This window comes from Nerophis ophidion, linkage group LG16, assembly GCF_033978795.1.
Source record: "Nerophis ophidion isolate RoL-2023_Sa linkage group LG16, RoL_Noph_v1.0, whole genome shotgun sequence".
Lineage (NCBI taxonomy): Eukaryota > Metazoa > Chordata > Actinopteri > Syngnathiformes > Syngnathidae > Nerophis > Nerophis ophidion.
The window spans coordinates 6,039,433-6,100,380 of NC_084626.1; the positions used below are offsets into that span (position 1 = coordinate 6,039,433).

The window sequence follows — 60,948 nt, forward strand, 5'->3', positions numbered from 1 at the left end:
GTATCCTAGCAGTGGCACGGCCCTGTGGGAAGTCACCATACGAGCTGAATAACTGGACACTGTCTACAAATATCTGAGTGGGTAATGACCCATTGTTATAAAATCCCCGTTTCCATATGTGTTGGGAAATTGTGTTAGATGTAAATATAAACGGAATACAATGATTTGCAAATCCTTCTAAACCCATATTCAATTGAATTCATGCATACCTTTTAAACTTTAATATTATCCAATATAGCAAAAAATATATAATCATACTTTTAAACATTTTGTTTTGTAAAAAGTAGAGATGTCTGATAATGGCTTTTTTGCCGATATCCGATATTCAGATATTGTCCAACTCTTAATTACCGATTCCGATAGGTACATCCATCCATCCATCCATTTTCTACCGCTTATTCCCTTTTGGGGTCGCGGGGGGCGCTGGCGCCTATCTCAGCTACAATCGGGCGTAAGGCGGGGTACACCCTGGACAAGTCGCCACCTCACAGTCGCCGAATTAACGCAATATTATGTCTAATTTTGTAGTGATGCCCCGCTGCATCCATTAAACAATGTAAAAAGGTTTTCCAAAATAAATCAACTCAAGTTATGGAAGAAAATGCTAACAAGGCACATTTGAAGTTACAAAGTGCATTATTTTTTTCAACATGCCTCAAAACAGCAGCTTGAAATTTGGGACATGCTCTTCCTGAGAGAGCATGAGGAGGTTGAGGTGGGCGGGGCGTGTATATTGTAGCATCCCGGAAGAGTCAGTGCTGCAAGGGGTTCTGGGTATTTGTTCTGTTGTGTTTATGTTGTGTTACGGTGCGGATGTTCTCCCGAAATGTGTTTGTCATTCTTGTTTGGTGTGGGTATACAGTCTGGCGCATATTTGGAGCAGTGTTAAAGTTGTTTATCTAACCACCCTCAGTGTGACCTGTATGGCTGTTGACCAAGTATGCCTTGCATTAATGGCGTTCTGTACTTCTCCCTATGTCCGTGTACCACTCCATACAGCGGCGTTTTAAAAAGTCATCAATTTTACTTTTTGAAACCGATACAGATCATTTCTTATATTATATTTTAAAGCGTTTATCGGCCAATAGTATTGGCAGTCCGATATTATCGGACATCACAAGTTAAAATACATACATGTCTGCTTGACTTACAGTTTTAGAGCAAGTTATCCATCAATTGCACACTGTAAAAATGACAATACATTTTACTGTAAAATTTGCAATGTTTTTTACAGAATATCACTGTAAATTGAAAAAACTATCACTGTTTACGAAAAATTCTGTCGACTGAGCTGCCAGTGTCATTACTGTAACATCTATGGTTGTTTTTTTTTACTGTTTTATTGGTAAAACAGAATCACAGTTTTTTTTTTAAAGGTAAAAAATTGGCAGCTGAGTTGCCAGAACAAAATAAAATAAAAATAACATATTATGGTAAAGTTTTTCCATTTACCGTAATATGTTGCAAAAGCACTGTACATTTTGTCGTCAAATTCTGGTGATTGAGTTGCTAGTTTTTTACTGTAAAAAATACAGATTTCTTTTTACAGTACATAAAAAATGTATAAAAATCAAATGCAGAGGAAATTCATATAAAATTTGTTGTTACAACAACTACACCTACTCAGTAGCCTAGTGGTTAGAGTGTCGGTAGGTTGTGAGTTCAAACCCCGGCTCAGTCATACCAAAGACTATAAAAATGGGACCCATTACCTCCCTGCTTGGCACTCAGCATTAAGGGTTGAAATTGGGGGTTAATCACCAAAAATGATTCCCGGGCGTGGCCACCGCCACTGCTCCCCTCAACTCCCACGGGGTGGGTCAAATGCAGAGGACAAATTTCACCACACCTAGTGTGTGTGTGACAATCATTGGTACTTCAACTTTAACTTTTAATGTGGCTCTCAATGAAAATGAGTTTGAATAACCCTGATCTACATCCACAATATAATTTACCAGAGTAGGTGGACAGGACATTTAAAAAAAAAAAAAAGGGTAAATAATTGATTGTTTATATTTTGACTAGGTTAAGAATCATTGCACATAAAAATCTGATTCATTCAAAACATTTTTTTTTGACATTCCCTACCTGTCGTCCACTTCGAGGAATACACATCCAGGTGAGTGGGTGGTCGTGAAGATGCGCTTGTCCATGGGGATTCGAGGTGCTGTGGGAAAATATAATACGCCTGATTAATAAAAGTAGTATTTAGACCAGGGGTGCCCAAACTACAGCCCGCGGGCCAATTACGTCTTCAATTTGGCCCGCAAGACTGGCAGGAGTTCAATAAGCAAACCGGCTGGGCGGGGTGTTTTCATATTACATTTAAGTATCCGACAGTCTGACAGGTGAAATATACATGTACACACATATACGCACACACATATACACATAAATATGCATACACATTAGGGTTGTACAGTAATACCAATAGGAGTAAATTATCGTGGTGCTAATGAATCAAAAACGATAATATACTTGGTAATATTTTTTCTTTTTTTTTTTAAGCAGACACGGTGTGTAGACAGAAATGGGAGAATGGACGCATTTTGGCTTAAAAACTGACAATAAAGGTGAAGCTGCTCAGCAAGAGGTGCCTTGAGACATGGCTAGCTAGCTAGCAGATAACATCCATCTGCAGTTGGGAGTGTTTTAGCTACTTCTAAATCACTAATCCTCGCCCCCATGGCGACAAATAAAACAAGTTTCTCACAAGTATCATCCCTGCAGGATGAAGAATAGCTAAACATTCTTCACTTCACACCAGAGGTCACCAACGCGGTGCCCGCGGGCACCAGGTAGCCCGTAAGGATCAGATGAGTAGCCCGCTTGCCTGTTCTAAAAATAGCTCAAATAGGAGCACTTACCAGTGAGCTGCCTCTATTTTTTAAATTGTATTTATTTACTAGCAAGCTGGTCTCGATTTGCTTGACATTTTTAATTCTAAGAGAGACAAAACTCTAATAGAATTTGAAAATCCAAGAAAATATTTTAAAGACTTGGTCTTAACTTGTTTAAATAAATTCATTTATTTTTTTACTTTGCTTCTTATAACTTTCAGAAAGACAATTTTAGAGTAAAAATACAACCTTAAAAATTATTTTAGGATTTTTAAACACATATACCTTTTTACCTTTTAAATTCTTTACTCTTCTTTCCTGACCATTTAAATCAATGTTCCAGTACATTTATTTTTTATTGTAAAGAATAATAAATACATTTGAATTTAATTCTTCATTTTAGCTTCTGTTTTTTCGACGAAGAATATTTGTGAAATAGTTCTTCAAACTTATGATTAAAATTCAAAAAAAAAATTCTGGCAAATCTAGAAAATCTTTACAATAAAATTTAAATCTTATTTCAAAGTATTTTGAATTTCTTTTAAAAAAAAATTCTGTAAAATCTAGAAGAAATAATGATTTTTCTTTGTCAGAAATATAGCTTGGTCCAATTTGTTATATATTCTAACAAAATGCAGATTGGATTTTAACCTATTTAAAACATGTCATCAAAATTCTAAAATTAATCTTAATCAGGAAAAATTACTAATGATGTTCCATAAATTCTTGTTTTAAATTTTTCAAAAAGATTCGAATTAGGTAGCCTTTCTCTTCTTTTTTTTGGTTGAATTTTGAATTTTTAAGAGTCGAAATTGAAGATAAACTATGTTTCAAAATTTAATTTGAATTTTTTTCCTGTTTTTTCCTCTTTTAAACCGTTCAATTAAGTGTTTTTTTCATCATTTATTCTCTACAAAAAACCTTCCATGAAAAGAAAACAAATGTACGACGAAATGACAGACAGAAATACCCATTAAAAAAAAAAAATATATATATATATATATATATATATATATATATAGATGTATTTATTAAAGGTAAATTGAGAAAATTGGCTATTTCTGGCAATTTTTTAAAGTGTGTATCAAACTGGTAGCCCTTTACATTAATCAGTACCCAAGAAGTAGCTCTTGGTTTCAAAAAGGTTGGTGGCCCCTGCTCCACACCGTAGGAGGTTACAATAGCTCACCGGCGTCATCGCTAACAAAAGATAGCACTTGGGTGGATCTACACCTGGCATTCACTGTAATGATACCAAGTATAGTATCGTATCTAGTCGATACTACTATAATTACATCGATATTTTTTATTGTTACAAAATCTTTTTTTTTTCTTAAATTCCTATGATGTTTATAAACTCAGGACATACACTCCCGGAAACATAAGGACTTTGAATATGACCAATGTATGATCCTGTAACTAGCACTTGGTATCGGATCGATACCTACAGCTGTGGTATCATCCAAACCTAAAGTAAAGTATACAAACAACAGAAGAATAAGGGCTTTTTACATTCTTACAGAAGTGTGGATAGAGCATGTTGAAACAGAAAACAACCAAATATTTAACAGTAAATGAACAAGTGGATTAATAATAATTTTTTACAGCTTGTCCCTCATAATTCCGACAAAATAATAGAATTATCAGCCAAATAGGAGCTTTTGTTTGCTTACTTACTACTAAAAAATAGTTGTCTATTTTATTTAAGGACAAAATTGTTCTTCGATTTCAATAAGAAACATATGTTTAATGTACCGGAAGATTTTTTTTTTGTTAAAATAAAGCCAATATTACAATTTTTTGTGGTCCCATTTATTTAGAAAAGTATTGAAATACATTTTGGTACTGTACAACCCTAATACATACATACACGTACACACACATACATATACAGTATACTGTAGTTATTTTGCATGCTTTCGGTTGCGGGTCAGATTTTTTAAGCCCAATGCCGGCCCCAAGTCAAAGTTTGGACAGCCGCTTATGTAGACATTTAAATATCCAACTGAAACAGTGCCTACATGAATGCAGTTAACATGCAAGCAAGGCAGTAGTGCACTGGCTGGTGGTAAAGATGCACAGTGACAGTGTTGGAAGTGCTGGTCATCACCATACCCTCATATCCTGAAATGATGCGTTCAGCCAGGGCCAAGCAGCACGGTTCTTCCCCCTTCCCGCTGCTTCCAGTTCCGTGCACTTTCAGCAGGTAGGGTGTGATTCGAAAAGGGTTGTAGCGCATCTCCCCCTCAGGGTCTTTCCCACCCCTAAACAAATACATAAATTTCCAGATCACATGATAATACTGACAGGAAAACCCGGCTGGGTGTAAGCCGAGCCTTCTGTTACCAAGGTATAGTGAAAGATTTGTCATTTTCCACAGCCGCTTGTTAAATACTTTGGCCTGAGCCCACACAGACTGATGGGAGGCACGTAAATGCTGACCTGATTCTGCAGAAGAAGGATTTGACTTGGGCACTGTCAAATAGAACCCCCGCTGAGGAGATAGAAATAAATAAATGCAGTTTAGTTTCCCTGTTAAACAATTAGTACAATACACTTAATGGAAAACAATGCGCCAAGTTGCACTAATCTCGTAAACCTTACTGATCTGCACCAACTGTTCATTGTGTAAACACAACACATTGCAACTGGAACTGCTGCTAAATGCCTCGATTAGCTGCTGAGTATAGTTTTTGGGAACAGAAACGTCTATTGACTATGGAGGTTAATTTGAGTGTACATCGCAAAAGCTTTTTTAGGACCCTGCATTTTTGTAACCGATTTTTTGGGGTTTGAATTTGATTGAAAAAAAATGTTAGTGATGTGTATTTCTGGTTTTGTCACCCTGTCCCGGACAAAAGAGCGACATGGAAGTGCGGCTGGATTAAAAGAGACGTCAGAGACGCTTTGCTGAACAAAAACTTGTTTTATTGCAAACGAGTGTCATTATGCAGGTCTGCAGTACCTGGAGGAGGTCAAGTCAAAAAATGCGGCACTCCTAAGTTAATCTCCTAACTAGGGCTGGGCAATGTGTTTTTTTCTTAATATCTTGATATTTTTAAGCCATGTTACGATACATGATATATATATCGATATTTTGCCTTAGCCTTGAATTAACACTTGATGCATATAATCACAGCAGTATGATGATTCTATGTGTCTACATTAAAACATGGTTGTTCATACTGGATTATTATATGATCATTTTAAACTTTCATGCAGAGTGTCATTTTCAAAACAGAAAGTGCAGGATTGTCAGAGACATTTTAAAACAAGCTATGAGTGCATTTTTGTGCATGATGTCACTAAGATGACATATCAAAACAACACTAAATTAAAGTGCACTTTTTGTACGGAGCGCCAGCCACTACAATAGTTTAAAACAAAAAAAGTGCACTTTTTTGTTTGAGGTCACACTAGATATTTCAATAACTGTCAAATAATAATGAGCTGCATAATAAGAAATCAGATCGCTATGTAGTAGGTTACTGTGGACGTTATCTCCTTATGTTGTTCACTATTTTTTTCATACGTTGTTGATGAGGAAACGGTTGCCTCTGCATTTTTTTGGTGTGGCACCGAATGGAGATGTTGTGTGCGGAGTACGCACTCTTCATTCTCTAGCAGGTGACTTTTCAAATGATGCTACATATTAGCAGTAATGTTACTTTTTGTAGCAACGCTTTTGCTCCACACTTGACAAATTAGGGTTGTCTGTTTGACATATTCCCACTTGAAGCCAAACCACCACCAGACGATGGACCCCCTGCTGTTTTTCTTGGGAATTACTTCTTCCTTCATTTATTACCAGATTTGCACCTTCTTTCTCTCGTATTACCACTCGCCGATGACTAAATTAATCGGCAACTATTTTCAGAATCGATTTAAGCGATTAGTTGTTGCAGCCCTAATATATTATACATATATATATATATATATATATATATATATACACTGTGTATATATATATATATATATATATATATACACTGTATATATATATATATATATATATATATACACTGTGTATATATATATATATATATATATATATATATACACACACACACACGTATATACTATATATATATACACATTATATAATAATAATATATAAATCAACTATTTATGAACAGATAATTTTTATACACTGATTTAAAAAACCTGTCTTTTTATACACTGAATTAAAAAAAAATGTTATACACTGGATTAAAAAACCTGACTTTTTATATACTGAACTTAAAATAAAACTGAATTTTATACACTGAATATAAAAACCCCTGATGTTTATACACTGAATAAAAAAAACCTCACTTTTTAAAAAATGAATTTTTTAAACACTGAATTTAGCTTACAATTTTTTTTCATTGAAATAGTAAGCATCATCTGATGTAAAAAAAAATTAAATTCACCAAAATTTTCATGCAAAAAATTCAAATACATAAGTTCCAATAAAAAAAAAGCTTGTGTAATAAAGAGTATTAGAAAGAATAATTCAAAAACTAAAAAGTGAAATCCTTTCTTTGTGTGCTAGTGGTGGTAGAAAAGCGCTATATAAGTACAACCCATTTATTTATTATCATTTATAGTTTTGTAAACATTCTTAATGTTGTAAGTGTCAAACACCCACCTGTGTGTGAGTTTGTCCAGGGCGGTAGATGCGGCTGTGCAGTATGCGAGTAGAAAACGTTCACATCTTGGTGGAAGAGGAGCTCCACAAACTTGGCCGACTCCAGAAACTTCCTTTTGCAGCACAGGATGCCGGGCGCCTGCTCGGACGCGTGCAGAACACGGCCGCTCGACAGGGAGAACACCGCCACAAAGGAGTCCTACCCAAACACGCACAAGACACAAGCCATGTCAAAAGCAGTAAACCCACAAACACTCGCACACCTGCCCTGGTGTGAGGCAAACATAAGTGAGCCATGACCTAAAACTAGGATCAGCTGAATATATCTGGTGCACACAGCAGGTGCGTGCCTACCGTATTCTTCAGGTTGTGTTCAGATGTCACTCTCTCCAACTCTTCAGGAGTGCAAACGGTGGCATCCCTCCTCTCATTCTGGCCGTTTCGCATCAGCAGTTTATAGTACTCACTGTTGGCTGTGGACAACAACACACACACGTTATTAAGGCTCCTCTTCAGGTACAAAAACTGCAGAGCAGCAAGTTACCTTGCACCTGCTTGACACACTTGAGGGCGTAATGTAAGGCTTCTACAGTGCTCGCTTTGCTGCGGCTGCGTTTGTCGGATGGAAGCCTCTTCTTCATCTCAGCCACTGTGTTCATCACCTGTTTGTGGGTGTGACCTTTGCCGCCATCGGCATTCACACTGCTGCACACATTGTCAAGGATGAGGGGGACCGGGGGGATTAGAAGCCTTAGAGGCCTTAAATGCTATTGACCTACAGTATATGTTATGTCATGTCATTGTCTGGACCAAGGTTCAGCAAATGTATGAAAATGGAAAAAGATAGGGGAAAAAAAACATGTTTTTTTTTTAATATGGTTTCTGTAGGAGGACAAACATGACACAAACCTTCCTAATTGTTAGAAAGTCCGCTGTTTGATATGTTTGTGTTCATGCTTCTCTGATTACAGAATTTAGCGAGCGTTGTTGTGTCCTACTAAGTTCGGTGACCCTTAAACTTGTCGTACTTGTGTGGAATGTGACGCAACAGTTTGTTTACATCAGGGGTGCCCATTACGTCGATCGCGAGCTACCAGTCGACCGCGGGGGGTGTGTCAGTCGAACTCCAGCCAGGCTTTAAAAAAAAAAATAGACCTAAAAATTAGTGATCATCAATCTTCACCAAGACGTCACTTAAATGACATTCACGGTACCGGAGGGTCTTGTGAGATGACGCTGGCTGCTGCAAGATCATTATTATTAAAATATGACCGAGAGGAAGGCGAGAAACACTTTTTATTTCAACAGACTCTCGCGCCGTACCTTCCGTCAAAACTCTAAAGGCCGACTGCACATTTCCTATCTTCACAATAAAAGCCCTGCTTCATGCTGCCTGCGCTAACTAAATACAGAGTCTCGGAAAACTGTCGTGCACAAGCGATCCCTCAGAAAGCTGGCGTGCACATCACTTGTGCACGCCAGCTTTCCGAGACTCTTATTTTGTTAGCGAAGGCAGCATGAAGCAGGGCTTTTATTGTGAAGATAGGAAATGTGCAGTCGGCCTTTAGAGTTTTGACGGAAGGGACGGCGCGAAAGTCTGTTGAAATAAGCAGTGTTTTTCGCCTTCCTCTCTGTCATTTTTTCATAATAATGAACTGGCAGCAGCCAGCGTCATCTCACAAGACCCTCGGGTGCCGTGAATGTCAATCAAGCAAGCTACGGAATTTGCCGCCAATGTTTTTCTTGTAAAGTGTATGGAAGCTGGATGAATTAGATGCCAAAAACCAACCACTTTCATGTGGTATTGTACAGAAAGGACAACTTTTTTTCTCCTCCATTTGAAAATGTGGGCATTATCATCATTACTGTCTGATTCTAATCAATGCAAGTCATCAGAATCAGGTAATACACCAATTTATATTCTTGTCTTCGTGAAAGAAAGACATCTATATGTGTCACACATACTTGTATTATCATTAAACACATTTAACTTGTTTACAAAAATGTCTCTTTCATAAATAAATAAATATAAATGATATATATAAATGAGGTAGATCCCCTCGAGTTGGTCAATTGAAAAGTAGCTCGCCTGCAGAAAAAGTATGGGCACCCCTGGTTTACATGTACAACTTTCTCCAACTTTATGCCACTCCTTTTTTGTCTGATTTTGTCCAACAAACACTTTATGCTGTGCATGGATGCACAAAGATGAGCTTTGTTGAGATTACTGACTTGTGTAAAGTACCAGTCAAGCATATTAGGCCAGTGCATGACTGCAAGCTAATTTGAGTGATTGATTGAAACTTTTATCAGTAGATTGCACAGTACAGTACATATTCCGTACAATTGACCACTAAATGGTAACCCCCGAATAAGTTTTTCAACGTATTTAAATCGGAGTCCACGTTAATCAATTCATTGTAAATCCAATGGTAATCCAGGCTAACATGCTAATTAGGCCAGCGGTATGTACATCATTATGCCTTGTTTGTAGGTATATTTGAGCTCATTTAATTTCCTTTACTGTGTCATGGCACATTAGCTGTATGTAATATTGACTGCATTTCTGATAGTTGTTTGTGTGCCATGTTGTTCCAGACCACAGCAAACGTTACCTAGCTTGCAAAGATTGTATTAAATTCATTAGAATAAGACAGCCTGCAGTTTCCTTTAACTTTGACACACACACACACACACACACACACACACACACACACACACACACACACACACACACACACACACACACACACACACACACACACACACACACACACACACACACGCACGCACACACGCACGCACGCACGCACACACACACGCACACACACACACACACACACACACACACACACACACACACACACACACACACACACACACCTTTACCTTTTGCCATTTTAAGCCAGTCATTTCCAGGAATTATCTCACCCTCCGAGAAGCCTCCGTTTTACTAATGTTTTCCAATGTTGTAAAAATGCGTGGAATAAATATTAAAATTTCTGTCAACGAAGATTTGCGTCAGCCTCCGACACACATAGTCATTTTGACAGCAGGCCAAAATATCTAAAATAAACACATCATGTGTTGTGTTCAGTATAAGACTTATATAAGGCGTTTAATTTTTCACAACTCCAGGCAGATTTATCTTTTGGATTTTTGGTCCTATACGACTCTTTCAACATTTTGGGTTGCTGACCCCTGGTCTGCAAAAATTACTCAACACACACTTGTATAGGGATGGGATTAAAAACAGTTCATGTTGAAATGATCTCTGGGAATCATTTGTTTTATGCCAGTTGGCATGCATGATGTCCCCACGAACAGATGCTAAAATTATTTAAAGTGGATATTTCATCAAATTCAGAAAATACAAACAGAAACATTAGCAGACACAGAATGTGATAACATTGAATGAACAACGTTAAACTACAATTGCCTATCATGTTAAAACGCACTATTTGTGAGCTGTAAACGTGAAATTAATGTTTCTCATGCATCACATGACGAGACAGCTGACCGGCAGTTTACACACCTCCTTCGTAAGAGGTGTTCTACACAGCTGGAGACACTGGGATTAGTCAGAAAAATGGCATAGCAAAAAAGCATATTTTCTGCAAAATTATGGTTAATTTTTGTAATTGATGGTTGAAAAATTGCACAGTTGTACTTGACTTGAATGTATTTGTCTTACTTTTGAGCGCTCAGTATATATGCTTAATATACATTTAAAAAGTCAGTTTTCATTTCTATTTGAAAAATGTTAAATATGTTACACAGAATAATTTGTTATTGTTTTTTTTTTGTTTTTTTTTTACTACAGTAGAATATTTATGTTATTATTTAAGGATATTTTCCAAGCAAAATACTATTTCCCAGCACCCAATCAAGGCTGTGGGTCTTTTAAGATCACACTGTTGTGTTTGTATGCTCGTGTTTTTGTCTAAAACTAAACAAAGTGGATCATAATGGACTAGTTTGCTATCATTTTTTCCAAATGAAAATCAACAAAGAACCGAACCGTTAAGCAGAATCGATTTGCTCAATTCCCATCCCTACAACTAGATGAACCCTTTGTTCACAAAAAAAAAAGAATATATCTGACAGCAAAAAAAACTGACGTGAACAATGTAGTTCACAGTCAAGGAGGACAATTACCTCTTTGTGGAAGTGGATCCTGTGGCGCTACCAGGGCTGGGATTGTCTGAGGAGAGGTTGTGCGATCCACTTGTCATCTCCTCATCTTCCTGACCCACGTCTCCACCCGACCCTCCGCTGTCATCCCCTCGGACACATTCAGATTGAGCGCCTCTGTCCTGCAAACCCTTTTCTCCTGTTAAAGCAGGCTCCTCCCCATCTGGGCCGCTGTCCCCGCCGAGCATCTCTTGGCTTTGGTCACACATCAGTGGAAATGGATCCAATCACACTGGTCAGCAGAGGTCTTCATATGGTAAGCAGTCAGAATGGGTTCCATGTGGAGGCGCTAAACAGGTCCTTCCATCTGTGCGAAATGCTGCAAATGCAGGACTGGCTGTATCTTTAGAAAATGAGAAAAGGACATTTTAAACCCAAGTTTAGTCATAGGCAAAGTGAGACAGGTTTATTTATAGAGCACAATTCGTACACAAAGCAATTGTAAGTGCTCTACAGGCGGCGAATAAAATCATAAATACAGATAAAATCCTCATTGGGTGCAGGCATGAATTCATTTAATTTAAAGTAAAAAATATAGCTAACATAGCTATATAAAAGTGCTTTAAGCCAGGATTTGAACACAAAGTTGAGAACCATCGCATCTTCTGAAAGACTGTGAAGCATAAAAACTCAAACGAAGCCCTTACGATGTTTGGTTAAGTCAGAAAACCACTTCCAGAGGTTCTCAGAGCCCAAGAAGATTCATATGGCTCGGACATGCAGGTCTCGAATTTTAACTTTTTAAGGTCAAGGCAACTGTTGCCGTAAAGGAGGGCAAGTTGGAAGGGAACCAAGACAAACATTTTTTTTTTTTCCCCTTGGCCTCAGTCTGCACCCCCACTCCAGGGCCCAGGCTTAGACCGATTTTTTTTATTTTATTTTAATCTTCTATTCTTTTCTCCCCCCCCCCATGTTTACCTGTATGTCATCTTTTTTGTAAGGGGCACTGGAAGCCGGCAGACCCGTCAGCGATCCTGTTCTGTCTCCCTGTAATGTTTGTCTGATCTTGAATGGGATTGTGCTGAAATTTGTAATTTTCCTGAAGGAACTCTCCTGACGGAATAAATAAAGTACTATCTAATCTAATACATACATACATACTTTTATATATATATATATATATATATATATATATATATATATATATATATATATATATATATATATATATATATACACACACATACATATATATATATATATATATATATATATATATATATATATATATATATTATATATATACATATCTATATATACATATATATATAACATATATATATGTATATATAACATATATATATATATATATATATATATATATATACGTATATAACATATATATATGTATATATAACATATATATATATATAACATATATATATATGTGTATATATAACACATATATATATATATATATATATATATATATATATATATATATATATATGTTATTCATTACCAAAATAAACTTTTTGTCATTTAATGATGCCTTTATCTCTATTTTTACATTTAGATAGAGGGAGATATTTTTTTTTATTATTATTATTTTTTTCTGTTATGTACATTTATATGTACATGTAGATGATGTATAGGGACATATCCATTAGGAGTTTGAGCGAAAATATGTTCTCTTCTTCTCTTGGTTCAGTACAACAGTTTGGCCAACATAAATAAAGAGGAATGACACCTCTCACATCGAATACACAAACTTCACAGCCTGCATTCAGTTCGATGAGATGACAAAACATTTGAGCTAGTACTGAGGTTATATGAGCACTGATACAGTTTGCAGCTAAATAAAGGAAGAGTGGACATCCCAGTAAACAAACTAAAGACTTTATAAACAAGTTGTGACAACGTTCACGACACATCGCCTGCTGCAAAACATCAAAGAGTTTTCTCCTTCGCTGTATACTTTTAGTGTGGGGACAAGTGTCTCCAATATTGTCCACACCAGTCGCCATCCAAACATAGCAGTGCGCTCTTAAACACACGGCGGGAAGCGAGGGAAAATTACTTTAAATCAAGCGATTACTACGAGAGGAATTCTCCAGAGCAAAGTCTGTGTCCTTCCTCCGCTATGATTATCAAGCCAAACGATGCAAGTGCACAAGCGACTGAGAGTAATTAAAAAATTTGACTGTTTACTAACGGTCTGGAATTTTATCGCAAATTATCAATATACCATTTTTTGTTACATGCCTCGTCCATTAACAAGTACAAAGTCAAGGGCAGTCTCGGCATGTTCTTGCTGTGAATGTTGGTATTTTTTTTAGGGCTTGAAGCAAACAACAAGGGAGGTCACGGCTTGGACATGTCCCAGATGTACTTTGGCGTTAGACCATAAAAGGACAAGGACACTGATTTAAAGTCCAAACTCTGATCACATGTTTTTACACAAATTTTATTATGTATGTTTGTGTGTTGTGGAGGGAAATGGGGTTTATATTTAATCCCGGCATATACATACACTATTAGTATGTAACGGTATTGCGGTTTCAAAATCATCGCAATAACGCCTTGACGTCTGATAGTATGAAACGAAAACTTAGTGGGTGTAGTTTTTTTCTGGTGCTATTGCATCAACCGATCTAAAATTAAACTTTATTTCCCATAATCCTCTGCGCAGCACGGAACCAGAGGCGGGAAGTGGAACACAGTGAAGGGTAAGAAACGGAAGAAGCATGCGGGAGGAGTGTGATGGTGCGCCACCTTCGTCTTAAGCTTTTCCAAGACCACACAAAGCCAGTCACGGGGCACTGATGCACAGGGAAAGTGTTGGGTCATAGCACGGACACTGCACACCCTGGGAAATATGAGAAGCGGATGAACCATCACCCGTAAAAGGTTTTTGAAGCCAGCGAAGCTAAACATTAATTTTTGAGGTATTTATATTCATAAAAAACAATTGTCAGATATTTGCTTGAAATTTAAACTGCACAATTCCTTGAAAAATGTTAAAACATGTTTGTACTAATAAATATGATACGCAATATGATGTATAATAAATCTTTTATAGTGCTGTGGTGTGGCCCAGGGCCTGATCGGAAAGTATCAAACACATCGTAAGACATAAGAAAGTCACCAAGCAGTAGCAGGTTTTACATGGCCCGGTAGTTTCTTTTCTTCTAAGTCTTCTTTAGAAGGGGCTTAATGACTGCAGTTTCTAAGGCCTTTGGAAATGTTCCAGTCAAAAGCGAGGCTTTAACCAGATGAGAAAATTGTGCAAAGAAACTGCTCAGCACAGACTTTAGAAATCCAGCGGGTAACTCATCAAGGCAGTATGACCGCAGATGATCTCTTCGACTGTTATGTAAGTCAACAGTTCATCCATCCACTTGCTCTACATGATCTACCACCTACAACGTAGTATTCGATTTGCAGAGAGAGTCTAGAACTACTAAAAAAAACAGAGTTCTGTGAGAACAGAGTCACAATACAATAATAAAAAAGTTAAGTTATAATAGGAATGGGAAGAGAAGAAAATAGTTCAATAAGGTTCCCCCCAGCTTGCCAATACACTTGTGGCAGTGGTGACGTGGCTAGGGGCTTGGACAATATGACAATGGATGGATGAATATAATTGCCATAATCAGCAATGACGTATTGATTTTCTTTAAAAAATATTAATATGATTGCAGTTTTTCCCCCAGAATATTTGTTAGTTAAGGTGGTGTCTCTCCAGGGGAAAGGGGGCCAGGCATCTCATCGTTGCCTGGGGGCGGGGGGCAATAGACTACAGACTCTGGGGAAGTAGCTCGGATTTGTCGCATGAAGAAGCCTACAATTATATGCTGTATGGTAATATACGATATATATCTCGATATTTTTTCCATAAAGTAAAAACAAAACATAAAACAGTCCTAGTTACCTGAGATACTAAGTATGTCATTATTTTGACTTAGTAAATATTGACTTACTAAAACTAAATAATTACCAAGTAAAATTAATGACTTACTGTAAATAAGTGTTTGCAATAAGCATTTGAAAAAAAAGAGTTAAAAGTGGGGCCACATGCTAACATATGATCAACTCATCATGCTTGATTTATTACAGCATTTGGGAAGCCTGTAGTTAATTTTTATTATAAAAATGTTTTATTTCTAACAACATGTAATAGCACGGCCCCTGCAATTAAAAACTAAGCTGCTACATTACTAATGATTAATGTAACTATAGCTAAAAAAATTGTGAAATAGCAATGGGAGAGACTATTCATCCCTGAACACCATGGAGTTCATGTAAGCTTTATGATGCAGTTACATTATTACATCGACTATCAGCGACAGATACTCTTCATTTAACATAATGTCCTTTTTTGCTGCTTCAACACAGAAAAAAAGGTAAAGTGAAATAACTTAGTTGTTAACTGCAGGTCAATAATGCTTGTCTTTCTCTCTGTTCGCAACACACACACACAAGTACGCACATACCGCAAAATGAAATAACGTTACGCTAAAAGCTAATTAGCCTTCACCTCACGGACTGCGAGCGAGCTGAGCTGCCGCTTATATTTCTATAACGTCAACGGACTCATAGTGATGTTACGAGTAGTTGACTGGGTGGTGTTTATTATAATTTGGGGAGAGTCCGCTGCATTATGCTCACCTGCTAAACACCTTTCTGCTAACCCGCACCGTCTCTCCTGCCTGTGCCTTGAGCACTGACTCCATGCGCTCTGAAAACTCACCGCTGACTGGCTGTTACCGCTCTGAATACGCACTGCTGATTGGCTGTTACATGCGCTCTGAATACGCACTGCTGATTGGCTGTTACCGCTTTGTGTGTAACCAATCAGATGGTTGTGCGGGTGGGACAATGCTGGGTGCTGCAGAGACGTACTGACAGAGAAAGAGGCAGTACACAGCGTAGCAGCTTGTTAAGACTTTAGATCAGCACCAAATGATAATATATATACATTCAATAAAAGTCAAATACAAATAAGGCAACAAGAAAAGTATCCTACATTGCTCTGTTGTAAAGTAAATCTGAACAGCCGATATGGGCATTTACATCAGCTATATGATTTGCCTGAGAAGCTGGACAGGAGAAAAAAAATAAATAAATAAAATAAAATAACAATAATAATATATATATATATATATATATATGTATATATTTTTTTTGTAATGACATTAGGTTAGGTGGTGGCTTTTTGTTGTTGAGGCGGCCGCCTTAACACCAAAGCTCTGCGGGAAACCCTGAATTGCATACATTTAAAAACAAATCTGTGTTATTGGTAATAATTAACATAGATTTTAATACAATATATGAATTTTGTCAAATGTTTTAATCGTTTTTGCTTTTGTACAATGAAACACAGGCCGTTAACCGGTGGCGGCTGCTGGTCTTTCAACTAGGGGGAGCTCTTTTTCCAGCTACTTTCTAAACACAAATACAGTCCCCAAAATATCCGGTAGAAGATATTAAGATACTAAATTATATATAGAAAACGTCACTTACAGGATTGTAAAGTTCTCCATATCAACACGGAACAACAGAATGAAACTTGAAAAATGCTCTGGCAGGGGTTTATATCTCAAGACTTCTGATTCGGTCATTTTGCTGTCAATCAAAACGGGATTCAGTACTCAGGCCGTCCGAGGCTGATCCCACTTCTCATTCACTTCCAAAAACGCTGGGCGTCCGTGGGCTGGTCAAAGCTGAGCATTTATCCAACGCCTGTCCGGTTTGGCTGCATTGGAAAAACCCACTCTATGCTCCCCTATGCTCTCTCTCTCGGCTGCATTTTGTTTTCTTACTGCTCTGAGCGGGGCTCGAACACACTCCCCCAGTGTAAAAGGGCAGTGTACTACTATTGAGCTAAAAACACAGGCAGTCTCCCAGAACGCCAGTTCTTTACATGAAGTTGACTGGCTTTCATTACGTGCAATCGGCCGTCGAAGGAGATGTAGTCTTGAACAAATGTATTTTTTAAATGGATATTTTTGCATCGCTGCCGTTCTGTTGAGTAAAATTCTGTGTTTTGAGGGCAGGTGTTGTTGAGGTACGGGGGGGGGGAGGCACGCTGACCCCTTGTGAAAATGGTCCAATGTGAGACAGTAGCAGAAGCTATCTACAAAAGATTAGTCTTTGATTCTGGCCACTCAATGCAATATGCAGTCTGGAATCGCTGGTCTTTCTTTGTTTGTAGCATGCACATTAGCGAAAACAGCACAAAACACACTCACCTGCTGATCAAGCCAGTAATTAGGCTAATGGCATTTCTAAGAAAAGTCAGGCATTATATCTGCTATATTGAATTTGAAGCAAGGTGATTCAAAGCCATCCTTCTGTGATCAGCATTTTTTGGACTATAGAGCGGGTTATAAAGGCGTACTCACTAAATTTTAGGGGGAAAAACATCTATATATTAGCCGCACCGGACTATAAACCGCATATATATACGTTGTGAAATTTGTTTTCCATACCTTAATTGTTTCCGAATGGTGTCTGTAACACGGCAGTAAAACGGCTAATCAAACAAAACAGAAGTCATCGCCATGGACCCATTAGCTGCTGTAGCTAGCTCTCCAAGCAGATAAACACTGAATATTTCCACTGTGACGTTTTGGTGAATTTAACAATACTAAGATAACAATTAACATAACAATACTAACACAGACACTCGTATATGTGTTAGCATATTAACTAATGCTAATGACGGTAGCTTGATTACATTATAGTAGCACGTACAAATATGCATGAAAACATTCCTACAGACATGACACATGGGATGGGTTAATAAATAAGAATTGTTTTAGTTATATTTTAAAACTTACAAACGTTGCTTAGGGTGATGAATGAACAATCCAAATGAGTAGAAACAATATGGACGAGTAAATCAAAAAAGGCCCTTGTACTTTCCGTTTAAAGCATTATAACGGTAGGAAATACTGTAGACGTTCACACCGCAGCACCTGCAGTGAGCGAACTCATCTAAAAGATGGCGCCATAGCACATAAAAGAACACACCTTTTCAGTGTCTCTGCTTTTTGTTTAATGATAAGTATTTCTTTAATTTGTATTCTAACATGATGGCGAAGAAAAATCCATAAATTAGCCACACCGTTTTAAAGGCCGCAGGGTCCAGAGTGGAGGAAAAAAGTAGCGGCTTGTAGTCTGGAGTTTACGGAAATCGCGTCACAGCATTAGCACGCAAATAAAACGCAGGCTTTTTGTAACAACAAACAAATGATGTATATATTTATTAAATAATGTGTGCTAAAGTATAAATGTGTTTTTTTCTTTCAAAATGTGAATTAACCAATTATGAAACAAAACTACAGATGTCCGATAATATCGGACTGCCGATATTATCGGCCAAGAATATCGGACTGCCGATATTATCGGCTGATAAATGCTTTAAAATTGAATATATTGGAAATTATCGGTATCGGTTTCACAAAGTAAAATGTATGACTTTTTAAAACGCCGCCATACGGAGTGGTACACGGACGTAGGGAGAAGTACAGAGCGCCAATAAACCTTAAAGGCACTTCCTTTGCGTGCCGGCCTAATCACGTAATATCTACAGCTTTTCCCACACACACACAAGTGAATGCAAGGCATACTTGGTCAACAGCCATACAGGTCACACTGAGGGTGGTTATATAAACAACTTTAACACTGTTACAAATATGCGCCAGACTGTCTACCCACACCAAACAAGACTGACAAACACATTTCAGGGAACATCCGCACTGTAACACAACATAAACACATCAGAACAAATACCCAGAACTCCTTGCAGCACTAACTCTTCCGGGACGCTACAATATACACTCCCCGTCACCCCGCCCACCTCAACCTCCTCATGCTCTCTCAGGGAGAGCATGTAACAAATTCCAAGCTGCTGTTTTGAGGCATGTTAAAAAAAATAATGCACTTTGTGACTTCAATAATAAATATGGCAGTGCCATGTTGGCTTTTTTTTCCATAACTTCAGTTGATGTATTTTGGAAAACCTTGTTACATTGTTTAATGCATTCAGCGGGGCATTACAACAAAGTTAGGCATAACAATTTGTTAATACCACGACTGTGTGTATATATATATATATATATATATATATATATATATATATATATATATATATATATATATATATATATATATATATATATATATTCGGAATCGGTAATTTATATATATATATATATATATATATATATATATATATATATATATATATATATATATATGTATATATATATATATATATATTCGGAATCGGTAATTAAGAGTTGGACAATATCGGAGTATCGGATATCGGCAAAAAAGCCATTATCGGACATCGCTAAACAAAACACACATTAAACCTCATAATACATTCCAATGTGCAACATATTGTACTGTATATAACCATCAAATACAAGAGATTTGATTTATGTCTGACAAATGGGCTTACAAAGTAATACAAGTAAGAAATATTATTGGTATTTGGAGCCGAGGAGTATAAAGTGTCTTTGTACAATCTCTAATCAAGGTTTTCAGTGTAATGAGCACATGTAATATTTATATAGAGCAGTGTGACAAACAAATCACTGAGAGGCCGGAGGAAATATTCCGCCCCGTGGCAGCAGGATTACATAATCGGGAAGCTCAAGTTGACAGTGAGATATTTTAGTGTTACAAACCCCGTTTCCATATGAGTTGGGAAATTGGGTTAGATGTAAATATAAACGGAATACAATGATTTGCAAATCATTTTTAACCCATATCCAGTTGAATATGCTACAAAGACAACATATTTGATGTTCAAACTGAGAAACTTTTTTTTTTGCAAATAATCATTAACTTTAGAATTTGATGCCAGCAACACGTGACAAAGTAGTTGGGAAAGGTGGCAATAAATACTGATAAAGTTGAGGAACGCTCATCAAACACTTATTTGGAACATCCCACAGGTGTGCAGGCTAATTGGGAACATGTGGGTGCCATGATTGGGTATAAAAAAAGCTTCCCAAAAAATGCTCATTCTTTCACAACAAAGGATGGGGCGAGGTACACTACTTTGTCCACAACTGTGTGAGCAAATAGTCAAACAGTTTAAGAACAACGTTTCTCAAAGTGCAATTGCAAGAAATTTAGGGATTTCAACATCTACGGTCCATAATATCATCAAAAGGTTCAGAGAAACTGGAGAAATCACTCCACGTAAGCGGCATGGCCGGAAACCAACATTGAATGACCATGACCTTCGATTCCTCAGACAGCACTGTATCTAAAACCGACATCAATCTCTTAAGGATATCCCCACATGGGCTCAGGAACAGTTCAGAAAACCACTGTCACTAAATACAGTTTGTCGCTACATCTGTAAATGCAAATTAAAGCTCTACTATGCAACGCAAAAGCCATTTATCAACAACATCCAGAAACGCTGCCGGCTTCTCTGGGCCCGAGATCATCTAAGATGGACTGATGCAAAGTGAAAAGTGTTCTGTGCTCTGACAAGTCCACATTTCAAATTTTTTGGGGATATATTCGACATCGTGTCATCCGGACTAAAGGGGAAGCGAACCATCCAGACTGTAATCGACGCAAAGTTCAAAAGCCAGCATCTGTGATGGTATGCGGGTGCATTAGTGCCTAAGGCATGGGTAACTTGCACATCTGTGAAGGCACCATTAATGCTGAATGGTACATACAGGTTTTGGAACAGCATATGCTGCCATTTAAGCGCCGTCTTTTTCATGGACGCCCCTGTTTATTTCAGTGAGACAATGCCAAGCCACATTCAGCACGTTTTAAAAACAGCGTGGCCTCGTAAAAAAAAGAGTGCGAGTACTTTCCTGGCCTGCATGCAGTCCAGACCTGTCTCCCATCGAAAATGTGTGGCGCAATATGTAGCATAAAATACAACAACGGAGACCCCAGACTGTTGAACGACTGAAGCTCTACATAAAACAAGAATGGGAAATAAATCCACTTTCAAAGCTTCAACAATTAATTTCCTCAGTTCCAAAACGTTTATTGAGAGTTGTTGAAAGAAAATGTGATGTAAAACTGTGGTGAACATGCCCTTTCACAACTACTTTGGCATGTGTTGCAGCCATGAAATTCAAATGTATTTATTATTTGCAAAAAATATATAAAATTTATGAGTTTGAACATCAAATATCTTGTATTTGTCGTGCATTCAATTGAATATGGGTTGAAAATGATCTGCAAATCATTGTATTCCATTTATATTTACATCTAACACAATTTCCCAACTAATATGGAAACGGGGTTAGTACTTTTGTTTTTGTTTCAGAAAAAAGGACCCTTTTTACAACGATGGTGCAAGCGTAATGGTCTGATCCGATGTTAAGGTCACAAGCAGACCTGAGGCGGCCATACATTAAATATAAATGTACATACAACCGTGGATTCCCAGCAGAATGTATGCATTGTTTCCTTGTGGTAAAAATGAAACATTCAGTATCAGAGACTGGTAACATAGCCATGTTGCAATGTCGACAACACTTGTTGGTCAGTAATTATTGATAGGGTTGAAACTGACATGCTGTTCATAGAGCAGGGGTGTGAAACTCCTTTTCATCGAGGGCCCTCAAACGGCCGCTTGTAACGGAGAGTAATATTCCCCTCATATTATTGCACAAAAATGTTGATTTTTTTGACGTACTCCGTAAAAAATTTTTTGTAGTCTGGCAGATGGATTCGATCGTTTTTTTTCTTTACAGGACTTTACTGTCGGTGGAAAAAAGCTTCCATGTTTTTTTTAACGGTAAAATTCTGGTCAACAGAGCAGCCGGTGTTAGTAATGAACTCTGTGGTGGTTGTTTTTTTGGTGTATTACTTTAAATAGAAAAAAATGGTACCAATGTTTTTTTTTTGTAATGATAAAATTCTGGCCGCCTGGCCTTCCGCCTGAATGCAGCTGAGATAGGCTCCAGCACCCCCCTGCAACCCCAAACGAGACAAGCGTTAAAAAAATGGATGGATAAATAATTTAATGAACAACTTGCTTTGAAATAAGTCAATCAGATATTTATTTCCATTTTTTCAACAAAAAAAGTTAAATGCATGATAATATATTTGTTAAATTATTAGGAAACTTGAAACTAATGGTTCATTATTATCAGAGATAACTACTTTCCAACCTAAATTCATACAAATGTCACTAACATTACATTTTTAACATTACCAGAATTATTATTAAGGATGTCTGATAATATCGGCCAGCCGATAAATGCTTTAAAATGTAATATCGGAAATTATCGGTTTCAAAAACTATAATTATGACTTTTTATAACGCCACTGTGTACACGGACGTAGGAAGAAGTACAGAGTGTCAATAAACCTTAAAGGCACTGTTCTTTACGTTCCGGCCCAATCACATAATATGTACGGCTTTTCACATATACAAGTGAATGCATGCATACTTGGTCAACAGCCATACAGGTCACACTGAGGGTGGCCGTATAAACAACTTTAACACTCTTAAAAAATTTGCGCCACACTGTGAACCCACACCAAACAATAATGACAAACACATTTCGGGAGAACATCCGCACCGTAACACAACATAAACACAACAGAACAAATACCCAGAACTCCTTGCAGCACTAACTCTTCCGGGATTATACACCCCCGGCTACCACAAAAACCCAGCCTACCCCAAAATCCTCATGCTCTCTCAGGGAGAGCATGTCTCAATTTCTAAGCTGCTGTTTTGAGGCATGTTAAAAAAAATAATGCACTTTGTGACTTCAATAATAAATATGGCAGTGTCATGTTGGCATTTTTTTCCATAACTTGAGTTGATTTATTTTGGAGAACCTTGTTACATTGTTGAATGCATCCAGCGGGACATCACAGAGTGTTTGCCCTGAGATCGGTAGGTCGTGAGTTCAAATCCCGGTTGAGTCATACCAAAGACTATAAAAATGGGACCCATTACCTCCCTGCTTGGCACTCAGCATTAAGGGTTGGAATTGGGGGTTAAATCAGCATAAATGATTCCCGGGCGCGGTAATTAAGAGTTGGACAATATCGGAATATCGGCAAAAAGCCATTATCGGAAATCTCTAATTATTATTACAAATTCATACATGAATCAAGAATATATTTAAGTATGTATTTTTTATTTTAAGAAAAAAATGTGTGATAATATAGTTTTAGTGTTTCTGCATTTTGTTGTTGATAAATGGCTTTTGCTTTGCATAGTAGAGCTTTAACTTGCACTTACAGATGTAGCGGCGAACTGTATTTAGTGACAGTGGTTTTCTAAAGTGTTCCTAAGCCCATGTGGTGATATCCTTTAGAGATTGATGTAGGTTTTTGATACAGTGCTGCCTGAGGGATCGAAGGTCACGGTCATTCAATGTTGGTTTCCGGCCATGCCGCTTACGTACAGTGATTTCTCCAGATTTTCGGAACCTTTTGATGATATTATAGACCGTAGATGTTGAAATCCCTAAATTTCTTGCAATTGCACTTTGAGAAATGTTGTTCTTAAACTGTTTGACTATTTGCTCATGCAGTTGTGGACAAAGGGGTGTACCTCGCCCCATACTTTCTTGTGAAAAACTGAGCATTTTTTGGGTAGCTGTTTTTATACCCAATTATGACACCCACCTTATCCCAATTAGCCTGCACACCTGAGGGATGTTCCAATGTTTTTATACCCAATCATCTCACAAATGTTGTCTTTGTAGCATATGCAACTGAATATGGGTTAAAAATGATTGGCAATTTATTGTATTCCGTTTATATTTACATCTAACGCAATTTCCCAACTCATATGGAAACGGGGTTTGTACATACTTTACATACTGTCACGTCATACGTCACATTACGTATACGACCTCGCGGAGCAGAGAGGTAGCAGCATGGGTAACGTTAGCTGTGATGCTAGCAGAGCCGTGCGAGTGGTAATACGAGAGAAAGAAGGTGCAAATTAAGGAAAAATTAATTCCCCATGAAAAACAGCAGGGGGTCCATCATCTAGCGGTGGTTTGGCTTCAAGTGGGAATATGTCGAACAGACAATGGGAATTTGTCAAGTGTTGGCCAAAAATGTTGCTACAAAAAATAGCCATACTGTAGCATCATTTGAAAAGTCATCTGCTAGAGAATGAAGAGCGCATACTCCGCATGTCAATATTCCTGTTCGGTGCGACACGCTCACACCGTCAAAATGCCGAGGCAAACATATCCAGATTAACACCGTATGAAAAAAATAGTCAACACGAGAATTTAATAACGTCCGTAGTAACCTACCACATAGCGAAGGATGAACACTATTTGATTTCTATTATGCAGCTCATTTTATTTGACACATAAAATGTCTCTGAGAATCTTACACTTTCTGTTTTGGAAATGACATGAATGTTTGTGCCATTGCTTAATAACTGTTTAACAAATACAGTTTTGGCAACTTGTGATGAGGTGGCGACTTGGCCAGAGTGTACCCCGCCTTCCACCTGATTGTAGTTGAGATAGGCACCAGCGCCCCCCGCGACCCCAAAGGGAATAAACAGTAAAAAATGGACGGATGGATGGATATACATATACATACATTCACACACACACGCACACAAACGTAATTTGTCAAGAGTGGGGCAAAAGCGTTGCTATAAAAAGTAGCATTACTGCTGATATGTAGCATCATTTGAAAAGTCACTCACTAGAGAATGAAGAGAATTTCATAACGTCCGTAGTAACCTACCACATAGTGAAGGACGAATATTATTTGATTTCCTATTATGCAGCTCATTTTTATTTGACACTTAAAATGTCTCCGACAATCTTGCACTTTCTGGTTTGGAAATGACATGAATGTTTGTGCCATTGCTTATTCCCATCCATCCATCCATTTTCTACCGCTTATTCCCTTTTGGGGTCGCTGGCGCCTATCTCAGCTAAAATCGGACGGACAACATTCACACTCACATTCACACAATAGGGCCAATTTAGTGTTGCAAATCAACCTATCCCCAGGTGCATGTCTTTGGAAGTGGGAGGAAACCGGAGTAACCGGAGGGAACCCACGCAATCACGGGGAGGACATGCAAACACCACACAGAAAGATCCCGAGCCTGGGATTGAACCCAGGACTGCAGGACCTTCGTATTGTGAGGCAGACGCACTAACCCTTCTTCCACCGTGAAGCCCCGTTGCTTATTAACTTTAATGGCCTACTGAAATGAGATGTTCTTATTCAAACGGGGATAACAGGTCAATTCTATGTATCATAATTGATCATTTCGCGATATTGCCATATTTTTGCTGAAAAGATTTAGTAGAGAACAGCCACGTTAAAGTTTGCAACTTTCGGTGCTAAGAGAAATGCCCTGCCTCTACCGGAAGTCGCAGACGATGACGTCACATGTTGATGGCTCCTCACATCTTCACATTGATTTTAATGGGAACCTCCAACAAAAAGTGCTATTCGCACCGAGAAAACGACAATTTCCCCATTAATTTGAGCGAGGATTAAAGATTCGGGTTTGAGTATATTGATAGCGACGGACTAGGGGAAAAAAACAACAACAAAAAACGCGATTGCATTGGGACGGATTACCATGTTTTTAGACACATTTACTGGGATAATTCTGGGAAATCCCTTATCTTTCTATTGTGTTGCTAGTGTTTTAGTGAGTTAAATAGTACCTGATAGTCAGAGGTGTGTCTCCACAGGTGTCTTGACACCAGTGTCTCACGGGAGTCGACGGCAGCTATGGACGGCACAAGCTCAGCTTTTCTCCGGTAAGAAGCGACTTTTTACCACAATTTTCTCACCGAAACCTGCTGGTTGACATTCGGTCGGGATCCATGTTCGCTTGACCATGATCCATAGTAAAGTTTCACCTCCAGGAATTTTAAACAAGGAATGTGTTTGTGCTTCCCAACTCCATCTTTCTACTGTGACTTCTCCAATATTAATTGAACAAATTGCAAAAGATTCAGCAACACAGATCTCCAAAATACTGTGTAATTATGCCGTTAAAGCAGACGACTTTTAGCTGTGTGTGTGCGCAGCGCTAATACTTCCTAAAAACCCGTGACGTCTTGCGTACAAGTCAACATTACACAACGTTTTTGAGACGAAACTCCCGGGAAATTTAAAATTTTAATTTAGTAAACTAAAAAGGCTGTATTGGCATGTGTTGCAATGTTAATATTTCATCATTGATATATAAACTATCAGACTGCGTAGTGGGTTTCAGTAGGCCTTTAAGTCTCATCTTAAAACTCATTTGTTTACTTGAGCCTTTAAATAGACCCCCTTTTTAGACCAGTTGATCTGCCGCTTCTTTTCTTTTCTCCTCTGCCTCCCTCTCCCTTGTGGAAGGGGGGGGCACAGGTCCGGTGGCCAAGGATCAAATGCTGGCTGTCCAGACTGCGTAGTGGGTAGTAGTGGGTTTCAGTAGGCCTTTAATAAGTACACTTTTGGTCAATTGACTTAGTGCTGATTTCCCTCTCTGCGTGAAAGTTTAAAATAAGCATATATTAATGAAGTATGAAGAAGAACGTTTTAATGTAGACACATAGAATCATCATACTGCTGTGATTATATGCATCAAGTGTTCATTCAAGGCTAAGGCAAATTATCGAGATATATATCGTGTATCGTGACATGGCTGTCACGCCAAATTTCTTCCCCCCTACAAAAACCTTCCTCCCCCCATTTACTTCCGGTGTCATGATTAATACAGACATTTTGTTAACGCTATATTATAAAAATATAACGCTGTATTATAAAAATATAACAATATAGTATAAAAATACAGACGTTTTGTTAACGCTATATTATAAAAAAAAAAATTAAAAAAACAATTTACAAACACAAGCTATGGGATGACACATTTACTTCCGGGGTCACGTTTCCTCTTACGTCATCCCATAGCTTGTGTTTGTAAATTGTTTTTTTTTCATTTATTTAAAAAATGTTTATAATATAGCGTCAACAAAACATCTGTATTTTTATAATATAGCGTTAACAAAACATCTGTATTAATCATGACGCCAGAAGTAAATGGGGGGGGGGAAGGTTTGTGTAGAGCAGGAGCGCTCACACTTTTTCTGCAGGCGAGCTACTTTTCAATTGACCAAGTCGAGGAGATCTACCTCATTCCTATTTATAATTTATATTTATTTATTTATGAAAGAGACATTTTTGTTAACAAGTTAATGGTGTTTGATGATAATACAAGTATGTTTAACACACATAGATTCCTTTCTTTCATGAAGACAAGAATATAAGTTGGTGTATTTGATTCTGATGACTTGCATTGATTGGAATTAGACAGTGGTGCTGATGACGTCCGCATTTTCAAATGGAGGAAAAAAAAAGTCCTCCTTTCTGTCCAATACCACATGAAAGTGGTTGGATTTGGCATCTCATTTGTCCAACTTGCATACTCGTTTTTAAACACTTTGTTATGAGAGTAGCATATGTGTGTGGCCCTTTAATGTCTGGCAGCAGGTGAGTGACGTCAGTGACTGTGCGGGTGGGCAAGCAAGTGAGAAAGCGGTCGCTGAGGGCGGGGGAGAAATACATTGGCATCAAACTCCGTAGCTTGCCAGCTTGTGCACGCTAGCTTTCTGAGACTCTTATTTTGTTAGCACAGGCAGGTTGAAACAGGTCTTTTATGGTGAAGACAGGAACTGTGCTGTCGGTCTATAGAGTTTTGACAGTAGGTACGGAGTCTCTAGAAATAAAATGTGTTTCTCTGCGTCCGCCCTGTTAGTGATTTTTTTTCTTAAATATGAGCTCGCAGCAGCCAGCTGTCATCTCACAAGATCCTCGGGTGCCGAGAATGTCAAACAACTGACGAAAGTGAAGTCTTGGTATGATTGATGATTGCTCATTTTTATGTCTATTTTTTAATGCCTGGCTTGAGATCGACTGACACACCCTCCGAGATCGACCAGTCGATCGCGATCGACGTAATGGGCACCCCTGGTGTAGAGGGAAGAAATTTGGCGTGACATGGCCTTAAAATATACAGTTAGTAATAAAAGGCCATATCGCCCAGCCCTACCTGATTATATACACAAATACCTTGTTTTCTCACCTTAAAACTCATTTGTCTACTCTAGCCTTAAAATAGACTCCCTTTTTAGACCAGTTGATCTGCTGTTTCTTTTTTTTTCCCCTCCTATGTCCCACTCTCTCTTGTGGAGGGGGTCCGGTCCGATGGCCATGGATGAAGTACTGGCTGTCCAGAGTCTGGACCCAGGATGGATCGCTCGTTAGGAGTCGGGACCCAGGTGGGATCGCTCGCTTGCTGGCTCCGCTGTGGACGGGACTCTCGCGGCTGTGTTGGATCCACTATGGATTGAACTCTCACAGTTTCATGTTAGACCCGCTCCACATCCATTGCTTTCCTCCTCTCCAAGGGTCTCATAGTCATCATTGTCACCGAAGTCCCACTGGGTGTGAGTTTTCCTTGCCCTTATGTGGGCCTACCGAGGATGTCGTAGTGGTTTGTGTGGTGGTTTGTGCAGCCCTATGAGACACTAGTGATTTAAGGCTATATAAATGAACATTGATTGATTGATTGGTTTTGGATAAATGCACTCAAAAAATGATGTTGCATAACGCAACAGGACACTTTAACAAGGAAAAGTGACATTTTTAAAAACCTAGAAATGTGACGTGACAACAAACTTGACTCCTGCCCCTTCCCCTCATGAACTTAGTGCCCTCAAGAAGCCTCACGCCATCAAGCTCGACAGGACCACTGAAGGAAATGACATCTTGTTCAGCCATAATTGCACCTTCTACGGCTTCATTAAAAGTGTCACGACGACGATCACAGCGTAAACATGCACCGGGTTCCGCTAGATGTCAGCTTATGGTGGCTTTAAATGATTTATGTGCTAAATTTGGATGATCTGCTCGGAAGGTTTAATAGTAGCACAACGTCGCTTGCGTTACGGCAGACATATCCAACGTTCGCGACTTAGAAGACACGGAGGACAAATATTATACAATAAGGAACAATATTAATCTGTATTAGAATCCATGGAAAAAACAATCACGTTTAATTTGTTTACTTCTACTGTTGACACTGCGCGAGCCAGCCACCCAGTTAGCTATAGCACCCAAAACATACACAAATCACCTTTTAGTGTAATATTTACCTTTTCCACAGCATGCGTGTCGCCACTTCGGTGAGTTTCCCCGTGATTTGATTCTCTGGTGGTGTTGAAACAATGTTTAATTAGGACGCTGTCACCAAACTAAATCGCCGAGTATTCCGGTGCGCTTGACACAGTTGGGCAACGTGAGTCTTGTCCGCCGTGGCGCCGCCCACTCGACGGTGATTGGTCGCGTTTATTTACATATGCTCTGCAGTTGGCCCCTTGCGAGGGGGAGTGGGCGTGTCCTGGAGAAAACTCACGTGGAGCCCCATGTTACGTAACAGGCAAGACAAAGCTCACGATGGAAGCTGCGCATGCGCAAGACATCACGGACCGCGGCCTGGCCATTTTTCTCCACGTGAAGGAATAAACGCTAATCTGATATCGTTTTATACACGTTTATTTTTTTTTTTTTTTACAATATATTTTTCTCAGTAGGGCCTGAAACATCTAGGAAGGAAGTTACACTTTTACCACTCTACTCTATGTGGACACATTTTGTAATTATTTCATTTTCAGGGTACAACATATTTTGCTGTAATTGTAGCACAGTACATTAAATATATATATATATATATATATATATATGTGTGTATATGTATATATATGCAGGGGCGTCGCTAGGGATTTTGGGCCCCATGAAAATAATCTTTACAGGGCCCCCAACACATAATTTCATCATCATTAGGGGCTTCTCTGGGCCCCCCTCCATCATGGACCCCTAGAATCCGTCTCCTTTACCCCCCCCCCCTTTTTCGGCCGCCCTGTATATACATACAATGGGGCAAAAAAGTATTTAGTCAGCCACCGATTGTGCAAGTTCTCCCACTTAAAATGATGACAGAGGTCTGTAATTTTCATCATAGGTACACTTCAACTGTGAGAGACAGAATGTGAAAAAAAATATCCAGGAATTCACATTGTAGGAATTTTAAATAATTTTTTTGTAAATTATGGTGGAAAATAAGTATTTGGTCAACCATTCAAAGCTCTCACTGATAGGATGTTTTGGCTCAAAATCTCACGATACATGGCCCCGTTCATTCTTTCCTTAACACGGATCAATTATCCTGTGCCCTTAGCAGAAAAACAGCCCCAAAGCATGATGTTTCCACCCCTATGCTTCACAGTATGTATGGTGTTCTTGGGATGCAACTCAGTATTCTTCTTCCTCCAAACATGACGAGTTGAGTTTGTACCAAAAAGTTCTATTTTGGTTTCATCTGACCACATGACATTCTCCCAATCCTCTGCTGTATCATCAATGTATCCATTTCGAGTGGGTGTAACATAATATTGTGAAAGTTCAATCCAAGGTGGATCTAACATAATAGTGAGAGTCCAGTCTATAGTGGGGCCAGCAGGAGACCATCCCGAGCGGAGACGGATAAGCAGCTCAGAGATGTCCCCAACCGATGTACAGGCGAGTGGTCCACCCAGGGGTCGCGACTCTGGACAGCCAGCATTTGATCCTTGGCCACCGGACCTGTGCCCCCCCCTTCCACAAGGGAGAGGGAGGCAGAGGAGAAAAGAAAAGAAGCGGCAGATCAACTGGTCTAAAAAGGGGGTCTATTTAAAGGCTCAAGTAAACAAATGAGTTTTAAGATGAGACTTAAAGGCCTACTGAAACCCACTACGCAGTCTGATAGTTTATATATCAATGATGAAATATTAACATTGCAACACATGCCAATACGGCCTTTTTAGTTTACCAAATTGCAATTTTAAATTTCCCGGGAGTTTCTTCTTGAAAACGTTGCGTAATGATGACGTGTACGCGTGACGTCACGGACTGTTAGGAAATATGAGCGCTGCACACACACACAGCTAAAAGTCGTCTGCTTTAACCGCATAATTACACAGTATTTTGGAGATCTGTGTTGCTGAATCTTTTGCAGTTTGTTCAATTAATATTGGAGAAATCAAAGTAGAAAGATGGAGTTGGGAAGCTTTAGCCTTTAGCCACACAAACCCGCAGTGATTCCTTGTTTAAAATTGCCGGAGGTGAAACTTTATTATGGATCACAGCGGTCAAGCGAACATGGATCCCGACCGAATGTCAACCAGCAGGTTTCGGTGAGAAAATTGTGGTAAAAAGTCGCTTCTTGCCGGAGAAAAGCTGAGCTTGTGCCGTCCATAAAGCTGCAGTCGACTTCCCTAAGACACTGGCGTCAAGACACCCGTGGACACACACCTCCGACTATAAGGTACTGTTAAACTCACTAAAACACTAGCAACACAATAGAAAGATAAGGGATTTCCCAGAATTATCCTAGTAAATGTGTCCAAAAACATCTGAATCCGTCCCAATGCAATCGCGTTTTTTTTTTTTAAACGTATTTTTTTTTGTCTAGTCAGACGCTATCAATATCCTCAAACACAAATCTTTCATCCTCGGTCAAATTAATGGGGAAATTGTCGTTTTCTCGGTCCGAATAGCTCTTTTTGTTTGAGGCTCTGTCACGCCAAATTTCTTCCCCCCTACAAAAACCCTTCCCACCAGAAGAAATTTGGCGTGACAGCCCCTCCTATGCCTGAAGGACCCCAATAAGGGCGTGACAATACCAAGTTATATGACTCTTAAGGGTTACAGCTGCAAAATTAGCAAAGCAAAAATAGTTTGAAAGGTTAGCATGCTGGAATGCTAATATTTTTTCCCGACCGTTAAGGGTTACAGCTGCAAAATTAGCGATTCAAAAATAGTGTGAAAGGTTAGCATGCTGGAATGCTATTTTTTCCTCACCGTTATTTTTCACCCATGACAGTCAGCCAATTATAATGCTTTTAAAACAGGCAGCTGTGTGGGCTGCTTTAAGGTCCTTCCACCCTCACGGGGTCCTTCAAGTAGTTTCTTCCGGGTGGAAGGTTTTTTTAGGGAGGAAGAAATTTGGCGTGACAGCTCCCATTTTAAACAATGTGAGGATGTGAGGAGCCATCAACATGTGACGTCATCGTCTGCTACTTCCGGTTAAAGGCAGGGCTTTTCTGTTAGCGACCAAAAGTTGCGAACTGTTCTCTACTAAATCCTTTCAGCAAAAATATGGCAATATCGCGAAATGATCAAGTATGACACATAAAATGGACCTGCTATCCCCGTTTAAATAAGAAAATCTCATTTCAGTAGGCTTTTAAATGCTTCAACTGTCAATTGTTTAGCTTTTTCCTCATTACATTAAGTCTTTTTGACTACATTTTTATCGTGTTAGACATGTAGGCACTACAAATGGGCCCTGAGGCGAACATTGGACGCCCTTTGTTTACAACAGTCACAACACTTAATGTATTAAAACGTCACTGGCTATAAACGTAGTAACGAAACGTTTTTTTTTTTTGGATTATTTTATTTAGACAGAAGCAACAGCAGGGTATGCAATCATCCAGTGTTGGCACAGCACATAGAATTCTCACTCTCACTTCCCAACCAACGTTTAATACAAATGCAAGCAGCTGTAATGCTTGGCAGGAGTGGACACAAACAAAACCAACCTTCAATATTAGTTCTACATACATTAGTTTCAAAACATAGCTACATGCGTAATAAAAGGGCATGAAATATAGATGAATTTGACAGAGATGGGATACATACATTAATAACGAGAGCTGCCTTTCTATGAATTTAGAAGGCACTACTCTGGAAGTGAATATTCCATGGAGTGCTGCGTAGATGTATCCGAAATGTTCCTATTGCAAAAAGAATAAAGGCATATTCATTTCTGTCCGTGGTGACATTTGTCGAAAATTATATTGCTGTTCTTTTAGACAAAATAAATCAAAAGGAAAAACGTTCTTCCAATTCAAGAAACTTTAGGCACTTGTTTCAATGGAAAAACTCTTCCTGACACCAAGATGCATACAGGCTTTCCTGCATTCACAATCATATTTTACTCTCAGAAAATGAAAATATATTGCAACTTTAATCTAATGTCTTCAAAATAGAAGGACATAAGCACTCAGCCCATGTGTATAAATAAGTTAAGGCATTAAGTGGCATGATCAACTCTTAACAGCACTGTTTTGAAATTAGGCAGAATGTATATACAGTATATACAGTACAGGCCAAAAGTTTAGACACATCTTCTCATTTCAATGCGTTTTCTTTCATTTTAAGACTATTTACTATGTAGATTGTCACTGAAGGCATCAAAACGATGACATCTGTGAAGTGAAAACCATTTCCTCTTGAAGCTCATCCAGAGAATGCCAAAAATGTGCAAAGCAGTAATCAGAGCAAAGGGTGGTTATTTTGAAGAAATTACAATATAAAACAAGTTTTCCATTATGTCACCTAACTCCACGTGTTCATTCTTAGTTTTGATGCCTTCAGTGACAATCTACAATGTAAATTGTCATGAAAATAATTAAAAAAATTGAATGAGAAGGTGTATCCAAACTTTTGGGCTGTACCGAATATTTTTAATGACTGGAACAATTCAGATGTTGAACATTGCTCCAGTGATAACCAGAACAGTCTCAAAGAAAACGTTACGTATTTCTAAAGGCACATCTAAACTTTGCACACACACATTGTTGGCAAATAAAATATTGAACACAATTTTCAGAGGACTTCACAACGATACATCTTATTGCTTGTCCAATGGTTACCAATGCTTGTATGTAAAAAGGCAAGTCAGCGTTCAACACGTGACACTGGTTGAGTTTGGGTTCAATTAATTAGCTGCGTGTGTCTTTGGTATGTGGCTTGACACTAAATCTGGTATAGTGTAGTAATGCCGGTAAGACCGGTACTTAGCAGTTATTCCTTACAGAGGCACATAGGCGTGCATGCACAATGAGGACAAGAAATGATAGCCCGCTTGCCTTTTCAGGGAGAAAATATGGAACAAAGAAGCCACTAATCATGTGACTTCTGCCTCTAAAACATCAGTGATGCGTGTTGCTCATCTCTTCTTCCTTCCTCCTGTGCCTGGCAGTGTTTTACGATCTTGACCAAACTGAAAATGAAGGGAAAAAGTCAATAAATATTACAGACATTATTGTTTAAATTGTTTCATTTTATGTCAAACATGCATACAAAAAAAGTACAATGTGATGCATCACATATTTCCAGTTGTTTCATTACAGCACACCCAAAGAGGAGCAAAAAGAAGCAAAGCTTATTTAACCCCACCCCTTTTCATATCGTTTTTATCTTATTTCTTTGTTCTCTGTTGAATCAATTAATGAGAAAAATAAAATTAATATACAATAAGTAAACAAATATTAAAAACAGGCATAAATATTAAGACTTTTCAATACGTCTAATGAAATATACTCAATAATTAGAAGTTAAATGAATAAATAGTTAAGTAATTTATGGTTCACCTCAAAGCTGAATAACAGTACTACATTTTTTATAGAAGATTCAAGATGTTTATATATATATATATATATATATATATATATATATATATATATATATATATATATATATATATATATATATATATTTTAGGGGTGTAGCGGTACGTGTATTTGTATTGAACCGTTTCGGCACGGGGGTTCCGGTTCGGTTCGGAGGTGTACTAAACGATTTTCCACACGAACATATGAAGTAGCCGCCTAAGCTAAAGTCTTAACAATCTGCTCCGCTCTGTTCTGCCTCTGTCTCCTACACAGCACCCAGCATTGTGCAACCGACACAACCATCTGATTGGTTACATATATAGCGGTAACAGCAAATCAGCAGTGCGTATTCAGAGCGCATGTAGTCAGCGCTTCAGCGTCGAGCAGATAGGTGTTTAGCAGGTGAGCAGTGGACTCTTCCCAAATTATAATAAACACCTCCCAGTCAACGTTGTAGATAACATTCTAGAAACAAACTGCAGCTCAGCTCGCTCGCAGTCCTGGCTTGAGGTGAAGGCTAATTAACTTTTAGCGTAACATTAGCTCATTTTGCGGTGTGTGTGTGTGTGTTGTTTTGTATGCTAGTGATATAATAATCATAAAGCCTACATGAACTCCATTCTGTTCAGGGATGAATAGTCTCTCCTATTGCTATTGTACAATTTTTTTCAGCTATAGTTACATTAATCATTAGTAATGGAGCAGCCTAGTTTTGAATGGCAGGGTCCCTGCTATCATATTTTGATAACAATATAATAATATAACATTAACATAATAAAAATCAACTTCAGGCTTCCCAAATGCTGTAATAAATTAAGCATGATGAGTTGAACATGTGTCAGCATGTGGCCCCACATTTAACTCTTTTTTTCAAACGCTTATGTACAGTAAGTCATTAATTTGACTTAATCACTTAGTAAATATTGACTTACTAAGACAAAATAATGTCATACTTAGTATCTCAGGTAACTAGGACTGTTTTGTGTTTTGTTTTTACTTTACGGAAAAAATATTGAGATATATATCGTATATTGCCATTCAGCATACGGAGCGGAAAACACAACCAAAAATTGTAGGTTTCTTCATTCAATGAAGCTGGCCTACTTCACCAGAGTCTGTAGTCTATTGCCCCCCCCAGGCAGCGATAAGATGGAAACGTGATGGTGGTGACAGGCCAAATGACACTGTTCCTTACACCCACCCAACCCCTTCCCTGTCCGTCCGCCTGTCCCGGGTGACGCCTACTTCCCCCTGGAGAGACACCACCTTAACTAACAAATATTCTGGGGGAAACACTGTTTTATTTATTTATATATATATATATACTGTATAAACACACACATATGTATATATATATATATATATATATATATATATACATATATATATATATACACACACATACATGCATATATATATATATATATATATATATATATATTAGGGGTGTAACGGTACGGGTATTTGTATTGAACCGTTTCAGTACAGGGATTTCGGTACGGTGAGGAGTTGTAACGAAAGAGTTTCCAGACGGACATATTAAGTAGCATAAACAATACTCAAAATGCCGGACATTTGAGGCGTTTAAGAAATTCTGCCCTGACAGCCCCGCAGAAGAGGACATGTCCGGTGAAAAGAGGACGTATGGTCTGTCTATCCTAGCACGATCGCTGCTAGCACCGGACATGTCCTCTTTTGCTAGCATGCTAGCAGCAACCAGGCTAGGATAGCCTGACCTTACGTCCTCTTTTCACCGGGCATGTCCTCTTTTGCGGAACTGTCAGGGCAGAGTTTCTTAAATGCCTCAAATGTCCGGCACTTTGAGTTATGGTTGAGTGTATTAACAATGTACGTTCAGGGTTAAGAAGGGGTTAAAAACAAAACACATTGTGCGCGCAATAGCAGCATTCGTGAGAGAGGGGCAGAGAGAGAGAGAGAGTTATGATAAACGCGCATACGTCTCCAGGCTCTGCTTTTTATCCTTTGATTTATCAGATTTATTTTTTTATTATCAATAGCAGGGGTGTCAAAAGTGTGCCCGGCACATTCTAAAAATACTATTAAAATAAAAACATAACAAAAGCGAAATAAAAAAGCTTGAAGGTTAAATGTAATTTACAAAAAGTTGCAATGTTGACTAATAAAACAAAGCTGTTTTTTTTTCTTTCAAACTGTTATTGTTCGAAACATAATATTGAATCAAAATTAATGTTATTATGAATTATTGACCTATCCAAGGTTCCCATTACTTCACATCAAATATTCCACTAAGAAAAATATTTTTGGTGGAAGATTTTGCAAATTTGGTAAATAAATAACCCCAAAAATTATATTTTGTTTGTTTTCTTACTGTACCAAAAATGAACCGAACCGTGACCTATAAACCGAAGTACGTACCGAACCAAAATTTTTGTGTACCGTTACACCCTTAATATATATACATATGAGTGTGAATGTTGTCTGTCTATCTGTGTTGGCCCTGCGATGAGGTGGCGACTTGTCCAGGGTGTAACCCGCCTTCCGCCTGATTGTAGCTAAGATAGGCCCCGGCGCCAGCGCCCCCCGCGACCCCAAAAGGGAATAAGCGGTAGAAATGGATGGATGGATGGATATATATATATATATATATATATATATATATATATATATATATATATATATATATATATATATATATATATATATATATATACACAGGGGCTTCACGGTGGCAGAGGGGTTAGTGCGTCTGCCTCACAATACGAAGTTCCTGCAGTCGTGGGTTCAAATCCAGGCTCGGGATCTTTCTGTGTGGAGTTTGCATGTTCTCCCCGTGAATGCGTGGGTTCCCTCCGGGTACTCCGGCTTCCTCCCACTTCCAAAGACATGCACCTGGGGATAGGTTGATTGGCAACACTAAATTGGCCCTAGTGTGTGAATGTGAGTGTGAATGTTGTCTGTCTATCTGTGTTGGCCCTGCGATGAGGTGGCGACTTGTCCAGGGTGTACCCTGCCTTCCGCCCGATTGTAGCTGAGATAGGCGCCAGCGCCCCCCGCGACCCCGAAAGGGAATAAGCGGTAGAAAATGGATGGATATATATACACATATACATGATATATATATATACATACACACATGCAAATATATTAAATATTATTATTGTAGGGCCAAAAATTGTGCGTAGTAAAGTAGTTTGTTGGTGAAGAAAAGATACTATTGATTGACTACAGAATATATGGGTTATACTTGTATAGCGCTTTTCTACCTTTGAGGTACTCAAAGCGCTTTGAAACTATTTCCACATTCACACACTGATGACAAGATATAGTCACACTTGGGCTAGTCAATCCTATAATCGTTTTTGTTAAAAGCATGTGGGTTGCTAGGTGTTTATTTGTTCATAGAACGCATACAGAACAATGAACAGTGAAAATATTTGATTGCAACATAAAGCACGGTATGTATTAGCACACACATAATGTATAAGCACATTATGTCAGCTAAGATTTGATGGAAATTATGGGACATTTCCATACAATCCGTCATGGTTTTTTGCCAGTTTTTCTTATCTTTGATTTAATGTCCCATCTAATAAATAAACAAAAACTAAAACAAGTCGTACGACGTGCTGCCATAAACAACATGCTGACTAAGCGTGCTATGAGCCTGAGTACAGACATCATCCTCAAGCTGAGTTCATGGAAAAACGGAAAAACACAGTCCCATTCATCAACACGCTTCGCTTGAACAGTGTTTGTTTACATGTTACTTACTGATAATGATGATCACGATGATCAGCAAGACAGCGATCAGGATGGCCCACATCTGAAGTGGACAGAACAACGTTACTTTATGTAATACAGTGTATACAGTTGGCCCGCTGTAAAAAAAATAAAAATAACAAATATGTACTGCTAATGTTAAGTGGAGGTAACAATGTAACATTTAATTAAAATCGTGTGTTCTGGTACCTTGCAATTCTTCCACCAGTACTTCCTTTTGAGCTTGGCAGCACTGGTCTCAAACTGGGAAGCTCCAGCCTGCAGTGCATCTGCTCGGTCGTCCAGTTCAGACAATTTCTGGTCCCGTTCCAGCACTTTGTCCACATTTACACGCATTATATCCACCACCTGATCGTAAAACACCACTTGATTAGTTGCTTGGGACACAAACAATCAAAAGTCCACAAGCACTTAGAGGGGACTTAGGATGATATTTCACTTTCCTGACTTATAAATGTTGGAACGTCGGATACTCAGTGTTAAACGAGGCCAAGGCGACAAATCATAAAGTTAATACATAAAACCTATATTTATTAGGAGAGACTTCTGATAATATCGGCCTGCAGCTAATGTTTTATATATTATCGGCTGATAAATGCTTTAAAATGTAATATCGGAAATTATCAGAATCGGTTTCAAAAAGTAAAATTAATAACTTTTTAAAACGCAGCTGTACCGAACGGTACATATCCGGTAAAACTCGGACATAGGGGGAAGTACAGAGCAGGTGCGTCTGCCAGTCAGCAGCCCCTCCCTTATCCTCTCTCACACACTGACGACACTTGATGTCTTCATCAAACCGGTGCATAACAACAACAAGTGACTGACTCACTACACCATGTCTATGGTTTGGGATTATTTTAAAGTCTGTCTGATGGAAAAAAAACTGGCAATTTGCAATGACTGCAAAAAGTTGGTTATGCGAGGAGGAACCAAGACCTCTTCCTTTAAAACGAGCAATTAGATCTCCCACCTCTTCAATAATCATAAGGAGATACGCGATGAATACAAGCGGAAGATGGATGAAAAGCAAACACCGGAAAAAAGTAGGACCACAAGGTTGTCGCTTAAAGACTCCGCCGAGAAAAAAGAAAAATACAACAAAAACTATCCCAAGGCGAAAGCCCATGCAATATCGCAAAACCTACGGTGGAGTTTGGTGTGGCTGGTCTGCCCTGCAAGGCACACATATTGCAGCTTGCAATTAACAGAGGTGCCCTGTCTTAACGCAGCATATCAGAAGCTCTGGCTGACTGGTAGGCCACTTCAAGCACTCACCACTCGCTTGCACCACATTTTTTACTCGTACAATTACGTTAGAGCAGTGGTCCCCAACCTTTTTGTATCCGCGGACCGGTCAACGCTTAATAATTTGTCCCGCGGCCCGGGGGTGGTCCTTTTTTTTTTTCTTTTTTCTTCTTTGTCATGAAAAAGGGAGGTGTTTGTGGTTGGTGCACTAATTGTAAGTGTATATTGTGTTTTTTATGTTGATTTAATAAAAAAAATCCAAAAAAAATCTGGTTGGGGTCCACTGCGTTAGAGCATGGCAGATTGAGCCGAGTTTATAATTTCTGTTATACAGTATACCAGGCAGTCCTGCACTAAAGGAGGACTGTTAGTGTTTACTTTATTACTCTAGTATACTCTGGACTGAAGCTGTGTGCCTTCTTTGTTTTTGTAGCTGTTGTTATGAGGAATGTTTAAAAAAAAAATAATAATAATGTACTTTGTGAAAGTCAAAGTATAGTATTTCCCATAGTTGTAATGGGTATCAGGATTATCTCAGGGAGAGCATGTCCCAAATTCCAAGATATTTTGAGGCATGTTAAAAAAAAATGCACATTGTGACTTCAAAAATAAATATAGCAGTTATTTTTTCCATAACTGGAGTTGTAGTGTTTCTCTTATTTTGGAAAACTTTCTTTTTGATTGAATGATTAAAACTTTTATTAGTAGATTGCACAGTACAGTACATATTCAGTACAATTGACCACTAAATGTTAACACCCGAATACGTTTTTCAACTTGTTTAAGTCGAGGTCCATGTTAATCAATTCACAGTAAAGTTACCTGTACATTGTTTAATGCATCCAGCGAGGCACAAAATTAGGCAAAATAATGTGTTAATTCCACGACTGTATTTATCGGTAACGGTTTGATATCGGAATCGGTAGTTAAGAGTTGAACAATATCGGATAACGGCAAAAAAGCCATTATCGAACATCTCTAATGATAACCTTTACAAAAAAAGTTACAAGAGTTTATCTTGGCTGCCGACGTATGTAAGTAAGTGCAAGAATGGCCTAAAAAACATTATTGAAAATAGGGCTGGGCAATAAATATATCTATATACTTAATATATCGCGGGTTTGTCTATATATCGTGATATTCGAGTAAACATTCTCACGCAGTTGCTTTTAGCTGCGGGCATTACACTACGGGCTTTTCTCGCTCTTTCTTGTTTGTCCTTCTCACAGAGACATAAAACAAGTGCACCTTCTTACATACGCCACATACGTGCAACGTCGCGGAGCAGAGAGGTAGCAGCATGGGTAACGTTAGCTGTGGTGCGAGCGGTAATACGAGAGAAAGAAGGTGCGAATCTGGTAATAATTAAAGGAAGAATTAATTCCCAAGAAGAACAGCAGGTGGGTCCATCGTCTGGCGGTGGTTTGGCTGCAAGTGGGAAAATGTCGAACAGACAACCATAATTTATCAAGTATGGGGCAAAAGCATTGCTACAAAAAGTAGCATTACTGTTAATATGTAGCATCATTTGAAAAGTCACCTGCTAGAGAATGAAGAGTGCTTTCTCCGCATGTCAACATCTCCATTCGGTGCCACACCAACAAAATGCGGAGGCAACCATTTCCACATCAACACCGTATGAATAGTCAACAACATAAGGAGATGTCTGCAGTTGCCTACCATTTTCTATTGAAATATCTTGTGTGACATCATGCACAAAAGTGCACTTCATTTGTTTTAAACTATTGTAGTGGCGTTCTGTACACAAAGTCATTTAGTGTTGTTTTGATATGTCATCTTAGTGACATCATGCACAAAAGTGCAATAGCTTGTTTTAAAATGTCTCTGACAATCTTTCACTTTCTGTTTTAAATGACATAAATGTTTGTGCCACTGCTTAATAACTGTTTAATAAATACAGTTTTGGTCAAATGACTAAGTTGTGATTTCCGCCTCTGCATGAAAGTTTAAAATGAGCAGTATGAACAAGAATGTTTTAATGTAGAACCATAGAATCATCATACTGCTGTGATTATATGCATCAAGTGTTCATTCAAGGCTAAGGCAAAATATTGCGTTATATCTCGTGTATCGTGACATGGCCTAAAAAATATCGGGATACCAAAAAAAGGCCATATTTTTTCATTTTTTTTTAAATCGAGTTTTTAAAATTAGTAATCAATTTACAATCAGATAAAAAATCGTTAATTCGGCACACTTAGCGCAAAACACCTACGAGCATCGATCGGAGAGTGGGCAGGCGTACTTAATTTCGTGATCGTAGAATGTATGTGCTGTTTAAGAAGTTTATTTTCGACAGGGCCTTATAAAAATTGAGGTTGTATATATCGTCAAGTTATATATTTAACAGTTTACATTGTTTTGCAAATACGTTCTGATACTTTAAACTCTGCATGTAAACATCTTCGTTCGGTGCCACACCCACAAAAAGCCCAAGCAACCATTTCCAGATCAACACCGTATGAAAAAAATAGTCAACAACAGAAGGAGATAACGTCCGTAGGAACCTACTACAGAACAAAGGACTAAACTTCTATAAGCAAACTAAACGAAAGTTTAGTTTGCTTATAGATTTCCCCCATGCGAATGTTCCAACCAGCCGTTCTGCCAAAGCCCGTGTGGTAGGACCTCATCCCCCTCAGGTTGTCCCAGGTCACCCCTGAGCCCCTCTTGACCACAGCCACAGCAAAGTAGGAGGCCGATGCTTCAGGTTTGCTGCACATTACTTCATTGTACTGCTCCACCATGGCTGGAACCAGACCACACTTCCTAGCTGAAAACACCTCCCCTCCATCAACGGCCATTGCATCTCATATGCAGCTCATTTTTATTTCACAGTTTTTGAAAAATCTTGTGTGACATCATGCACTAAAGTGCACTTTATTTGTTTTAAACTATTGTATTGGCGTTCTGTACAAAAAGTGCACTTTAATTTAGTGTTGTTTTGATATGTCATCTTAGTGACATCATGCACAAAAGTGCACTCATAGCTTGTTTTAAAATGTCTCTGATAATCCTGCACTTTCTGTTTTGGAAATGACATGAATGTTTGTGTCACTGCTTAATAACTGTATAATAAATACCGTTTGGTAAATTGACTTAGTTGTGACTTCCCTCTGCATGAAAGTTTAAAATTAGCATATATTAATGCAGTATGAACAAGAATGTTTTAATGTAGACAAGTAGAATCATCATACTGCTGTGATTATATGCATCAAGTGTTAATTTAAGGCTAAGGCAAAATATCGAGATATATATCGTGTATCGTGATATGGCCAAAAAATATCGAGATATTAAAAAAAAGCCACATCACCCAGCTGTAAGCCAAACATACAATCTTTCATCCATTATAGAGTGGAAATATATTCTGTATGTTCTCTATAATAACAGTTATTCAGAACACAATCAGCACAGACACATAACAATAACATGTTGGTCAAAGGCCAGACCAGTCTTTGTGTATGTGTGTGTCAAGACAGCATTATCAGAAAGTACACCAAGCCACCGACATGTTCCACTGATCCACAAACCATTTTACTATAGCCACCCCCTCAGACAGAGCAGGAGTGTGCAGAGCAGCGTGCAAGTATTACATAACCATGTACAGTGATTATATAAACTTCCTGCAACCAATTGCCTTCGCTGTGGACATAAGGTTCTGTGTGGGCGGGGCTTAACTCAGCAGAACCACCTGGAAAAAGGGGAACCTTAAAGATTCGCTTTCATATGATGATGCAAGCTGCAAATTTAAAGAAAAGGGCACATTTTTGTATATCTTTTCTCCTCTCTCAGACATAAGTCTGCCACACAATATTGTCAAGCATGTGCACAGACATGTGAGCCTTGTTTGAGAGCAACTATTTTCTCGAAGTGGTGATTCATGAGAGTGATGCCAGGGGTTATGCAATACTCTGCTTGAGACACACATCAAGGAACAATGACTCATAGTGTTGCTCAGTCGAGAGAGTCAGGGGGGGCCGGGAGGGACGATCAATACTGGGGTTTGTGCACCGACGTCGCTTTCCCCAAACAAAACTGGGAGAAAACAGTGCAATTAATAGGTGAACATTTGTATAATGCAGCAGAGCAAGTAACAGTGTAATCTAAAAATATGATGTTAGTTGTAGGTAGGGCCGGGCGATATGGCCTTTTATTCATATCTCGATATTTTTAGGCCATGTCACGATATACGATATATATCTCCATATTTTACCTTAGCCTTGAATGAACACTTGATGCATATAATCACAGCAGTATGATGATTCTATGTGTCTACATTAAAACATTCTTGTTCTTACTGGATTAATATATGCTTATTTTAAACTTTCATGCAGAGAGGGGAATCACAACTAACTCAATTTACCAAAACTGTATTTATTAACCAGTTATTAAGCAGTGGAACAAACATTCATGTAATTTCCATAACAGTAAGTGCAAGATTGTCGGATATTTTAAAACAAGCTATTAGTGCACTTTTCTGCATGATGTCACTAAGATGACATATCAAAACTAAACTAAATTACAGTGCAGTTTTTGTACAGAACGCCACCACAATAGTTTAAAACAAATACAGTGCACTTTTGTGCATGACGTCACACAAGATATTTCAATAACTGTCAAATAAAAATGAGCTGCACAATAAGAAATCAAATGGTAGGTTCCTGCGGACGTTATCTCTTTCTGTTGTTGACTATTTTTTTCATACGGTGTAGATCTGGAAAAGTTGTTACGGCATTTTGTTGGTGTGGCACTGAACAGAGATGCTGACATGCAAAGTTTCAAGCACTCCTTATTCTCTAGCGGGTGACTTTTCAAATGATGCTACATTAGCAGTGGTGCTACTTTTTGTAGCAATGCTTTTGCTGCATAATTGTTCAACATCTTCCCGCTTGAAACCAAACCTTTGCCAGGCGATGGCAAAGGTTGTTTTTCTTGGGAATTAATTCTTCCTTAATTTGTTACCAGATTTAATTTGTTACCTTCACTCTCTCCTATTGCCACCCGCAACACTCCGCTAGCATCAAAGCTAACGTTACCATGTTGCTACCTGTCTGCTGCGCAGGAGCGTGTGACGTTGCACACGTGATGTATGTAAGAAGGTGCGCTTGTTTTAAGTCTCTGTGAGAAGGAGAGACAAGAAAGTGTGGGAAACGCATGCAGTATAATGCCCGCAGCAAAAAGCAACTGCGTGAGAACGTATATTCGAATATCACGATATAGTCATTTTCTATATCCCACAGAAACAAACCCGAGATAAATCGAGTACATCAATATATCTCCCAGCCCTAGTTGTAGGGCTATGAATATTGGATTTTACCTCAACTCCAAACACCAAAGGTTGACGTTGAAAGCCAGCATGTAACTCTGAAGTTACATAATTCGTTGCGAGATACTGGTCAACCTCACATGTTCATATTTCAAAACAATTGTTCCCATATGTCCAATCACTGTTATGCCTGCCCGCTGACATTGTTGTAACTGGAGCACAAAAGATAAAATTATGGCCACCACTAGCAGAGAAGTTGGAAAACAGCTTAAAGGGGAACCACACTTTTTTTTTGGATCGTTCACAATCATTATGAGAGACAGGAACACATTTTTTGGGGTGGATGGGTGTTGAAAAACCCTATCACTATAAAAAATGCTTAAACGATGCGGCTAATAGGAGTCACTGTTGTAGCCTTCAAAGTCTCTAAACTACTTCTAAACCCCCCATCAACATTTTATATACACACAAGTATATATATATATATATATATGTGTATATGTATATATATATATATATATATATATATATATATATATATATATATATATATATATATATAATGTAGTAACAGACACTTTCATAAAAACATGTAATATGTACAATATACACACTGCAAGTTTATATATAATGTAGTAACAGACACCTTTATATCAATATGTAATATGTACAATACACACACTGCAAGTATATGTATAATGTAGTAACAGACACCTTCATAAAAACATGTAATATGTACAATATACACATTACAAGTATTTATATAATGTAGTTAATCATACCTTCATAACAATATGTCCATCCATCCATCCATTTTCTACCGCTTTTTCCCTTTTTTGGGGTCGCGGGGGGCGCTGGCGCCTATCTCAGCTACAATCGGGCGGAAGGCGGGGTACACCCTGGACAAGTCGCCACCTCATCGCAGGGCCAACACAGATAGACAGACAACATTCACACTCACATTCACACACTAGGGCCCATTTAGTGTTGCCAATCAACCTATCCCCAGGTGCATGTCTTTGGAAGTGGGAGGAAGCCGGAGTACCCGGAGGGAACCCACGCATTCACGGGGAGAACATGCAAACTCCACACAGAAAGATCCCGAGCCTGGATTTGAACCCAGGACTGCAGGACCTTCGTATTGTGAGGCAGACGCACTAACCCCTCTGCCACCGTGAAGCCCCATAACAATATGTAATATGTATAATATACACAATGCAAGTATATACATAATGTAGTAACAGACACCTTTAAAACAATATATATGTACAATATACACAATGTAAGTATAAATACAATGTAGTAACAGACACCTTCATAAAAATATGTAATATTTACAATATACACACTGCAAGTATATATATATAATGTAGTAACAGACACCTTCATAACAATATGTAATATGTTCTATATACACATGGCTAGCTGTGTACAAACAAAACATGAAATAATACATTACAGATAATGTAATATGATTTTTGTATCAGTCTGGACAATGTTGGTTCCAGACAAGCGATAGAAAAATGGATGGATGAATTGAGAATGTTTCAAGTAGCTTTTTAGCTTACTTGTATTCCTGTGTTGATTTATTATTATTTTTTTGTTAATTTCCTGTGCGTTGAGACGAGATCGGCTGGCTCTGTGTCGCCTTGGAAATGCGAAAAACCGAAGTGCCGCGCTTCGCTTTGCAGAACGCAGACTTTGCCAAAGAGGTTGTGTTTTTGCCAGGGTTCTTTTGTCGGTTTGTTAAGCAACATAATTCAAACAGCTATGCACAGATTTAAAGTCCAAAAAAACCTATTCCTTTTGTCTACGACGAGTACGAGCACACTTCACTTCCTGCTTACGGCATTTCATGCCCCCACCTTGCCGTTCCCACGGTGCGCAGAGGACTCTGTGAAATGTAGTTTATTTACAGACCCAGCCAACGTTAAAACCGTCACTTGTCACGGTATTTTTGAGAAGTCTTTGAAACCAAAATACTGCGGTATTTAAAATACCGTTACATTAGGGCTGGGTGATATAGCCTTTTATTAATATCTCGCTATTTTTAGGCCATGTCAAGATACACGATATATATCTCGATATTTTGCCTTACAAAGTGCAAGATTGTCAGAGACATTTCAAAACAAGCTATGTGTGCACTTTTGTGCATGATCTCACTAAGATGACATATTAAAACAACACTACATTAAAGTGCACTTTTTGTACAGAACGCCACTACAATAGTTTAAAACATATAGAGTGCATTTTTTTGCATGATGTCACACAAAATATTTCAATAACTGATGAGGTGGCGACTTGTCCAGACTCCAGGGTGTACCCCGCCTTCCGCCCGATAGCTGAGATAGGCACCAGTTCCCATGTCAAATAAAAATGCGCTGCATAGTAGGAAATCAAATAGTGTATGTCCTTCGCTACGTGGTAGGTTCCTGCGGACGTTAGCTCCTTCTTTTTCAGACTATTTTTTTAATATGGTGTTGATGTAGAAAGCTTGGGCATTTTGTTGGGTGTGACACTGGCTGAGATGTTGACATGCGGAGTTTCAAGCACTATTCATTCTTTAGTGAGTGACTTTTCAAATGGTGCTACAAATTAACAGTGTGCTGCTACTTTTTGTAGCAACGCTTTTGACGCATGCTTGTAAAACATCTCACTTGAAGCCAAACCACCGCCAAACGTGCTGTTTTTCTTGGGAATTAATTGTTCCTTCATTTGTTACCAGATTCGCACCTTCTTTCTCTCGTATTACCACTAGCACCGCTCCGCTAGCACCATTGCTAACGTTACCCATGTCGCTACCTCTCTGCTCGGCGAAGGCGTGTGACGGTGCGCGCGCGTCAGTATATGACGTATGTAAGAAGGTGCGCTTGTTTTAAGTCTCTGTGAGAAGCAATGACAAGAAAGTGTGAGAAACGCCTGTAGTGTAATGCCCACAGGTAAAAGCGACTGCGTGAGGACATATACTCGTACATCACGATATAGCCATTTTCTATATCGCACAGAGACAAACACACGATATATCGAGTATATCGAGATATTGCCCAGCCCTACATTACATCTTCGAAAGTGTTGCGTTTCGTAACTGGTAACTTAAAAGAAACGTCTTATAGTTAGGCCTGGGTGATAACAAATTTTGCTTGACGATATATTGACTTACAAATGATTGCTGATAAACAATATCATTGTCAACTTTATTTTGAGACCAAATTAACTATTGATGTAATAATGATACATAATAATTGTGTTGTCCTGAAGTCAATTGGTAATATTATTTACATAATTACTTGATAATATTTTGTATTATTGACTGCAATTCTTTAATTTGGAGCTAAAGTTGTTTATATTTATTGTACGCTATAATCGGTAAACAGCAGTTAGATGATGTCACTTCCGCTAAATTACTTCCTGTTGGTTGACTTTCGGTATTCGTTCGAAAGCAAATCATGCATGTCGCGGTCTTCTCTCGTAATTTCTGTTGCCATCCTACACAAAGCGGCAAAGAAGCAATGCCTTAAGTTGTCTTTAATAAGTTAACAACTTGTCAGACACTTTAAAAAAGTGTAATAGTGCCGATATGTTGGATATAATTGTCGAATTGGATACAATGTGTTCAAGTCATTCGGGTAGACGGGAGTCTCCCTCTGCTGGACATTTTTGGACATTACCGTTACATTTTATATGTCATTGTAGACAAATACGTACAGAGGCAATAAGTGTGTTTGTGTCTCTTTGTTCTTTTCAGTTTTTCACCATCTTGTCTATGAAGAATTGTCAAAAGTAAATGGTCAAGCTTACAACGACGTTTTCTTCATTGACTCCGGTTTGGCTTGGTGTTGAGTTGGCGTTTTTTACACGTCTCACGAGAACACTAAAATAATAATGCAAGTAAATCCTTTCAAATGTGTATTGGTCGTATATTTTAACACTGTAATTAGAATATAAACAAACGTTTAACTCTCCAGTTTATTAAAAACAAATATTAAAATAAAATATATCAACTTTGCACTTAAATAAAAATCACAACCAAAAGCAAAACAATATGTTTTGTCTCTGTGAAAAGTGGGGTGGCGAACCCTCAAATAGACACAACAAAAACAATAAATAAAATGTCTGAATGAAGTAATTGCGATCAAAGCAATCACAGTTTTCCAATATTTTGTGGTATTGTTGAATGCGCTCAATAAGTATTTCCAAAAAGAACCCTAAAAGTTTATTTTTATAACTAAAAAAACACCACACAATATAGTTTATTGGCAAAAGAAAGTAAATAAAAGCCATATTTATTTGTGTGTCTTTAAATATGTTCGTCTTCTTTCAAAAGTTTTACATTATTTTTTTTAATAAATGCATTTGGGGCGATCGTTTTTTTTTTAATTCGGGTTTATGTGAGGTCACGTAAGTTGACCTGTTGAACAGACATTGGTTGATATCGATTACTTTGTGCAACGACAGCACAGCCGTCATGTCCAATGTGAATACTGTATCGTAGTTGTTTAGACAGCAATGTGTTTAAACAAGTTTCAATTGATGGTACAACATTTCTCAGTGGGAAAAGACGTAAACGTTTCTTGGTATGACGTTTTTTAATGGCAAACGACGTAAACGTCTCTCGTTTTCATGTTAGCATTTAAGCTAGCTAGCAAGCTAACGCTAATCCTTCTATAAGTTTCTCAAACTGCAATTATCAATCACAGTTTTTCAGTCTTTTTGATTTTTATACGATAATATTAACTGTAGGAGCCTAAATGATCTTTAAGTTAATTTACATTTTATGGAAGGTGCTTTGAAGGAACTCTCCTGAAGGAATCAATAAAGTACTATCTATATATCTATCTTATTCAGCCAAAAGGGGACTATTTACATTATTTAAATAATACAAAATTGTATACATTGCATGCTTAGAATATTTATAAGGTACACTTTATTTGTAAGTATTACATTTGTCTGAATAATTTGATGACTTACTATTTTATATTGCTCTGGGACGGTATGACTCGATTGGTAGAGTGGCCGTGCCAGCAACTTGAGGGTTCCAGGTTCGATTCCCGCTTCCGCCATCCTAATCACTGCTGTTGTGCTCCCAGTGCCACCCACACTGGTTTGAATGTAACTTAGATATTGGATTTCACTATGTAAAGCGCTTTGAGTCACTAGGGAAAAGTGCTATAAAAAAATACTTCACTTTAATACAGTGAAGATTACATAACTGCTTAATTGCATATATGGCGGAAGGACCTGTGTGGTAATATGGTTTTGGACACAATGTATTGTGGGTAATGGCAGTCAGGTATGGTGAATCGAGCCACACTGTTTTTTGATCTCACTCTAACTCTTTCTTACCTTTACTTTTTCTAACTCTTTCTTACTGTAACAAACTCGCTTTATTTTTCCATTCATTTGTTCCCACATCGTTATTGTTTTACGTTTTTGAATAATTAAGTTCACAAGTAAACGATACAAAACGAAGAGGAGCGTCTGGAGTTTTATTTTTTTGGTGCCGCAGCAAGCAGAGCAGGAGAAAGTAGAGGAGCTTGTCAAACTAAGGCTTCATTAGGAATCTACAGATAGATGGATAGATAGATAGATAGATAGATAGATAGATAGATAGATAGATGGATAGATAGATAGATAGATAGATGGATAGATAGATAGATAGATGGATAGATAGATAGCACTTTATTGATTCCTTTAGGAGAGTTCCTTCAGGAAAATTAAAATTCCAGCAGCAGTGTACAGAGTTGAGATAAATTTAAAAAAAAACTAAAGAGTAAATATTGGGGGTTTAAATGGAAACAAAATAGAGAAATATTACAATAAGAATAAAAAATATAAAGCAACAATGGGAATAAAAATATAACAGTAAAATAAGAATGTAACAAGGGAAAGTAGGCAGTAGTGACCATGTTATGAAAACGTATTGCACTGTTATTGTTTTGCATCCCCTGTCATCCTTGTACCCCCCCGCCCCAGAGAGGAGTTGTACAGTCTAATGGCGTGTGGGACAAAGGAGTTTTTGAGTCTATTAGTCCTGCACTTAGGATGAAGCAGTCTAGCACTGAACAGGCTCCTCTGGCTACTGGTAACGCTATGCAGAGGGTGACTGGCATCATCCAGGATGCTCACTCGTTTGTCAACAGTCCTCTTCTCTGCCACCGTCACCAATGAGTCCAGTTTCATTCCGATTGTAGAACCGGCCCGCCTGATCAGTTTCTCAAGTCTGGAGCTGTCCTTCTTAGATATACTGCCCCCCCAGCACACTACCATGTAGAACAGAACACTGGCAACCACAGACTGGTGGTACATCCACAATAGTTTTTTGCAGATGTTGAAGGAGTGCAGCCTCCTGAGGAAGAACAGCCTGGTCTGTCCTTTCTTGTACTGGTGGTCCGTGTTAACAGTCCAGTCCAGCTTATTGTCCACCCAAACCCAGGGGTACTTGAATGAGTCTGTACCTCAACTCCCTCGATCACAATAGGTTGTGACTGTGGACTCGACCTCCCAAAGTCAATGACCAGCTCCTTGGTCTTTGACGGATTGGGCTGCAAGAGGTTCGTGTGGCACCAGACAACAAAGTCCCTCACCAGGTTCCGAAACTACTCCTCTTTGCCACTAACGTTAGGGAGTTTTACAGCGGTTATCAATTTTAGCGTCCATGTGCATGTAGAACTAATGTCGGCAGCTGCTGATAAGAGTCACTGCTCTGCCTCTTGCAGCCGTAACAACGCGTGAATAAGGTGATTTTCAAGGCTGGAATAGTTATATACTTCATTTTCATTTATTGTTCGATTAATTGACTTATCGGATATACAGGATTACTATTCAGTACACTAGTGATACTTTGTTTACTACAAAAAGGGAAACTTTGACCTGTTAGACAAGGTTTTTTCTTTAGGCCCACCAAAGGATGGCTTCCCAAAGACATGTCTTTTGTAGGCAAATGTCTGATTGAATGCTAAAACGGAATGGAATTTTATATTTTTTATTACTGAATGAGACACCCATAATGTACATGGCAATAAAGAATGTGGGGTTTACAATATTAACTATGAACTAGAAAACACTGAATATTGACAACATGTGAACGTCACACCCCCTCCCCTCTCCATTGACATATTTTACAATCAAGCGAAACGCAACAAAAATAGCAAAATATGAATGCGAAGGGTAAAAAAAAACCCCACCTACAATTTAATATATAGGATCCGTCAATAAGCTTTAGAACTTTGTAGTAAAAATCTCATTCCTCGTCTGTACCTGACACCCGGCTGGCTGCTCTGGAAACACCCAGTGGAAACGCTCCCCACCCACACTGCTTGGTGCCTAGTAGAGATGCGCGGTTTGCGGTCTCATCTGCGGAGTCCGCGGATAAACCGCGGGTCGGGCGGGTGACATGACGAAAAAATAGATTTTAATTAGATTCGGGCGGGGGCGGTTGAACCATCCGGAAATATTTGATATACATGGTTCTGGGATCGGTATCCTTTACCATTCAAAGAGCCATTTAAGACCCGTGTCACAAAGCGAAGAAGACAATAGGACACGCTAATATTCTCTAGAATGACTGCCGGCAATCACCCAGTTAATAAGTATTAGGACTTGCTATAAAGCCATTGGCTTTGTCGCCTTCTACAGCATTTACGATCTGCTTGTCAGTCCAGCAACATGCTGTGTGTGGCTTCCGCAGCAACATGCACACAACTGCAAGGCATACTGAGTGACACAGAGTACACTAATGGTTGTGTTATAAACAATTTTAATACTTAGTAATATGCGCCACGCTGTGAAGCCACACCAAACAAAATTGACACACTAATTTCGAGAGAACATCCTCCCAGTAACACAAGATAAACGCAACACAACAAATACCCAGAATCCTTTGTATCCATGAAACTCCTGACTATTTTATACACCCCGCTAGCAGCAAACAATTATTTGAAAATCTCTGGCGGGCCAGATTGAAAAGATTAACAGGCAACATGCGGCCCACGGGCCTCAATTTGCCATGGTCCGGCCCAAAACCACTGTGTTCGGCAAATTATCCCTTAGGCCTTTGGAGGCGCAATTACCACATTTTTCGGATTATAATTTGCTCCGTAGTACAAGTCACACCGCCCGAAAATGCATAATAAAAAAGGGAAAAAAACATATATAAGTCGCAATAGAGCAGTGGTTCTCAAATGGGGGTACCCTGTGGGTAGTTGAAGGTATGCCAAGGGGTACGTGAGATTCTTTTAAAATATTCTAAAAATAGCAACAATTAAAAAATCCTTTATAATTACATTTATTGAAGAATACTTCAACAAAATATGAATGTAAGTTCATATACTGTGAAAAGAAATGCAACAATGCAATATTCAGTGTTGACAGCTAGATTTTTGGTGGATATGTTCCATAAATATTGATGTTAAAGATTTTTTTTTTTTTTGAAGAAATGTTTAGAATTAAGTTAATGAATCCGGATGGATCTCTTTTACAATCCTCAAAGAGGGCACTTAAGTTGATGATTACTTCTATGTGTAGAAATCTTTATTTATAATTGATTCACTTGTTTATTTTTCAACAAGTTTTTAGTTATTTTTATATCTTTTTTTCCAAATAGTTCAAGAAAGACCACTACAAATGAGCAATATTTTCCACTGTTGTACAATTTAATGAATCAGAAACTGTGGACATAGTGCTGTATTTTACTTCTTTATCTCTTTTTTTCAACCATAAATGCTCTTATTAGGGGGTACTTGAATTAAGAAAATGTCCACAGGGGGTACATCACTGAAAAAAGGTTGAGAACCACTGAAGTAAAGTATAAGTCTAATTTTTTGGGAAATTTATTTGAGAAAATCTAACACCAAGAATAGACAATTGAAAGGCAATTTAAAATAAATAAAGAATAGTGAATAACAGGCTGAATATATGAACGTCATATGACGCATAAATAACGAACTGAGAATGTGCCTGGTATGTTAACGTAACATATTATAGTAAGAGTCACTCAAATAACTATTACATATAAAACATGCTATACGTTTACCAAACAATTTCTCATTCCTAATCGCTAAATCCAATGAAATCTTCTTCCTTGGTGTTGCTTCTAAACAACTCTGCCAACTCCAAAGATAAAAAACGCGCCGCTTCCTCTTCTATCGGTACGTCAGAGTCATCGTCAGTTGCAGTTCCAATTATTCCAGCCTTTCTGAATGCAGACAGGATGGTTTCGGTTGCTGATATCAGCCTAGTCTCTTACGTGAATGAGATGAATAATATAATTAGATATTTTACGTTAATGTGTTAATAATTTCACACATAAATCGCTCCAGAGTATAAATCGCTCCAGAGTATAAATCGCACCCCCGGCCAAACTATGAAAAAAACTGCAACTTCTAATCCGAAAAATACGGGCACACCTGTGCTGGACCAATAAGTTATTGTACCTCGTCAACTTGGGCCTGAGTCTGGTGCAAACGTTTGTTGCTAGGCACTCCACCGGCACCCTCTGGAACTGAGCCTGACCTGGAAAGACATGGGAGAAATTATAATGAATACACAGTGTTATCCCTACCATGTTATTATGAGAGTATCTACAGAAGGTGAAGTATTTTTTTTTTAAACAAAAGTAATAATTAAAACAATTGGCTTAAATTCCATCAATCCATTTTCTACCGCTTGTCCCTCTCGGGGTGGCTGGAGTTTACTTCATGATAGCATCTCATTTCTATCTGTACTTCGTCATGCCGTTAGTCTTTCATGTACTCTATGTATTACCAAATAGCGATCACATTCATTACTAAATTTTATTGATTTTTTGGAAATTGTAGGTCATTTGGAATCTCAGCTTTTAAAAGGAACAGCTAAACGAACAAAATAGTTATGGTTGAAAACAACAAAAGGAGACGACAAACTTGTATTCTTGGTGATCTGCATCAATTTAGTAACGTGTCATCAAAGAATAACAACACATTTCTTTCTATATGCATAATAACAAAAACGCTAATATTAAAAAAAATGGATAGATGTTGATAGTCCAACTCATACTGACTGGTATACACAAGCTATGGAGATGATATCATAGAAAAATCTGGATTAGATTAGATAATAATGAGTCACGTATTGTAATATGGGATCCATTATTTAAATGTTTTAACTATTAAATGAACCTAAAATATTATTTTGGACACAATGTGTTGTCAAGCTTATGAGATGCGACATAAGTGTTAGCCACTATTGTTCATTTTTTTATTGTTTTGATTAAATTTTTTACAAATGGCTGTGATGATAATGTAAATGAAGGGTTTTTAATCACTGTTATGGTGGAATTCTTATTAATATTGATACTATTCATTTTTGTTTGACTACTTTGGATTGTTTTGTTTCAGGTTTGTGTGTCCTCTCAATTACTCTTTTGATTGCTATTCTGATGCTGCTGGGCCCGGTTTGGTTTTGGAATTGTAACTGCATTAATATGGTATTATTGCGTATTATTTTGTTGGACTGATTGCTAAAAATAAAAAAAGCAACGGCTGTTGTTACTAAAGGTAACTGTGGAGTTGCTATTGCAATATAGTAATTCTATGACTTAGCGCTGCTGTGCTTTATTAAATTGCATTTTATTTTTTTTACTTTACAAATCTAACTAGGAATAGAAAATCAACCAATAGAAACTTTTTTAGAGCCGGCACTTTCCAGGAAAAAGTTTTGTGTATGGTTACTTGAAATGGACGATACAAACTATATACATTTAGAGCTTTTAATGTTATCACTATATTGTAATAAATGCATGTTAATGACAACACATTCTAGCTGCAAACGAATGCGTCCTAAACTGAATGTAGCATTATTGCTAACGGCTAATGTCCCTCCACAGTGCAAAAGACATGTCTTCGTCAGCAATTTAGGCCTCCATGGTAGCAAATACACTATGTTTCTTGCAGGTATCATTATCACTGAAAAACGAGGAATAGCTAAACATGCTACAAATATGCTAGCCGCAAGCTACAGCTCCTGAATATAAACAAAGGTTGGTGGATTCATACACAAACTGTAACGATACAAAGTAGAGTATCAGTATAAGGTCAATACTATAATGGTTTAATCGATATTTTTTTTAAATATCAAAAAATATTTTGCCTTTTTGTTATTGTCTGCAAATTCAGGAAATACATTTCTGGAAAAAGGAGGACTTTTAAGCCCCAAAACCAAAGGATTTAAAGATGTCATATTATGATTTTTTTTCTATGCCAGAATTATGTTGCTGAATTTCCCCCAGGGATCAATGAAGTACTTTCTCTTCTATTCTATTCTATGTATACCCTACTTTGTATTACAAACTGAAACAGCGTAGGATGCATGTGCATGTACGAGCCAGTTTGCCTTGCAAGAGGACAAAGAAAAAAGGAACTTGTTGACTACAAATTTGGACTAGAACGGCGGACTTGCGTAATGCACCTACTGAGTGGCCTAGTGGTTAGATTGTCCGTCCTGAGATCGGTAGGTTGTGAGTTCAAACCCCGGCCGAGTCATACCAAAGACTAAAAAATGGGACCCATTACCTCCCTGCTTGGCACTCAGCATCAAGGGTTGGAATTGGAGGTTTAAATCACCTGCTGCCCACTGCTCCCCTCACCTCCCAGGGGGTGGAACAAGGGGATGGGTCAAATGTAGACGACAAAATTCACCACATCTCGTGTGTGTGTGTGACGATCATCGGTACTTTAACTTTGGCTAAACCTCTACTATAAACTTTATGAAGGGCTAGGCGAATTAAGGTGCTTTATAGTGATTAATATTAATAATAATTTATACTTTTTAGGACTCATATAAGCCGGCCAATAAATACAGTAAAACAATTTCCAATTTAACAAAGGTGCTATTTATCTGTGGAGAAGGTATCTGGTAGCCAGGTGGTAAAACAATCGCAGCAAAAAAGCGATATCGACCGATATGAAATGCATATCGGGATAGTTTTCAAACCCAACTGGAACTCCCGAAGAAAACTACTTTTTACCATTATGTGTGCCTAACTTTGAGATCAAATAGTCCTAAAATTTGGCATAATAATGTGTTAATTAAATGACTGCATATATCGAAAATGGTAATTAAGCCTTGGACGATATCGTAATATCGGCAAAAAAGCAATATCGACCGATATGAAATGCATATCGCGATAGTTTTCAAGCCCTACTGGAACTCCCGAAGAAAACTACTTTTTAACCATGTTACCATTATGTGTGCCTAACTTTGAGATCAAATAGTCCTAAAATTAGGCATAATAATGTGTTAATTCCACGACTGCATATATCGGAACCGGTAATTAAGCGTTGGACAATATCATAACATGGGCAACAAAGCGATATCGACCGATATGAAATGTATATCGTGATAGTTTTCAAGCCCTACTGGAACTCCTGAGAAAACTACTTTTTAACCATGTTACCATTATGTGTGCCTAACTTTGAGATCAAATAGTCCTAAAATTACGCATAATAATGTGTTAATTCCAAAACTGCAAGTATCGGAATTGGTAATTAAGCGTTGCACGATATCGTAATATCGACCGATATGAAATGCATAACGTGATGGTTTTCAAGCCCTACTGGAACTCCAGAAAAAAACAACTTTTTAACCATGTTACCATTATGTGTGCCTAACTTTGAGATCAAATAGTCCTAAAATTCCGCATAATAATGTGTTAATTCCACGACTGCATGTATCGGAATCGGTAATTAAGCGTTGGACAATATCGTAATTTCGGCAAAAAAGCGATATGGACCGATATGAAATGCATATCGTGATAGTTTTCAAGCCCTACTGGAACTCCAGAAGAAAACTACTTTTTAACCATGTTACCATTATGTGTGCCTAACTTTGAGATCAAATAGTCCTAAAATCAGGCATGATAATGTGTTAATTCCACGACTGCATATATCGGAATCGGTAATTAAGCGTTGGACAATATCGTAATATCGGCAAAAAAGCGATATCGACCGATATGAAATGCATATCGTGATAGTTTTCAAGCCCTACTGGAACTCCTGAAGAAAACTACTTTTTAACCATGTTACCATTATGTGTGCCTAACTTTGAGATCAAATTGTCCTAAAATTAGGCATGATAATGTGTTAATTCCACGACTGCATATTTTCGAATCGGTAATTAAGCGTTGGACAATATCGTAATATCGGCAGAAAAGCGATATCGACCGATATGAAATGCATATCGTGATAGTTTTCAAGTCCTACTGGAACTCCCGAAGAAAACTACTTTTTAACCATGTTACCATTATGTGTGCCTAACTTTTAGATCAAATAGTCCTAAAATTAGGCATATTAATGTGTTAATTCCACGACTGCATATATCAGAATCGGTAATTAAGCGTTGGACGATATCATAATATCGGCAAAAAGAGATATCGACCGATATGAAATGCATATCGTGATAGTTTTCAAGCCCTACTGGAACTCCCGAAGAAAACTACTTTGTAACCATGTTACCATTATGTGTGCCTAACTTTGAGATCAAATAGTCCTAAAATTTGGCATAATAATGTGTTAATTCCACGACTGCATATATCGGAATCGGCATAAAGCGTTGGACGATATCATAATATCGGCAAAAAAGCGATATCGACCGATTTGAAATGCATATTGTGATAGTTTTCAAGCCCTACTGGAAGTCCCGAAGAAAACTACTTTTTAACCATGTTACCATTATGTGTGCCTAACTTTGAGATCAAATAGTCTTAAAATTAGGCATGATAATGTGTTGATTCCACGACTGCATGTATCGAAATCCGTAATTAAGCCTTGGACGATATCGTAATATCGGCAAAAAAGCGATATCGACCGATATGAAATGCATATCGTGATAGTTTTCAAGCCCTATTGGAACTCCCGAAGAAAACTACTTTTTAACCATGTTACCATTATGTGTGCCTAACTTTGAGATCAAATAGTCCTAAAATTAGGCATAATAATGTGTTAATTCCACGACTGCATATATCGGAATCGGCATAAAGCGTTGGACGATATCGTAATATCGGCCAAAAAGCGATATCGACCGATATGAAATGCATATTGTGATAGTTTTCAAGCCCTACTGGAAGTCCCGAAGAAAACTACTTTTTAACCATGTTACCATTATGTGTGCCTAACTTTGAGATCAAATAGTCTTAAAATTAGGCATGATAATGTGTTAATTCCATGACTGCATATATCGTAATCGGTAATTAAGCGTTGGACGATATCGTAATATCGGCAAAAAAGCGATATAGACCGATATGAAATGCATATCTTGATAGTTTTCAAGCCCTATTGGAACTCCCGAAGAAAACTACTTTTTAACCATGTTACCATTATGTGTGCCTAACTTTGAGATCAAATAGTCCTAAAATTAGGCATACTAATGTGTTAATTCCACGACTGCATATATCAGAATCGGTAATTAAGCATTGGACGATATCGTAATATCGGCAATAAAGCGATATCGACCGATATGAAATGCATATCGTGATTGTTTTCAAGCCCTACTGGAACTCCGGAAGAAAACTACTTTTTAACCATGTTACCATTATGTGTGCCTAACTTTGAGATCAAATAGTCCTAAAGTCATGATTATAATCGCATTAAACAAAAAAAAAAAAAAACGATTCAGCCTGAGTTGAATCAGAGACGTTTGATGATAGCAACAGTAGCAAATCGGTTAGCTCCTCGGGGATGCTAAAAGGCACGAAGTTATCAGACGTCACGTCAGTTGTTGTTGACATTAATAATGAAAATAAGAAAAAATAAGTTACATGATGAATATGAAGTTCAATGGCTCAAACCAGCTAAAGTAGCACAAACTTTCGGGCACTTGCTTGATTTGACGTATTAGCACTTGTTGCATGCTAACAGCTAAGTTTGGGCGTATGCTTTGTTACGTTTTTATTCATACAACTACTATGAGGGGTGTTCTTCCAACGTTTAACCCTCCAAACTGAACTCCCGACTAATGTTGTGTATGCATAGAACAAATATAAACTTACATTGTGAAGTGAAAAGTTTCTTTATCGTGAACCGGATGCTTCTTCGACTCTAGCGAGAGTTCCAACCCGTAACAGTTATGCTGCGTTGCAGTTCAACGGAAAATCAGAGCTTCGAGGTTCGCTAAATTAATCATAAAAAAAAATAAAAATACAGCCCGCTCAGTTATCCGGAATAAAATGATTTAACCTTTGAATATAGCCTGTGGAAAATTGTAAAAAAGTTTGCTTGAAACTGTTTGTTCTAAGCGTGATATGTGGTGTGGTTTGGTTTTGATGGCATTTGTTTTTTGCTTCTATGATTAAAGCTATAAACTCTTAGGTGCATTTGATGCAAGTAAAACGTGCTTTTTTTTTTGCAACCAACAAACCATTTTTACGAAAATTATTGTTTATATGACGTTACTAAAGTTGCATGTTCGCGTGGAAGTCAATTTTACACACAGTACCTGAACGCCACACAAGTTGTGTGACATTCTTCCGCCACGTACAAATGAATAAAGACAATACAAAAAAAATAT

General features: G+C 38.1%; 2 protein-coding genes across 6 annotated transcripts in view; both read right to left on the reverse strand.

Annotated features, from left to right (window-relative positions):
* per3 (period circadian clock 3) overlaps nucleotides 1-29,931 on the reverse strand; it is a 51,152-nt gene extending 21,221 nt beyond the window's left edge. For 3 of the 5 annotated variants that reach the window (XM_061922638.1, XM_061922635.1, XM_061922634.1), the window contains exons 1-9: nucleotides 29,772-29,931; nucleotides 11,629-12,007; nucleotides 8,015-8,175; nucleotides 7,825-7,943; nucleotides 7,471-7,669; nucleotides 5,283-5,334; nucleotides 4,956-5,104; nucleotides 2,089-2,167; nucleotides 1-22 (exon numbers count right to left, since the gene is read on the reverse strand). The exon at nucleotides 1-22 is cut by the window's left edge and continues 85 nt beyond it. In XM_061922638.1, the coding sequence (XP_061778622.1) occupies nucleotides 1-22; nucleotides 2,089-2,167; nucleotides 4,956-5,104; nucleotides 5,283-5,334; nucleotides 7,471-7,669; nucleotides 7,825-7,943; nucleotides 8,015-8,175; nucleotides 11,629-11,873 (1,026 nt within the window). In that variant the 5' untranslated portion in view covers nucleotides 11,874-12,007; nucleotides 29,772-29,931. The remainder of the gene's footprint in view (nucleotides 23-2,088; nucleotides 2,168-4,955; nucleotides 5,105-5,282; nucleotides 5,335-7,470; nucleotides 7,670-7,824; nucleotides 7,944-8,014; nucleotides 8,176-11,628; nucleotides 12,008-29,771) is intronic. The other 2 variants (XM_061922636.1, XM_061922637.1) reach the window with 2 other exon arrangements.
* A 3,248-nt stretch (nucleotides 29,932-33,179) lies between these two features.
* vamp3 (vesicle-associated membrane protein 3 (cellubrevin)) lies at nucleotides 33,180-60,577 on the reverse strand. Its single transcript, XM_061922642.1, has 5 exons — nucleotides 60,431-60,577; nucleotides 54,843-54,921; nucleotides 39,066-39,224; nucleotides 38,868-38,919; nucleotides 33,180-34,723 (listed from the first exon to the last, which is right to left on the reverse strand). Coding segments are annotated over exons 1-5 (309 nt in total). The 5' UTR covers nucleotides 60,433-60,577; the 3' UTR covers nucleotides 33,180-34,706.
* Nucleotides 60,578-60,948: the final 371 nt, after the last annotated feature.

Bases quoted from the DNA above. Each gene is read 5' to 3' on its own strand.
- vamp3 (XM_061922642.1), bottom strand. The intron at 39,225-54,842 runs GTACAATAACTT...TTTTACGATCAG, and splicing joins CTCAGGCCCAAGTTGACGAG to GTGGTGGATATAATGCGTGT. The intron at 38,920-39,065 runs GTACCAGAACAC...TGTCCACTTCAG, and splicing joins ACTGGTGGAAGAATTGCAAG to ATGTGGGCCATCCTGATCGC.